General features: G+C 37.4%; 8 protein-coding genes and 1 long non-coding RNA gene across 20 annotated transcripts in view; 2 read left to right on the top strand and 7 right to left on the bottom strand.

Annotated features, from left to right (window-relative positions):
• Window positions 1–748, bottom strand: part of LOC126618086 (uncharacterized) — an 828-nt gene extending 80 nt beyond the window's left edge. Inside the window, exons 1-2 of the mRNA XM_050286185.1 lie at window positions 517–748; window positions 1–438 (exon numbers count right to left, since the gene is read on the bottom strand). The exon at window positions 1–438 is cut by the window's left edge and continues 80 nt beyond it. Of these exons, the coding sequence (XP_050142142.1) occupies window positions 1–438; window positions 517–748 (670 nt within the window). The remainder of the gene's footprint in view (window positions 439–516) is intronic.
• Window positions 749–2,563: 1,815 nt separating this feature from the next.
• Window positions 2,564–5,338, bottom strand: LOC126618793 (uncharacterized). 2 transcript variants are annotated; one of them, XR_007621853.1, is made up of 3 exons: window positions 4,897–5,332; window positions 2,997–3,202; window positions 2,564–2,770 (listed from the first exon to the last, which is right to left on the bottom strand). It is a non-coding gene; the product is annotated as an uncharacterized LOC126618793 (long non-coding RNA). The 2 variants fall into 2 exon arrangements; XR_007621852.1 differs by lacking the exon at window positions 2,564–2,770 and having other exon boundaries at window positions 2,817–3,202; window positions 4,897–5,338.
• A 9,236-nt stretch (window positions 5,339–14,574) lies between these two features.
• On the top strand, window positions 14,575–16,435 carry LOC126618792 (bifunctional adenosine 5'-phosphosulfate phosphorylase/adenylylsulfatase HINT4-like). The gene is made up of 6 exons (XM_050286957.1): window positions 14,575–14,767; window positions 14,954–15,000; window positions 15,092–15,168; window positions 15,319–15,385; window positions 15,886–15,963; window positions 16,071–16,435. Exons 1-6 carry the CDS (start codon window positions 14,684–14,686, stop codon window positions 16,174–16,176), a joined length of 459 nt encoding a protein of 152 aa, XP_050142914.1. The 5' UTR covers window positions 14,575–14,683; the 3' UTR covers window positions 16,177–16,435.
• Window positions 16,436–21,697: 5,262 nt separating this feature from the next.
• LOC126618791 (zinc finger protein ZAT4-like) lies at window positions 21,698–23,286 on the bottom strand. The gene has a single exon (XM_050286955.1). It carries the CDS (start codon window positions 23,034–23,036, stop codon window positions 22,038–22,040), a length of 999 nt encoding a protein of 332 aa, XP_050142912.1. The 5' UTR covers window positions 23,037–23,286; the 3' UTR covers window positions 21,698–22,037.
• Window positions 23,287–34,608: 11,322 nt separating this feature from the next.
• Window positions 34,609–36,611, top strand: LOC126618789 (serine/threonine-protein kinase BLUS1-like). Its single transcript, XM_050286953.1, has one exon. It carries the CDS (start codon window positions 34,827–34,829, stop codon window positions 36,396–36,398), a length of 1,572 nt encoding a protein of 523 aa, XP_050142910.1. The 5' UTR covers window positions 34,609–34,826; the 3' UTR covers window positions 36,399–36,611.
• Window positions 36,612–38,653: 2,042 nt separating this feature from the next.
• LOC126618790 (WAT1-related protein At5g47470-like) lies at window positions 38,654–42,672 on the bottom strand. The gene is made up of 7 exons (XM_050286954.1): window positions 42,251–42,672; window positions 42,040–42,105; window positions 40,222–40,338; window positions 39,762–40,002; window positions 39,419–39,580; window positions 39,117–39,268; window positions 38,654–39,024 (listed from the first exon to the last, which is right to left on the bottom strand). The coding sequence occupies exons 1-7, from the start codon at window positions 42,457–42,459 to the stop codon at window positions 38,898–38,900; spliced, it is 1,074 nt and encodes a 357-aa protein (XP_050142911.1). The 5' UTR covers window positions 42,460–42,672; the 3' UTR covers window positions 38,654–38,897.
• A 3,287-nt stretch (window positions 42,673–45,959) lies between these two features.
• On the bottom strand, window positions 45,960–51,396 carry LOC126618085 (NADPH-dependent codeinone reductase 1-4-like). Its single transcript, XM_050286184.1, has 2 exons — window positions 51,101–51,396; window positions 45,960–46,149 (listed from the first exon to the last, which is right to left on the bottom strand). Exons 1-2 carry the CDS (start codon window positions 51,394–51,396, stop codon window positions 45,960–45,962), a joined length of 486 nt encoding a protein of 161 aa, XP_050142141.1.
• A 14,307-nt stretch (window positions 51,397–65,703) lies between these two features.
• On the bottom strand, window positions 65,704–67,908 carry LOC126620169 (protein NONRESPONDING TO OXYLIPINS 2, mitochondrial). Of its 11 annotated transcripts, none has more exons than XR_007622260.1 (5): window positions 67,665–67,908; window positions 67,383–67,560; window positions 66,831–66,888; window positions 66,292–66,333; window positions 65,704–65,951 (listed from the first exon to the last, which is right to left on the bottom strand). XR_007622260.1 is itself a non-coding variant. In XM_050288665.1 (4 exons), the coding sequence occupies exons 1-3, from the start codon at window positions 67,820–67,822 to the stop codon at window positions 66,314–66,316; spliced, it is 297 nt and encodes a 98-aa protein (XP_050144622.1). In that variant the 5' UTR covers window positions 67,823–67,908; the 3' UTR covers window positions 65,704–65,951; window positions 66,292–66,313. The 11 variants fall into 11 exon arrangements, 4 of the variants coding, with proteins under 4 accessions (XP_050144622.1, XP_050144618.1, XP_050144621.1 ...); XR_007622264.1 differs by having other exon boundaries at window positions 67,442–67,560; window positions 67,665–67,907; XR_007622258.1 differs by lacking the exon at window positions 66,292–66,333.
• A 2,305-nt stretch (window positions 67,909–70,213) lies between these two features.
• The window catches only part of LOC126618005 (metalloendoproteinase 1-MMP-like), a 1,558-nt gene continuing 1,098 nt past the window's right edge, over window positions 70,214–70,673 (bottom strand). Inside the window, exon 1 of the mRNA XM_050286079.1 lies at window positions 70,214–70,673. This exon is cut by the window's right edge and continues 1,098 nt beyond it. Within this exon, the coding sequence (XP_050142036.1) occupies window positions 70,426–70,673 (248 nt within the window). The 3' untranslated portion in view covers window positions 70,214–70,425.

Genomic DNA, 70,673 nt, shown 5'->3' with positions numbered 1-70,673 from the left:
GAGCATCGAAGAATGCATGCCAGATCCATGTGTCATAAGACGCCACAACCTTGAGCACAATGGTTGGCTTGTTGTGACGGCCCTTGAATTGGCCGGCCCAAACAGTAGGACAATTCTTCCCCTCCCAATGCATACAATTGAGACTTCCTATCATGCCAGTAAAGCCTCTTTTGTCTGCCTTGCGTAGAAACCGATTCAAGTCTTCACGATTTGGCTTGCTGAGGTATGTGGCTCCATATATGGCTTCAATTGTCTTACAGAAACGCTTCAGGTTCTTAATAGCAGTACTTTTCACAAGTTGGCAATACTCTTCGATTGAGTTTGCAGAGCACCCATTAGCTAGCATCCGAAATGCATATGTGAGCTTCTGATAAAGTGATAGGCGTTGTCGGCCTACGACATCTATCTTCCTTGCAAAGTAGTAGTTATAATGGACAACTGCATTCAAGATGCTTTCAAAAAGCTATATTCTCATCCGAAACCACCTCCGAAAATCATAAGAATAATATCTCAGACGTTCGATGAAATAATCTTTCATCATCCGATCATGACATTCTTCTCTATCACGCTGCATAAATGAACACCCCATGACAAAACCATGATGGCTAGATTCGGCATGGTGCTGATATTGAATAAGCGAGTTTGCAAATTCAGCTTCTTCTGCGTTCATTTTTGCATCGGCAGTTGCATGGCTTGCTTGGTATTGTGTCATCTGCATTGCCAAGCTACGCCTTCTTATATCACCCATTGATGAGATATTGATGATTTTTAGGAAAGAAAAACACTTTGAAAGTTGGAAGATTGGTGAATATAGAGGATTATTAAAGGTTTGAATGTTGTGTGATGGTGTGATATTCAACTTGTGTTTATATATAGAGGATGATTGAAGGTTTTAGTTTCATATGTGTAGGTTTGTGTTTCATGCGTTTCATGTGTTTTGTATGTATGTTGGTATGTTTTTCGTGTGTGTCATGTGTTTCACATGTGTTCTATGTGTGCTTCATCTCTATCATATGTTTTGTATGTCCTTCACATGTGTTTAGTATGTCCTTCACATGTGTTTAGTATGTCCTTCACATGTGTTTTGTATGTGCTTTACATGTGTTCTGTGTGTCTTGTGTGTTTCATGTATTTTGTGTTTATACATCTCTATCATGATTTTCATATTTTTTCCATAGTGTTTCGTGAGTTTCATGTATCGATTTAGTGATTTTTCAATATTTATCGGAATTTAAATATTTTTAGATTAAAATGTTCATAAAATTAATTTACGATAGTTTACATAATTTTTTTTAAAACAAAAAAGTTAATTTAAGAAAACAATTAGGCCAAATTCATTCTTTAATAATCTGGGGTTAAAATTTTAGGTCAGAAGGGTTGGGGCAGAAAAGTTGTTTCTAGGCTAAAACCTAAATTTTATGGGCTAAAAATTTTAGGTTTTAGGCCAAGGGTCGGAGATGGTCTAAGGGGTTGTTCAAAAAAAAAATTATTATTTTCTTGACAAATAATTAATAGATATATTTAAATTTAGGGAATTATTATCAACACTCCAAAATTCTCATTATGTACTTCAAATTTTTATTTTTTTTAGTACAACTACATATTCTACACTAAGACACCCCTAACAAATGTGCTAGCCCAAAGTCTATTTTTCAGGCCACCACCCCCCTCCCCCTAAAAACTCACTCCACCCCACCCAATAGGCTAACCCAAAGTGGAGGCTAGCCTTGAGCCCATCACATAATGGATTGAGTCCTACATGACGCCAGGCTGATGTCAACTATGTGAATTTCTTTTTCTTTTCTTTTTTTTGCCGCTGGCGCGTGGGCGGGCGTTGCAGCATTAAAAAAATTGTCAAAATCTTACCGTGGGCCACGTGCCCACTTTTGGGTTGTTGGATTTAATCCTTTTTGAAATCCAATGGTCCAAATTAATTAACTTAAAATAAAAAATTAGAAAAATTGTTTAAAAGTACATAAAAAAATTAAAGGGTAAATTACATTTTACCTCTTCAGGTTTGGGGTCGATTTCAATTCCTTACAACATCTTTAAAACATTTCAATTTCATACATTTACTTATCATTTTATTTCAATTTCATACATCCGTTAGAAAATCTGTTAAGTAAACCGTTAAATGATGATGTGGCAAATATGAGATCCACATTTGTGCTGACATGGCTGCCAAATTTGTGCCACGTGGCAAAAAAATAATTTTTTATGCATTAAAAATATTAAAATATTAATCATATTTATTAAAAAAAATTTAAAAAAAAAAACCCCCAATCAAACCCAAAAACCATTCCCCCCACCCCCACCTCCCTTGTAACATCCAACATCGACCAACGGAGAGGGAGGGGATCCGTTATGCCTTATGGTACCGTTTGGTACGCAGACGGGACGGAACGGAATGGAATGGGACGGGACGGGACGGGACGGGACGGGACGGGACGGGACGGGACGGGACGGGACAGGACGGGACAGAACGGAGGTTCCGTGTTATGTTTGGTACGCGTAGGACGGAACGGGACGGTTGTTCCGTTCTGCATTTGGTACGCGCTGGATGGAATGGATCAAAAAGATTAAATGACTAACTTACCCCTGTTCCGTTTGTTGTTTGGTACAATGCTTATACGTGGGACAGAACGGGACAATTTTTTTTTTTTTGAACTTGTTCATATTTGAACACATATGCTTATCTATGATATATTTTTTACAGTAGCACATGGCTAAAGATATGTTACGCGATAATATATGTTATGCCATTTCTTGACTAAAGACATGGCAGAAGAAGCAAAACGAAAAACAATGGCAGAGAATTTAAAGAGAGAAAGTGAATGACTAAAGATTGTATTCCTTGAACAATGAAGGAATTCCAAAGAGAGGTGTTCGTTATTTATACAAGTATTCTTTGCTTCACTCATAAGCTACTAACCAACTTTCTTATCCCTACAAATCCCAACAGACTAACAGCCTTCCTACAATCTCAACAAACTAACTGCCTCGCTGATGTGTGCCTTGGTGATGTGTAACCTTCATGTTGATATGTCTGTAGAGCCATACTGATGTGTACATATCAGTCAACAGACCCATGGCCTGAAGCAATAACTTTATGTTTCTTGAGTATTCATCTAATAAAAGGCTATTTGGGACAAGACTGGATCTTGAAGATAATCTAATATGCTGCAACAACATACATGGAGACCTAGAAAACAAAAAGCAAAGAGCATTGGTAAGTAATACTAAAACAGAAAAAGTACACAAATTTATCAGCAAACCATGAATGACCAATCTTGTGATAATTCCAAATCATGTTTTTTTTTTTTTTTCAAATGGTAATTCATTCAACATGATAGAACTCCCGTATACAAGGAGGAGAGATAAGCATATGAGAACACCAAATAAACTTCAACAGACCATCTTTTACAATCACACACACTAGTAAAAATGCTTGCAAGTCACAATCTTTCACATAGCTTTTCCTAAACCCCATGCATGCTTCCCTCCTAGCAAAGCAGTTACAAACTTACATGATGTCTGACATGGTTAAAGACAAGGGCAACTTTTACAAAAGAAAAGCACCGAGTAATCAGCCACAGAGCATTATCGTGTCTATCACGTCTCACATGTTTTGTACATCCTAAATAATGAAAAAGCATTATCATTCAATTCCATCTTTAGTAGCTTTGGCCTTATGAAGAATCGCAGCTGCTAAAGATGCTAAACATGGAAAATCAAAAGCGTCCAACAATGAATATAAAGTGGGATAAAGTATGCAACAAGAAAATAAATCACTAGGCTGGGGGAGGAAAAGAAGTTGGACAAAGGACATGACTTTACAACAAAAACGATATCCAATAATTTGGCAACTGATTGCCAACAAACAGGTTCTAACAACGAAAAATAATGACACCACTGATGCACAAGGACAACTTGCTTCGCATACTATGACCATACCTTCCAATATACAACAGCAACTAACAAGAAAAAGAAGCACGATGCAAAACAAGAATCAAATAGAAAACTAAGAAAAACGTTAGCCAAAACCTATATATTTCATCTCTCCCTTCCCCCTAAAAGAAAATACTAATAAGGAATAAGAAGATCCCTGGCAGGCAACGTTACATTGTCCCTTCAACCCCTTTTCCTACCAAAATATTTCCACCCATAGAGACACCTCTTCGACTATCTATGTTAATTGTTACAGTCTCAGGGAAATGCTCTAAAACCCAAGAAATGCTCTAAAACCCACAGTGATGCAGCTCTCCAATATGGATGAGTGACCGAGGGACATTTCAAACCCGTTTTCCAATCTAGCCTACGCATTTTCTTACGATTTTACCACGCAAGAAAGGCTTCTCAGTGTGTGTTTAACTCCCAGTACAAAGGGTTATTTATGCCGAACCCAATTTTTGTGAAAGAAATTATGGAATTTGCCAAAACCCCTAAAAATGCCAAAAGAATTTAGCTTAAACACTTCACAAACGATGATTCTGCACTAATTTTACGACCCCAAAGCATCTCTTCTTTCATAAAACACAATTTGGGTCAAAACCCAAATGTATCAAAACTCAATTATACATACTGACCAATAATCAGTAAAATAACCATTAAAATGCATCAAACTAATTAACATTTCAGCTGACCAAATGCAGAAAGAACCAGCTTTTTCCATCATACAAAGCCAAGCTCACAACCGAACCCACTAAATCGCACAGCTCGGAACCAGATCCAATTCTTTACAAACCAGAATCGTAATAAACCTTAAAAATCAGACTTTGTTCCTTTTCCCAAGCACAAGTTAAACCAGAGAAACCAAGAAAACTAACTTCTTTTCTCCAAATCATCATATTTTCCCAAAAAATTGAAATTTTCCATGGAAAAACCAAGAAAACGAACCTAGAGATGCAGCGGCTACGGGAGAAGATCAAGATCAAACCTGGAGCTACGGGAGAAGATTGAGATTGAACATGGAGATGCAGCGGCTACGGGAGAAGATCAAGATCGAACCTGGAGATGCAGCTGCTACGGGAGAGGATGAGGAGGAGGGCTACGGGAAAAGGCAACGGCATGCAGAGAAGATGGAACGAAGAAGATAGAATTTTAGGGTTTGTTTTTTGGATGATGTAAATATTGAAAAAGAGAAGGGGTATTTTTGTCTTAAAATGTTATGAATTTGTGTTCACGGGATGGAAAAACCCGTTCCAGGGGTGGGAGGTGGAACCAAAATCTAACACATTTTCGTTCCGTGGAACAGGCGTTCCACATAATTTTAGCACACCAAACATGGGACGAAACGCGTCCGTCCCACTCTGTTCCGTCCCATCCCACGTACCAAACGCAACCTATATGTACATGCCCACCTCCATCAGCACGAGGCTTTTTGGGAGCTCACTGGCTTCGGATTCCTTAGGAACTCCGAAGTTAAGCGAGTTCCTAGAAACAAAACCGTGAAAGCGTGGTCGGGGCCCAAAACGAATAATATCGTGCTACGGCGGAGTCGAGATCGGGATGTGGTGGACCTCGGGTCAAGATGTGACGATTTGGTATCAGAGCCAATCCATGGCCGGAAGTGTGCGGACGAGGACATCGGACCCCTAAGGGGGGTGGATTGTAACATCTCACATCGACCAACGGAGAGGGAGTGGATCATTTATGCCTTATATATACATGCCCACCTCCATTATCACGAGGCCTTTTGGGAGCTCACTGACTTCAGATTCCTTAGGAACTCCGAAGTTAAGCGAGATCGCAGCAAGAGCAATCCCAGGATAAGTGACCCATTTGGAAGTTCTCGTGTGAGTTCCTAGAAACAAAACTGTGAGGGCGTAGTCAGGGCCCAAGGTAGACAATATCGTGTTACAGTGGATCGAGCTCGAGATATGGTGGACCTCGGGTCGAGATGTGACATCCCCCGCAATCCCCCCCCACCACCTCCTCTCTTTCACCTCAACCCAGCAACAAGAGGCTTTGTTCCCCCACTCTATCTCTCTCATCCCGTAATCGGATCTGATTCACAACCCAAAACCCGCACACCTCCGCACCCGTAAACGATGAGCAGAGCCAGAGAGAAGGAAGACTAAGACATCAAGTGCTTCTACGAGTCCCTAGATCGCATTGTCTTGTTCAACATCAAACTTCGACAAACGAGGATGGTTTCTGGGTTGGTGGGGGAAGGAAGGTGACGGACAAACAATGATGGATGGGTTGGTGGGTCTCTAGGGAGAGAGAAGGGAGGGGAGGTGAACAGAGTGGATGAGAGGGATAAGGTGGGATAGGGTGGGGCAGAGGAGAGAGAGTGGGTCAGGGTGGGGTATGGTTTCTAGGTTTGATTGGGGTTTAATTTAAAAAAAATTATAAATAGTTAGCATATTTTAATATTTTAAATGCATAAAAAATTATTTTTTTTTGTCACGTGGCACAAATTTAGTAGTCACGTCAGCACAAATGTGGATCTCATATTTACCACGTCATCACTTAACGGTTTACTTAACAGATTTTCTAACGGATGTATGAAATTGAAATAAAATGATAAGTAAATGTATGAAATTGAAATGTTTTTAAGATATTGTAAGGAATTGAAATCGACTCCAAACCTAAGGGGGTAAAATGTAATTTACCCAAAATTAAATGCTTATATATATATATATATATATATATATATATATAATTTTTAACCAATCTTGTCACGCCACTTGTCATTTTCCGAAAGTACAATTTTTGTGAAAGATGGTTAGGTGTGTATGACAAGTGGTGTGACAAGATTGGTTAAAAATTCTATTCAAAATTAAAAATAATATTAGTTTTTATTATTTTATTAAAAAAAAAAACAAATAATATTTTAATACAAATTAACTAGATTCTTGCCCAGCTCATTTTTTAGAGGGGGAAAAAGGACCAATAAGGGAAGAAACAAAAAAAGGGGGGATTTTTCCCCTTCCATTTTCGTCATCCCATGCACCCACAAACCCGACTTCAACCCGGCTGAATTTCGACCAATCTCCACCATTTTTTCAGGTCATTCTCAACCCTCCACCACCTGCAACTTATTCCACAACCTCTCATCTACCTTATTTGCTCAAATTGAAAGGTTTTTAAGGCCAAATTCGGGTAGAACTCCACCGGAGAATCCGGGGGTTCTCGACGGCGATTTGTTGTTCCGGTGAGTATCACCATTCACCATCACCCTTGATCAACTTCTCTTGGACCCAAGAACAAGACCCAATCAGTTGTAGGGACGTTGGAACACCAAGGAAGCCGAATTGAAGAACACCCACCTTAGGGTTTTCGACGGGTGCGAGCCAATCTAAGGGCCTTTCTGGCCAAATTGGACTTAGCCACATGTATAAAGTTTACACTACTTGTTGAGATCTTTATTCCTATAAAATTTGAGAATTTTTGGAAAAAGTCGAATTTCCCGGTGTGTGACATCCGATTTATGAAATGCTGATGGTTAACATTATGTATGTATAGTCTTATTTGAAAATTATCCATTTATCATGTTGCATTTGTTGCCTTAAAGTTAGCGAATGCATTAATGTAATGTCGATGATGGGGAATCGACAATTATATTGTCCCATAATGTGAAATTGTTTCTCTTCATATTTGGTACAATTTTGCTAGAGTTGTTAGTATACATTTAGTCAGACGTGGTCCAGATTTTATCCTTGTGATGACAGTGAATAGCCATTGTTGATGAGCATATTGATTCCATCTCATTGGTTTAGCAGTATCAGACCTTTCTGCTTATGTCTGAAGTTGAACGAATCCTTATATGTATGTATAAAATAATGAAGGGATGAAAATGTTTCCTTATTTACCCTATACATATATCTATGTATGCATATTCAAAGGAACTTACGTATATCCCTGGATATATATATGCACCAACTGCCAAGGCTTTTATATACAGGTACATCTATATTTGTAAGTAGCATCTTCACTTACTTTCTCTAAGTGTTTTCATTCAAATGTTACATTTATTTTGATCATGGTAATTCAAGTTAACCAAAATAGTACTTGGATCTCATAGTGTGAATTAGTAGTTCCAAGTAATCTAATTAAGACTAGAGTCGGAAGTGATGCATTTAGTAATTGCATATACTTGAGAATAGGAGTTGATCGAGGTGATGGATGCTTGTAGTAATAATTCGAAACAATGCTTTGGAACCTAGATGGGAAATACATAAATGGATGGTGTATGTGCCCATGTTGTAAAACATAAGTGTGGAGGTAGGAGGTAAGTTATGTGTTGGTTTGATAGCACCATGTAGCATTGGTACGTCGATGACCATGCTTGGTTAATCCGCGTTGGGGGGTCACTGCCTACTTGGTTATCTTGACCCTACTTGGCTAATCCGCGTTGGGGGTCACTAATGGTCCTACTTGGTTAATCCGTTTTGGGGGACCATACTATATATGGATCGCGCTTGGTTAATCTGCGTTGGGCGATCCTTATGGCCATGTATGCTTAGGAGTGATCATGCTTGGTTAATCCGCATTGGGTGATCACTTCCTAACAGTTGTAGGAGCGACTCTGCTTGGTTAATCCGCATTGGGGGTCACTACCTACTTGGTTACTTTCTCAGGGGTGGCTCTGCTTGGTTGATCAGCTTTGGGGGGGCCACTTCCTATTTGGTTACTTGCGTAGGCTTCGGCCGAACGACGTCTCTCTAGCTCTATTTTGAGTGTATCCGTGAATTTTGGCTTCGAGAACTTTGAGTTGATTTAGAAAAGTCGTTGGATGTCTATGTGACTCCTTCGGAGTTTGCAAAGGTTTGGTATTAATTTCTTATGAATGATTTATATTCAAAGTTTATAAACTGTGATTGATGGTTGGTTTCATCATTATTATTACATACTTTGTATTATTGTCGCTTACACGAGCTTCGCAGCTTATCCGGGTTGTTGGTTGCTCGATGCACCATTTCCATGATGTCGGCACTTATTTCACATGCAACAGGTCTGGGTAAATTATGAGAAACCGTTTGATATTTTGATTCCGTTAAGTAGTCCAGAATCCTTGCTCTTGCTCATTTCCATAAGGTTATCTTAGAATCCTAGATTCGAGTGAATGGGAATTACCCACGATGGATCTTGTGAATACAAATTAGAATTACCATGTTATTATCCATAACCCAAGTAGGGAATTATGTAGAGTTCTTTAATTAAATTCGTGAAATGATATGTTATCTCATTGATTGATTAACGTGATTAAATATTAATATTGTGCTTCGTGATTCCTTGATATGTTACAAGTTATGGATTGAGATATAATGTTGGAAGCATAGTGATTGGTATGATGTAGTGAAATGTGATTTGACTTGTGTATTGGAAATGGTTGTGGCATGTGATTGAAATGCATATTGAATTGCTTGGGAGATGTGAGGTATAGTAATGGACCGATAAACCATTGTGATGGGGATTTGTTGCTCGATATTGTTTCGTTTCGTTGAGTCTTTGTGAATTGAGTAACTTGAATCATGTCTTGTTCTTTCGAGTCGTTGTTATGCTTCCTGGACTTCCGTTCAGTTCTGTTGAGTGGTCCGAAATTGAGTTCTGATTGGATTCCGTTGAGTGATGGTCTGGAATCCCTTCTACTCCACGATTCCGTTGAGTGACGTTCCGGAATCATATCCTGATTGGATTCTGTTGAGTGATGGTTCAGAATCCCATTTGGTGCCTTGGTTTCATTGGGTGGTCCAAAATTCCATTTTTCAGAGATGTAGCCTTCGGCCAAACTGTGGCGCTCTAGCCCGTATTTCGACGTGTTGTATGTATTATTGATGATGTGATGGTTGGCATTATTGATGGATGTGTGATTATGGAATGATGTTGGTTATGGTTATGGTAATTATGATTAGACTCGTTGAACTTTATGACTAGTGAATATGATTGTGCTCCGTCGTTTGTCCCTTGTAATATTGCATGTTATGCATTGTGATATATTGTTGAGACATAGTGATTTAATTGATGAATATTCGAGTGTAATGAAATGATGAACTACGAATGGCTTGATCCTTAATGAGGGTACGTAGGCAGTCTAACGAAGAGGTTAGATGCAGCCATAAAGTATACGAAAAACTACTATGCGATTCGATTCTCGAGTTGTGCTTTGTACATATCCTGGAGGTGAGGTATGTTAGATATATAGGTATTGGTGTCATCACGTGTCGATCCTGGACGTATGTTGGGATGGGGCGTGACAACTTGGCCAATTACTATTCATTTGGGTGGATTAAATGGACTTTGGGCCAGCTCATTTTTTAGGTGTGGAGTTGTTCTAAGGGGAGGGGGAGTTCGATTAAGCAACACAATGGGCAACTTAATTTTGTATCGAATTTATCACCCACGAGATTCGAACCTAAGACCTCTCACTTACAAGTGAAGAAAAATACAAGTGTGAGAAGTGCAAATTAAGATTTTTGGAGTGCTGATAACAGTTCCTAAATTTATTATAGAAATTAAAAAAATAAGATACAGCAATGCGCCTACACACTGACATTGGATAGATGTTAAAGACACCATACGTTAGCTTCAAGGAAAATTAATATGGGCTTACTCTATCCCTACTCATCGTTGAGCAAATACAATCCCTAATCCTCGGAATGATGTTTGCCTTGTTGGTTATGCTGACGAGGGTTATTAATCTTTCCCGCACAAGGCATGTTTTCAAGAGGGTTATGTCATTACGGTTGGAGATACTGTAATATCTTGGAGATCAACCAAATAGGACTTGGTTACAACGTCTTCCAATCACGCAGAGATTCTAGCCAAACACGAAGCATCGCGTGAATGCTTTTGGTTGAGGGGTGTGATTGATCATATAAGAACCTCATGTGCTTTATCTTCTAGCATTGACATTCCAATAATGATTCAAGAAGCCAAAGTTGCATGTATCAACCAGTTAAAGACAGTGTTGGAACCAAAGTCGCGCACATCTACAAACAAAGTTGAATTCCAATCGAGATAGCCCATGATCTCTGGCGTGGAGAGAATGGGTTTGATTGGGGTGTGATTGAATCTGAAAAGGGTTGTCTACATATCTCCGAAAAGGAGAATCAAACAACGGGTATAGGTTTAAGAAATAATGGTATGAACCATCCTTGACGAATAGCCTATGGTGGAACATTAAGGAGATGAGTTCTCCATGGACGTGTCTTCGAGCAGACAATGACGTATGGGCCTATGTTAGGCATAAAGAAAATATTTGTAGTAGTCTTGAGAGAGTCAAAGAGAAAGAGATGTGGATGTCCCCCTTGATAAATACCCAAGTTAGAGTATTTATAGGGATCTTGAAAGTCTTTATAGGGAACGTAATCGTCACCAAATTGAGAGACTATCTAGGAGAAAATCTAGGATAATTCATCAAATTGAGAGGGAATCTAGGATAAGATACCCAATCCTCTTAGAATCTTGCTTATGTTGTCTAATCCCCAAGATATCCTAATTTGACTTGAATTAGGGTTTCTTTACTTAGGAGACAAGTAATATCTTTTATAGTTAAACAGAGCCGATCCCATGACAATCTTGCCGACCTATTCATGAAGTCGATGTTGAAGCCTACCTTCAGAAGCTTTGTCATAAAATTGGTTTGTGTAAACGTTCATATTTGTATCACTCGTAGTTCTCTTGGATAGTTTTGTCGAACTCAAGCGAGTATTTTGTAGTATACTCACATGACCTTGCTGTACTATGTTTTCTACGATCAGTAGCATTTTTTCTTCTGGGTTTTTGCTAACCTAACGAGGTTCCGATGAGGCACATACTCTGGGCTGGTCATACCCTTGTGTATGTTAATGATCATCCTGAAGATGTGAAACATTGAAATGCGCCCTTACTATGAGACTCGTGTTAGAAATTATTTATATATGATGAGAACTTACGACAACAACCATCTTACAATTATGAAGACTGGATGCGACTACTTCTAAGTTGTGAATAGAATTATTAATTGGGAATATGATTGCATAAACTTAAAGTAGAATCCCAATAGGATTGGAGATCAAATTCTCATAGGATTTGTACTACTTGTAAGGCCAGGAGGTAAACATACAATTCGCATAACCTGAGCCCTTCTTTCTCCCTCTACTGTCCCCTCTCTCTCACCCATTAATTAAATTCACAACAGGTTACAAATTTTAATTAAAATGTTTAAAAACGTTACTGTAGAATTAAATTATAATTCCTTCCAAATTTATGCTCTTTTTTTTTTTACTTTATTTATCATCATCAATGCGTTTAATTTCCCATATTAAATTGTACAATGGTCTTGAACTATACAACTAGTTTAATTTTGGTTCGTGAATTTTAATAATAGTTGCTCGAGACCTCAAATTATGTCATGTGTTGCACCTATGACCTTTTTCGTTGACGCCGCCAAATTTTTCACTAAGTTGAGAGATAGATAAGGAATTTCAATAAAAAAAATTGAGATAAAATTGAATAAATTAGAATTCCCCACACAACTGTCAAATTGTAGGAAAATATTTGATCAAATTTAAAGCACAACAATGAATAAAAGAAAATTTGAGAAGTCTATCTCTCATCTGACATCTTGGTGTAGTCCTACATCTCATACCCTATCTTACCACAACAAGAAAAAGATTGTAGGTAGACCTTCATATTTGAAGCACTTTCAGAATGCATTGCTTCCTTCACCAGCGCGGATCTACAGCTCTTTTTTAATTTGGATTGGGAACCCAAGAGATGAGACATAAGAGAATTTGAGTTATCATTCCTATGTTATGGGGGGCTAGATACAGGAGATGTAAAGGCTTCCCAACTAAAGCTTCATTCGCTTCTCCAGCAAAAGAGTACTATCCCTCATCCCGAAGAATAAAAATAGAGGTCTACCTTGGCATTTGACTTCCCAAAGTAAGTAGGCGAACAACTTTATGCTTTCTATTTAGAAGAAATTCCAATGGCTCCCCGAGAGCTTTAAACAGTAATTCAAATTGTGATAGTGATCGTTGTGGTGCTGGTGTTGGTGATGGTGATGGTGATGATGATGTTGGTGAGGGGTTGGTGATGGTGGGGAAGATGGTGGTTGCAATGGTGGTCGTAGTGGTGAAGAAGTTGGTGGTGCAATAGATGGCAGTGGCAATTATGATGGGGGACACTATTGGTGGTGGCATTGACTTCGTAGGTGGTGGTGGAGGAGTCAGAAAAGGTAGATGATGTCATTTAGAAAAAATCAATGAGTTTATCATATGAAATAAAAATATTTATTAAAGTTTATATTATGCTTCTACTCAAACAGCTTTAAAAAGCAATTTAAATGCTGTTTTTAAACATGTTAAACATGTGGTCAAATATCTTAATGGATAGGGTAATGTGTTTTCACTCATGTATCCTGATTCAAAACTCTCCCTCCTCTAAATTATTGTAATAATTTCAAATCCTCTCATCTCCTTTTAATAATAAAAGTTACTATCTTATTAAGCATCATACGTGAGATATTAGGGATGACAAAGCAAACCGTTAAACCCAATAACTGTGGATAACTGTTCGAATGAGACGGATTTGGAGATGAAAATTATGGTATATTTTGGATAGGGGAAAACCCAAAAATATTATTCGGTTATGGTATTAACTATGGTTATATGAGTCTCCGATTTATATCTGTTCCCGAATCCGATATATAACAACTCATATATAATATAATATAATATAATATAGTATTGTGTTAGAATATATATATATATATATATATATATATATATATATATATATATATATATATATATATATATATTCTCTGAACTCATTACCTAGAGAATTACAAAAGTTGCATTTTGTGGAAAGTTCACAAGTTTTGAATCAAAACCAATGTGAATTCAACGGTGCTTATAGGAGAGATCAAAAAGATCATCCAACATCATCAGTGTCTTAAATTCAATACTCTAATTTTGTTGTCACAAGTTTTAGAATTATTTCACAATTTGCCTTGTCTCTTTTTTTTTAGTGATTGTTGTTTTTGCTTTTATCATTCTTTTCTTTTTTTCATTGGACCACATTTGGCTTATCATCAACAATTACCACATTTGGACCAATTTACCACATTTGGCTTATCATCAACAATTACAAAAGAACATTGTTATGTTTTTTTATGATTGGACATAGATATTTAATGACCAAATTAGTATCTATTATATTATAATGCGTCAATTAAACGAATATATTATAGGTATTGATGAAAATGGATATAACGGTTAATCAATGAATAATCCATTACCCGGTAAATGAAATAAAGGAAAACTAATGAAAAGAGTTTGAAAACTTTAAGTTTTAATGATAAAGACAAAATAAAGGATAAAGTGAATAGTACCAGATTGACTTTTTAGTGTAAAAATATGGTTTTTCGTTAAAGTGAACAGTACTGAAGCTTTTCGTTAAAGTTTCCTATAAACAACCCTCGATGGTTAATTTCGCAGAAGATATAATTAATTTTCGTAATTTTAAAGATGAATATATCATTTTCGTTTTTAAACTGAACCGTCGCTATGGGATACCATCTCAAATACCACAGATACCTTCGAAAAAAAGGTTTATCGGGCAGAACAGAGAAAGCGTCATCCTTATACAAAAATAATAGTTAAGAAAATGCTGGCAACAAAACAAATCACGGATAGAGCTCCAAACGCGTCTGACTCCCATCAACTCTGCTCGCGGCTTAGGGTCGCCGATGGCGGCAGTAGCAGCCGCAGCTTCACCGTGCATCTTCTGCCAGATCGCCGGAAAATCCACCTCGACCACTCTCCTCCACACTGTCTGCTCTCTGTCTCTCTCTCTCTCCACCCATTTATTTTTCCTTTCCACTTTAGTTTGGTTGCTCAGAATGTTGACCTTTCAATTGGGTTTTATCCCCTTCCCATTTTCTCAGCAACCAAACGCTGCTTGTCGTAATTATCTTGATGCTGTAGTTCAGTAATTGGTCAACTGGTTTTTCCTGCAGGATGAAAAGGTCGTTGCTTTTCAAGACATCAACCCTGCCGCTGTAAGGTACTGATAGAATGTAATTTCCCAATTTTTATGCATGAATTTTACCATGTTAATTGAATTTTAAGTCGAATTCCAATCTAATCCTGTGTAGGCATTACTTGGTTATTCCTGTGGATCACATTCCAACTGTTAAGGATCTTCAGAGGAGACCTGAAGACTACTCTTTGGGTAATCTAATCTGAATTTGTTGGTATCTTTAGATCAAAATCATATCTGATTGAACCAATGTGTGACTTTTCTTGCTATTTCTTAATTTTTCGCCTTTTGTTGTTGATATGTTTCGTGCTTATGTTCTCCATTTTTTTCATTGTTATACAGTAAGTCACATGTTAGAAGTGGGGAAAACGCTAATACAACGAGATGCACCGCAATGCCATCAGTACAGGTATTGCCTTGCGATTTAAGTTTTTTCTTAGTATTATTTTCGGGTTTGTATTTGCGTGCACAAACAGATTGATCTTGAGAAGCTACTTCATGTAAATCTGTGCTAAGATTTGTTTCACGTCATTATGCTATCCCCAAAGAATTCAGAACAATCGGTTGGTTTAATAAAATCTTTATATGCTGTCTAAACAGATTGCTTAATGCATAAATGAGCTGGTGAAGAATGTGACTTTTAATTAATTCTGTAATTTGGTGTATCCCTGACCAACTAGGCCGCTTTACGCCTTCTTTGGAAGAGGGTCTTTCTGTAAATGAGTTTGTGAGATTGCTTATGAATCCTTAAATGAATACACAACAATTAGACATTTAAACTTGAATTAGACCGGGCATGCACGCATCATTAATTGGAAATGATTGGATCAAAATAATAGGATTTCATGATTCAAACGATTTCAAATATGAAAGAGTTTTGATTATGATTTTAGACTTTCCTTTTGACAGATTTGGATTTCATCAGCCTCCATTCAACTCCGTTAACCATCTTCACCTACATTGTTTTGCACTACCCTACACACCCAGGCAAGCTATTTGGGGTTTTCATACTTGTTTTGTACCTCGGGGATTTCTCTTACATGATTACATCCTGCTAGTTCGTTGAACTGACATACCTAATAATACTTGAACAGATGGAAGTGTATAAAGTATTTGTCTGTGGGATCAATTGGATTTGTTGAAGCTGAAAAGCTGTTGGGCAAGATCAAGCCTTTGCCACCAGTTATTTCAAAAGTTTGATGCGTGTTGTGATTAGTGGTTGAAACTTGAACACGACTGCATTGGCTTTCCGTAATAAGCAAGTCAACTTTTAACACAACTGAACAAAGGTATAGATTATCTTTCAGCGTTCTGATGAATTATGTATTGTCGGTTGTTGTTATTCTTATAGTCTGCATTTCCTCAGTGATGCTTTTGTTTCAATTTTTGGGTGCTTTGTACAAATTACTCTACATGCTCATAAGAAATACTAAGATTTAGAAAGATCCAGCAGCAGCAATTTCTGGTGTATAAGCTTAGTTGGTAGTCTCCTTAGCAAACATCATACTGCATTTGCTTATCGGTTTTTAAGAGATAGGTCTTTGAGCGATAAGATCTCTACTTGGTGGGATAAACGAGCTCGTGAAGTTGAACATGGGCAGGGTTTGCCTGCATTTTTAGCTTAAAAACGCCGTTTTCGAAGCATTTCGTCAGACGCATTTCTTCAAACAGAACGTGTGAAGGCATAAGAGGAAAATTAAGACGTACAAGTTACAACCCTTCTCATATATTAACTAATAATTAAGAGAATCATTTGCAACTAATGCTCTCAAAGAAGAAGGCTAATTGAATGGATGAAAAACCTCTGTGTTGCTTTGTAAATCTCAATTTTCTTTTTAGAGTTACAATGTGTGTTCTTCACAATTTGAAAATTTAAGACATATACTACTTTTAATTTCAATGGAAATTATTAGGAAATTAAATTCAGTAAGTATGGAACTACCCACCCTTTTGGTGTAATTTTAAATTGCTCCTAATAACCCTTTAAAACTTTTGAAATAACTAGCTAACGTTTTGAAAAATGGAAATTTGCTAATTCACCAATGTTAAGTGATGGCGTTAGCGTTAAGTAACGATTTCACTAACATTAAATTATAATGTGGAAAAATAATGAAACTGGTTATCACTAACATGTCATTTATGGAGTTCTGTATCCTCAAATAGACCCTTTTATCCAAGTTAAACTCTAAGTTTGCTTTAGTTGAAAGCGGTTGGTTTAGGGATTAGAGCTTGATATATGATCTGAGAGTGAAAACCCATCGATCCTACTTCATGTCATAACTGACACTTGGTGACTAATCTAATTTATAAAAAGTAGGTAATTGTTTGGAATTTGAAAGGTTGAAGCGATCGTTTAGAATCATCCCTTTCCAAAGAAGGCAATTCCTTTAGCTTTCGACTCACTCATAAGTCTTGCTTATGATACCATGCTTTAAATTGCAGCACACCTAGAATCATTATCGGATCATCACCATGGCGTTGGCAGTCTCTTAAAACTCCCTTTTGCTTCTCGTTGCCCTCTTTATTTTATGGTACTCCTCTTAGGCATCATGACTACTGATTGTGGAGACGTTACTCGACCACGGGCCGTTAGATTATGACACAAATTCATCTTTTAGCTAGTCATATACTCATCTTAAGTTTTAGTTTTCAAATTAAATAAATCAAGCGTAATCGACAAACAAGATTTAACGGTGTGTGTCAAAGTTAAAAATGGTGTGTATTTGTCATTTACCATTTTCCACCTTGAACTTGAACATAATTTAAAAGTCAACCTCCGTTTCCTTTTTTTACAGTTTAAACTTTAAATTTAGTGAGTTATCTAATCTAATTCAATACCAGGCATCAAACATGGAGTTCACATCTTCTACATGTGGTTTTTCTGCATCTTTATCTCATTTGTTGACACTTAATCGTTCATTTAAACCTCATTTAATAGTGTTAACTCTTCAACTTATCTTCTCAATAAAAAAAAATTAAAAAAAACCAAAAATAAATTAGGGAACTTTAACGAAAAGCACCCGGTACTGTTCACTTTAACGAAAAATCACATTTTTACACTAAAAAGTCAATCCTGGTACTATTCATTTTACCCTTTATTTTGTCCTTATCATTAAAACTCAAAGTTTTCAAGCCTTTTTCATTAGTTTTCCTAATAAATTAAGCTAGAAAGACACGTGTCACTCAAATAAATAAAACACATAGAGATCACACAGGGTTTTTAGTGCAAAAAATTTAATCTCTCAAACGTGACCCAAATGTAGTCTTCATATAAGATAGGAACTCACAAGTCACAATTCAGTTTGGTAATGGTAATGTTAACGTTTTTATTCTAAGCATGAGTTTCTGTGCATTGACCATGACTTAGCATTGAATAACTAGTAAAAGCTTAATTAGCTGCCCTACTGGTTTGAAATCAAAAGAGTTTAATTAATTAATAAATTAATAAAGATGTTAAAGCAAAATAAGGAGGATGGATGGATGGAAAGTAAAGCCGGCAGCCCATGAGCCAGCTTCTTCTCCTGAGAATTATATGCCTTTTGGGTCAAAGCCAATGCACGAAAATAAGGGCAGCCTAGAGCCACATGACAAATGCTGCCGACATTGTTCAATCTGTATCTCACCACAATTACCCACTATTTGCAAGTAGTCATTTACTACAGTAGTAAAAAGGTATTGAGTCATTGCATGATGACATAAGTTCAAATCCCATGATTAATTTAACATCTAATCTAATAAAATTTATCGTTTAACCAAAAAAAAAAAAAAAACAAACCCAATAGTTCTTTCTTTTGGTCACATTTTCCTTTCCATTGTATGGGAGAGTTTTCACTTTCTCTTCCAAAATATATTTTTGTTTGACAAAGAAAATTGGTTTCAATACATTTATTTTTTCAATCAAAAAGCAAACAATAAATAAGTGTGTAGAAAGACATGATCCATAACTTCCTATGTATATATTATTATTCAAAATTTCACCAAACTTCAATGTTCAAAAATTAATACACTTACCCCAACATCAATGAGTGCATTTTTGCTCACCACCATTTAGTGTGATGTATGCTCACCATCATATTTATCATCGTTAGATGAGTTTGAATTTTGAGATTTGTTCTTATCCATTACACGAATCTCGAAATTTAAATTCATCTAACGATGATAAATAGGGTGATGAGCATACACCATACTAAATGATGGTGAGCGTACACCATACTAAATGATGGTGAGTAAAAATGCTCACAAATCAATAGCTTCAAATTCCATAAAATTAAATCCAACATTCTTATCTTAGTTATTAGCCAATAAGAATATTAAACATTTAACATAAAACAATACAAAAATGAATATATGAGTGGTCAAAGTGGTGAATCTAGAAATCATACCTCATGGCTCATGTGGTTCTAGTATAGAAGTTAAAAACTTTTTTAAAACATAGACACGTGAGAAGGGAGCAAAAAGTTTCGAGTTCTACCAAAAAAAAAGTTTTTAGAGTTAAATTGTTTCTATTGAGTTTTGTCAATGAGAGCATTTTGTCGAGCACTTGATAGACTTGTCGACATCTGTCGAGTGATGCTGCCAAAGCCTGTTGAACTTATTGAGACATGTTAAGTATAACCTAGCGACATTTGTAGAACAGTCATTACATTGAACGCTTAAACTTGGTGGTCACTATGAGGTCTTGTCCCATATTGCCATAGGGTACCCATAGGACCTCCCAAGCTATTTTCTCGTCTTCCGTAGAATTCAGGGACACAATTGGTCCCTTAAGGGTGCGTTTGGTACGTGGGACGGGACGGGACGGAACGGAACGAGGCGTTCCGTCCCGCGTTTGGTGCGCCAAAAATGGGTGGAACGGGCTGTTCCACGGGACAGATTTTAGGTGTTTTTGCGTCCCACCTCCACCCCCTGGAACGAGTTTGTTCCACGTCTGTGGAACACAATGTTTTACCATTTAAAGACAAATATACCCCATGCATTTTTCAAAAATTACACCTTCGTTCCGTCCCGTCCCGTCCCGTTCCGTCCCGTCCCGTCCCGTCCCGTCCCGTCCCGTTCCGTCCCGTCCCGTCCCGTCCCGTTCCGTCCCGTCTGCGTACCAAACGCACCCTAATGGATCCACCCCTAAGTGATCGGTACAATTAAGTCGTTTTACAAAAGCTCAAAACAAAATTGAACAAAATTATACAGTTGGGTCCATTTTGAACCGTTGGGCATTTTTGTTAATAAAAAATCAAATCATACTTTACCACTACGATTCGGATCAACAGATTTGGTCAGTTTGATTCACAGCCCTAGTCGTGACCTACCAGTGCGTCCACAATTACTTTACTTTTTAAAATCACAGGCATAATTTGAGTAGATCGTTTTTAGTCAACCTTTAACAAGTTGATCATATGAAGCATGAAAAAATCACACATGCATAAAAGGACCCTACGCGGGGGAAGCCGGGACCTTATAATATAACAACCTAATACAGACGACATTCTACTGTTACAAGAGCGGAGCTAGAAATTTTTTGTCAATCTTTATGAACAAAAACACTTTATAACGTATTTTTCACAATATCAATTAGCTTATGAAAATTTTCACAAGGCGAACCAAGAATTTTTCCCTACTAAACAAGTACATGTTAAAATTCAAACAAATAAAAAAAACTTGAAATATGTATGTACAAGAAGCGACGAGAAAAGTGATGTAAGGAAAAGAGATTGTGTAAATTGTATTATATAATTTTGTACAACTTTTTTTTAGCACCTTGATAGTTTTAGACTAAGTTGAGAGAGATGTCGGTCAAGCCACACAGTGAGCAACCTAATTTAGTATCAATTTTTCTATTTACGAGATTCGAACCTAAGACATCTCACTTACAAGTAAAGAAGAATATCACTAGTCCGTAGTATTTAGTGGCATAATTTTATATAATTAAACTAAAAGAATTATAATTAATTATATGGTGGATTACATTCAAAAATTATAAAAGTTAATGTAAAATTTTATGTTTCAACGAATTTAACACAAGTTGAAACTGAGAATTTTCACATAAATATCAAGTAAATAAAAACACTTCTAGATTGTAATATAAATTCTTATTTTTGTGCATTTTAAAAAGCGTATAAAAGCATCCATGGTACGAAGATTTAAACAAGTTCTAGTGTTCTGACTGATTCTTCGATAAGAATAGTAAGCATGGCAGCAGATGGCTGGCACCTCCCGCGCCCGGATACTTCGTTCGTTTCAAGGCAGATATTATTTTATTTTTAATTAAATTCACAAATTGAAAAAAGGGATTTTGGGATCTTCTCCAGTCACAATCAAACACATCCCCATCAGAAATGAGAAAAAAAAAATGTCATTAGGTTCTTCTTTCAAGGCTATTTTGGTCATTTGGAAAAAAAGTCTGCAGGTTGTTGGTTCAGAGAGCTCAGAAATCATTTGATCCTATGCTTCAAGCTAAAACAACCAGTTGAGAGAGAGTGAGAGCAAATGGGACAAACAAAACAATCATACAAAGAATATCAACTTTTTAAATTTTATTTTTATTTTATATTTTATTAGATGGGACAATTTGCAAGAATTACTGGAAAACTGGACCTCCAGCAGAAGCAGCATAGCACATTGACAACCCAAGAACAACTAGAACAAAAGATTCGATCGTTCACGAGATTCTGCAATTTTACAGCAAGTATCGCATTTCGTTACGTCCTTCTCAAGTGCACTGGGGTAATACCTAAATACTTGAATTTTAGTATATAATAAAAGAAAAAAAGAACAATTCTAGTTTCTGTATTCTAGTCAACAACAATACATAGAACAAGTTGTTACTGCAGTTGGAACTTGACCGAACAGTTGTTGAACTTGAAAGTGCATAAACAAAAATGAATACGGTCAGAAATGAACAATACCAGTACCTAAAAAAAGAGCGAATCGATTGATCTACGAGTGAAAGTATTGAAAAAGTGTTTCAATCTTCACCATTTGATCTCAATGTTGCTCAAAATAATCGAATTTCTTTTACCTTTAGATCCGAGTTTTGATGGAAAAGTCTCTTACTTTTTACAGTTTTAGGCATCCGATAGCACGCTGAAATCATCATCTTCTTCCGGAGCAGGCAGGTTGAGATCTATGAAACCCTCTCTAACCTCAGTTTTTGCAGCCACTGATACAACCATTGATCTGGAAGAACCCGAAAGGTGAGATCTTTTGTGGCCGCCAAGAGCTTGACCGGAACCAAATATTTTGTAACAAAACGGGCACTCAAACAGCTTCTCACCACCTGCATTGTTGATTGCTTCCTCCTCGTTGCGAAAACAAATCTTTTTGTGTCCGCACATTGCTTGAAAAGATCGAAACAGTTTGTTGCATTTCTCACACCGGTTCTTCCCTCGAAGTTTCTTCAATTTGATCCCGTCCAACTTCTCAGCTACTTCTTGTTTACCCTGTTGTTCTTGAGCTTGAACCGATTGATCTGCTCGCTGATGATCATTTAATCTTACCATCCACACATCTCTTGACAGCATCATAAGGCACATAGCAACATCTTCTTCCGGAGAAGTATCGGAGACCGAGCTCACCGGTTCTGGCTCAGCCGCCGGAGGAGGAGACTCGGCCAAACGCGGCGGTGTTGAGATTGTCAACGTGGTTTTTTTCTTCATCTCCAAATTCTGGCTCTGCAGATTCTCTGTAACAACAACGAATGATCTCCGGTTCCGCTTGGATCGTCTTCGAGTTGGGTTTCTTGACTCGGTCTCACTCTCCCTGTCTTGAATCACCGACCCAGCATCAACAAAAGAAAACTCAGGATCTGCAAGCCGGAAACTCCTCTTTGGGTTCTCTCTCAGCCCATAAATCAAACCCTTTTCCTCTCCTTCTTCTTCTTGTAAATGCTGCTCTTCTTCTTCTGGTTCTTCGCCGGAGGAGGAAGACGAAGACGAGTCGGACTCAGTGAGTTGGTGGGTTTTGGGTGGAAGAGGAAATGTTGCGAGGTGAGCCTTCATGTGACCACCCAATGCTCTGCCATTAGCAAACGCCCTAGAGCAAAGCTTGCATCTGTGCCTCTCCATTGGCACAGTACACAGCAGAGAGCAAAGATCAGAGCTTTAAGGCCCTCCTCTCTCTCTCTTTCTCTCTCTATTTTCTCTCTCTAAAGCTATAGCCTTTGGAGAATGCTACTAGTATTCGAGAGAGATTGGGAACTTAAAAGGAGTAGGTGACAAGCATTCCTTCACCAAAAGACACACACAACCCAAAATTTTATACCATTTTTTTTAAACACATAACAAGGTATGAAAAAACAGTTGTGAAAATGTTAAAATAATTGTGAAAATGTTAAAATAATCACAACAAATAATGATAATAATCTCATTAGTTTTTTAAGTGTGCCAAAAAACTTATAAAGTGTTATCATGAATGGAGAAAGGGGGACAAGTAACATGCAATCCTTACCCATTTCACTAGTAAACTTTTCTTTTTACCACTTTTTGGATTAGGCAATTAAACTCCTCCCATGCTTTTTTTCAAGGGTTTTATTTTTTTCAAATTTTTTCTGTATCTATACATACATACATGCATATCTATAGCCTTTATCCAAAGAGATTTCCATTTGTTTTAAATGGGGACTAGTTGTGGACTCACTCCATATCGAACTTTAACGATCTGAACTGTCTATTTTTAAGTCTTCATTCATATATTATCCTTGCAAAAAAAATCAATTCAATCAGAACTATTTGTCCATGTGATAATCATGATGAAATTTAATGTCTTTTAAAACATAGTGTTCATCAAATTTTTAAACTCAATCAGATACCTCAAACATTTCCGATTTTGGCTAATATTTTGCAAAGATGATTTATGAAATAAAACTTGAAAAATAAACGATTTTGGATCGTTAAAATATGATGTGAAGTGATTCCCACAACTAGTCCTCATTTTTATAAAAAAAAAATAGAGATCCTTTGTATAAAAGGATATATATATATATATATATATATATATATATATATATATATATATGTATGTGTATGTATGTACACATCTTGGAAGTGTGAGTGTTGTACTCATTGCAAGGCCATTATGGATTTGTTAGTTTCAAGACCAAATTGATTGTGTAACATGGTTTTAATTTAAAACTTATGGGCGGCCATTTTTGGTCATTTGCAATCTTTCTGGAAGGCACATTGCATTACTTAATCTGAACAATTCAATTTCATGGTATACCAAGTTTTCTTTTACTTGAAGACTTGAAATTTCCTTTTTGTCCATTCCTTTGTTCCTCTCCTGCTTCCTTTCTTTTCCATTTCTTAATGATTCCCACTTTTCTTTTTTCCTTTATTCTTCGAAGAGAAAAAAGATTTTATCTTTAGATTGTTTTATCACCGATAATCTATTTACACTAATCCAAGACGGAGTGAGGAAAGTTCAAACTCAGATGCATAACAAGAACACTGATTTAACCAATGTGTTTGCAATTTAATTTGCTTGTTGATCATTGGTACATTTGCTTAACCCATATAATTCAAGCTTACCTTTCTTAGCATGTTATTGAGTTTATGCTGGATTGAACTTTTCTCACATTTTACACAATTACGACCGACAAGGGTGAGATTTAAGAGGCATAATAAGGGATCCTAAAGTGATGGCTTACCTTAATAAAGTTAAACAACAACAAAATAAAAAATAAAAAATAAAAAAACAGTTGGGTTTGTTGGAACAATAGGCTCCAAGTGATAGGGATCATGTGCTACCAAGTTAAGAACAAGAATTTCTTCCTCTTTTGTATCTTATTTAGTAATTTGTCTTCATCGAATATGATCAACAACAACAAAATTGTCATGGTGGGAAATCGTTCATTTTTCGGATAAATTCTAGTGTGGCCCGAAAAAAAAAATGGTAATTTACTTAAGTGATGAAAGGGAAAAATTGAACGTGATGTATATCTTATGAAGGAGTACGTTGAGAATTAAAATAAAATTGGAGCAGTGCATCGAGAATTAGAAGAAAAGACATAAATATGGTAGCAAAGTCCAAGCACTATAAATTTGTGTTTTAGTGTTCGATTTGTGCTCAATGACCCGGCGTTTGAAATAGAACGCTATCAAGAATAGGAAGTAGTATTTGCCTTGATATATAGCGAGATTCTAATGTTCGCTAAGCCCAAAACGAAACAAGTTTTGAGAATATTTTTGGTATTTTGTTACATATTTTGTATAATATTAAAATTTCTCGTGAGCTTATATAGTTGTGGAGAGTATAGATACATCATTTATGATGTTAGACTTATTAACTTTTATTTATTCAATAAAGAACTTAGAGTTTCTCATCTTCTCCGGCGGTATCAATTTTCTTATGTTTCAAAGTTATTGCTTTATTTTATTTTATTTCTTTTTGTCACGCTGCTACAAAACATCTGACATCAAATAAAGAGATAAATACGTCTAAAACCCTGAAAGCCATGGTCATTAATTTTAGATAGCACCATTGGGGCTATATGTACTTTTACTGGTATTTACTACGTTGTGATACTTATAGAAAAAATGGTAGTAAATTAATATCCATATTTAAGTGAGCACCAACCAGCTCGAGCTTCTGTTACTTTTACCGGGGTAATCAGCGTCAACTGTTACATTACAAAACGCTTTAGCATGCCGCCCGGTGCTTTCTATGGTGGGTTACATCCACGCACCTGCGGGTTTGGTGCTTTTTTATTTTATTTTTTGGACCATAACTATGGTGTATGTTAATTAAAAGAACACATGATAGATAATTAAGTGTATAATGAGCATACAGCAAAATTTAAGTTAGTGAGCAAAAACATTCTCTATTTTTTTAATCATTTCTAATTTTTTATTCCTCGACACGTTTTTTTTCTTTTCTTTATAGTATTTAGATTGAATAAATTACAGAAAATTAAGAAACAAAATTTAAAAAGTGTGCAAAAGGGTAACACGTCAATAATTTGGAAACTTTAATTTTACGAACTTCAAGTGTTAATCAGAGTGCTAAAAATCGATGTTTCCATTTTCTTTAGGTATTTTATTAAAAAAAGTAAAATTTTTAAGCTAAGTGAATAAAAATACCACTAAACTATAATATTTGTTAATGTTCGAATTTAAATTTTATACATGTGCGTTGTGCATGCAAACAGTTCATCGTAGAGGCAAAAAAAGTTTCATATGCTTTTTTTTTGTTAATTAAAACTCTATTCAAATTTTAATAAATTCGAAGAAGATCATATATTATTTCTAAGCACAAACTTCATTCACACGCCAATATGACTAAATACTCCAAGCCTTGACCTTTTCTTTGCCTTACTAATTAAATGGGAACGACTTTGGTCATGACTAGCCTCCAAATAATGGGCTATACTTTTCCACGGCAAGACCCATTGGGAGAATCGCACGTCATGAAAGTAACACGATGTTATTGCAAATCTTATTTAATTGTCAATTATTTTTACGTTGGATGTTCTAATTCTATTAGGTTACGGCGATGTTAAAAATTGTCACCAAGGAAAATAAGAATATTAGGATGCTAAGAAACCCGGCTCTGATCACTTTGGTATGTTTTTATTTTACTATTGGGATATATTAGACTAAGAGATATATGAATTTCAATACTTTTTAATTAGGAAAAACTAATTGTGATTATTAACTGGATGATACTTTGATTGTGATCTTTCACATGTTTCTTTCTTCCTCTTCTTCTTGGCTGTTTAGCCTCCATAATATTATTTTATTCCTCTTCTGACTTCTATTGTATGTCACACAATCTCGTAGTTCAATGGCAAGAAATTTTATACCAAGCTATCCGAACTTTTTAATCCTTAAGTTCTGTGCTTTTGTTTTTTTACTAAAATTTAACGGTTAAAAAATTCCAAGTATCTAAAACCTGGAATACCATAAAAAATCCCAATCTATGCAAGCAGCAGTTAAATATAAATAATACTATTAATAGAAAGTGAAAAACTGAGTACAAACAATAATAGTTTGCATTTTGTTGTTGCAAGGTAGATCAGTTTATGGCACCAAACATGATGTGACTCGGGTTGGTTGATGAAGCAGTTTTTTATTGAGAGTTTTAACGAAAAGTCTGCGGTACTATTCACTTTAACTAAAAACCACATTTTTATACTAAAAAGTCAATTCTGGTACTATTCACTTTACCTTTTATTTTGTCCTTATCGTTAAAACTCATAGTTTTCAAACTCTTTTCATTAGTTTTTCTTTTTTTATTTGTATTTTGTTAGAAAATGGAAAAAATTATGACACGTCACAATTTGTCTTGACATTTAATCCATCTTTATTCTAATGAGCAATCAAATTATAGCATGCAATTGTCAAGTGTAGCTTGTCAAAGCCTATATGCGGGTAGGTTAGCGAGATTAAATTAGTAAACAAAATTTTGAAAACTAAATGATATAGAAGTTGATAATTGAATTATTACTTAAACGTTGATAAACGTGCTCATTTCCTATTAGTGACACATCGTTTAGTTTGCAAATTTTGTTTACAAATTTAGTATCCCTAGCATTACCCAAAACATAAACTAAATGACATGGAAGTTGATGATTGAACTATTACTCAACCGTTGATAAACATACTCATTTCCTATTAGGGACACATAATTTAATTTGTAAATTTTGTTTACAAATTTAGTCTTCCTAACATTGTCTAAAGCTTAAAAGGAATTGGACCGAGTCATTGTGATTGTCTATATGTTGTGGCAATTTCCACCAATTGCAGAATGAGCCAAAGCTACGCACATAAAACACTATAATATTTCTATGGTGCTCTAAGTATATTCTCTTAACTTTTTAGTCGTTAGATCTTGAGTTTTATGTTTTGGATACGAAAGAATAGTGTTGTATTGATAATCAAGCATTATAATCCTTCAAACGAATACCGCGAATTAGATCCAGAAGTTCTTCAAAGCAAATGAATTCAAGTTCAAAGTACAAATTCAACTTGACAAATCTATATGCCGCGACATTGACAAAGCTTTGGGCATGTGTAATGCGAAAAGTTGAAAGAGAACTCAAGTAAAATTTGGTGTCGTCCATTAATGGGCTTAGGATAGAACCATCTTGGTGGCTGCTCCTAACGGCTTGGACTTCTTGCAGAGAGTCACATTCAAGGAGAACTTGTTGGCTTGAAGCTCCACGGCTCCACAAGCACCTTCTCTAGCAGCCAGAAACCCGATCAAAGCTGGAGAGGGGATGTGATGTTGACGACAGATTAAATTACCAACAAGGTCCCCGTTAGTATTTGGAATGACACCACCAACACATTTAGAATATCTGGTGAATAAAAATTCTAACTGTGTTAGTGGTGTCATTTGAGGATAGTGGTTTTGATATGCATAACATAGCGTTTTGGGGGACTTCGGATCCCTTTCCATCAAATCCACCTAGTCCTTCGGGCCGTTAGAATTTGATTCAACGGCTACAGTTATTATAACTTTTAAAGGGACCCCTTATTTGTAGCCATTGGATCAAATTTCAACGGCTCAAATCCTGAATTAGGTAGATTTGGTAGAAAGATATCCAGAGAGGATCCCTTTCCCGTTTTGGGTATTTTCTTTGGTAACTTCATGACAAGACTAGTGATTTTGACATTTGTTTTTCAGACTAGAATTCTCTCCTCCCCTCTTTCTATCTCCTCCTCTCACATTCTCTATTTTGTCTTTCTCTTTCTATAAAAAAAATTAATATAAGATGTTGACATGGCTTAACCATGACCGTTCAAATAGAAGGGGAAAGAAGAGGAGGAAAAAAGAGAAGAGATAATCCTACTCCTTGTTTTTCGCTCATGCAATTTAAAAAAAGTATTAAAAAATAAAAATTCAATCTAGAACAAAAATGACCAGAAAATGAGTGCCAAAATCGTCAACCCAATCGCAAGAGGCTCAATCATAAAAATCAATCTTGTATTTTATTTTTCTTGTTATTGTGAAGGAGATTTTCAATAAATTAGAAGCTTAAACTGTGGTTAATCGGTTTTGAAATTTTAAAATATTCTGGACCTTGTGTCAACAAGTGATTCTTTCAATTTACTCCAAGAAGAACTGCTTCAAATGTGATTTAGAATATAGTTATAAGGAGCTTGAGTTGCATTACGACTGACTTGTCACTCTGTAAGTGGATATTCTCCCTCTTAGCTGCTTTGCGAGATTAGTGCCTAAAAGCATTCTTGGAATCCTGAGAGTTTTTGTATGAATTAAGCCGCGCAATTCGTCCCATCCCCACCTTAGTCAGGCCGAATAGATTGACGGCCAAGAATACCTGCAAGTGTCAGCGAAGATATCGCAAGTCTTCCAAGGAGAAGGGAAACTCTTTATCGTCTATGTCAACAGATGGTTCGACCTTGAACCTTATACTTTGGCTTCTCGAATGTGTTGGATTATGGCTAGGATTACTAGATCTGAATTAATTCCCTTGGATCATTGCATCCAGTGGCGGATCCAGGAAATAATATTATGAGGGTCAGAAAGAATAGCGCGCAAATTTTTTTTACCAGAAATAGCACGCATATCGCCATTTCTTCGAGTCTTAGTAGGTCTAAAGTAATTTGGAAATACATATTGCACACATGTTAATGTATGCAAGGGGCAACATATCTATGGACATTCACCAAGTCTTGGTAGGTCTGAAGTCAGTTGGAGGACATGTATGAAGCCAACTCTAATCTTCAAAAGGGCAGAATCCAAGGTATCCATGGACATTCACTGAAGTTTGGAAAGTCAGAACCCAAGGTATCCATGGACGTTCACTGAAGTTCAGCGGGTCAGCTGACCCCCCCCCCCCCAAAAACCGGGGCGCCTCACCCCCCTGCCCTCAATGTATCCACCACTGATTGCATCCTCGGCCGCATGACTGGTCAGAGCCAAATTGATACAGTCCTGACATTTTTAGGTAAACCATGAAGATTGTTGGCCAAAAATTTCCTGTAAAACTACTTCATGTATTCCAGTGCTTCACCAATAAATGAAGGGTGCTTGTTACACTGAACTTTGATCAAGGGCTCCTCTAGGGTAGGGAAAGTGGAGGAAGAGCCTTTCAAGCGTCCTTGGTGAAACGTTCGATCTGTGTTTTCATTTGGCCTGATTGAAGCAGTAACATTATCTGTTTCTCAGATTCCTCTACCTCGGTCTCTCTAGTCAAAGTTGAAGTCTTCTTCCCTTCGGCTATCTCGGGAAGAATTGTAGGGACTTGTTCCACCAAATCTAATTCCATATTGTCTTTCGGCTGCCAAACTTGAGATACATTTCTTTAAGCATTGGCTACCTTATTGCAAAGGTGATCCATGAGTCCATTACGTTGTTACCGGCGTTTTTGTGACTTGGACCTTGCAATGTATGCACCGACAAGAACATTGTATTCATACCTTCATGTATCTTCGGTGGCTTGAATGTCCTCTGTGGAGTTGATGCGCTCGTGTCCTAGGGGTGGAAAAAAAAAAGGAAAACTAATGAAAAGGGCTTGAAAACTTTGAGTTTTAATGATAAGGACAAAATAAAGGGTAAAGTGAATAGTACCAGGATTGACTTTTTAGTGTAAAAATGTGGTTTTTCGTTAAAGTGAACAGTACCGGGTGCTTTTCGTTAAAGTTCCCAAAAAAAAAACCCCCCGAAAATCCCGAACCGTCCCGAAACTGAATTGAAAAACGTCCGAATCGAACATCTCGACACGTTCGGTACCCGAAATCGAAACAATCCCAAAATGTTAGGTGTGAGATTCTCTCTCCTCTTTGTAATAATTCATGAATCCCAATCCAAATTGATATTTTATATATATTTCTTTATGGTTTTTTATATTAGCACCCCATAAAATGTTGAATGTACCCCATATTAAAATTTAATATTAATGATTAATTTACTCTACTATGTAATGACAATTTTGACCTTATTAGGTTTAAAAAATAATAAATTTTTTATAAATACACCCCAAAATAATAAAAAATTTATAAATACACCACAAATCACTTTTAACATATTATTTATCTATTTCAACTATCAAAACCCCTCCCATTCTCCATTGTGAATAAAACCCTAAGCAATGAAACTACAAACATGTTGATTGAGAAAAATAATTTTTGACGAATGGAACACGAAATCGGTGTTTCGAAAGCTTTGAAATCAGTATTATTGTTATTGAAAAATGTTCAAATGAACCTAAACATTTTTTGAAATCATTCAATTTGAAATCATTCAGCAAACTAACGTTCAGATAGTTTGAAATCATTCGGCAAAATAAAAAATGAGTGTTATAAGATTTGAGAAATGTGGAGGTGTGTAGAAAATATAAGGTGTATATTAAGAATGTGGGGTGTGAGGGTATTATGGGGAAGGAAGTGAGGTGTATTAAGATAATTTTTAATTGAAAAAGTAAATGTGGGGTATATTAAGTATGTGGGGTTTATTCAACAATTTGTGGGGTGCTAATATAATAAGCCTTCTTTATTTCTTTTTAATTTTTAATTTACCAATTACTTGGACCGTTGGATGCTTGGATTGGTTGAGATATAATCTTAACCATCCATTGCAAATTAGGTTGGAGCCCAGACATCCTCCTCTCTCATTCACTCTCTATCGCTCTAGGCTTTAACACTCCGCGACACTCTCCTCAAATCCGCTCATCTCTCTTGAATCCTCCTTCATCCACTTTGATTCGACTCCAGCCAACCATTGAGCCACAAGAAAACCACACACATTCAAACACACACTAAAGGTAAATATTTTGTAGGGTATTCTTTCTTTTTTGGGAGTTTTAATGGAAAGCCCGCGGTACTGTTCACTTTAACAAAAAACACATTTTTACACTAAAAATCAAACCTGATACTATTCACTTTACCTTTTATTTTGTCCTTATCATTAAAACTCAAAATTTTCAGCCATTTTCATTAGTTTTCCTTTGTTTTTTTGGCAAACGTGATTTAGGGTTTTCCTAAAACGAATGGGCTGGGGGTTTTCTGGGTTTCTGGGTTTGGGAATGTTTGCTTACATTCAAAAAACCCAGTGAGGATTTGAAGAGTGGAGAGAGAAGACTCTGTTTTTCTTGCAGTTTGGAGATTCAAGTTGCAAAGAATTGCAGTTATAGAAGGGATGTTTTTTGTGGCGCCACCAGTAGCACCGTCACAATTGGTTATGATTCTTGGGGCTAAAAAATAGGGTCTTGGGTTACAGAAGCTTGGAGATTAAATGACTAATGAGGCTAATTAATTTGGACTTCATGAAACTTAAAAATTGTAATGTGTAGTTGTAATCTAAGCTATCACAAACAGGTGGGCATCTTTTATTCTTTCCAAAATCCGAAAAAATAAAAAAGCCCAACAATTTGAGCTTCAACTGCAAAAAAGAATAAAATAAAATAAAATTGGGCCTCAATCCCGAACCGGCCCAAAATCCCTAAAAACTTTCGGGCATCCCGAAATTGAGGAATCCCAAAAAATTGGATCGGTTTTTGGGTTGTTGAATTCCATCCCAAAAATTATTAGTTTGGAATTTGGGCTTTGGGTTTCAGTTCGGGATACCGACCTGAACCAGCCGTACGTGTCACCCACTTGGAATTCAACGAAATATTCATCATAAAATCCCTTGTCAAAGTCAAGCCGTCTGATCTTCAAGCGGCGACCCTAATTTGCAAAACAGTAAACACTCCTGATGGGCTTTGCGCTAAACCTTGATTAGACGGCTTAGATGTTTTGAGATTCTAAGATGACCTGGAAGAATGAGACAGACTAGATGAGCGATTAGCTTTCAGCTTTGTGAGGTTAACTTCTGACTTACATCGACTGCAAAATACTACCAGTTCAAGTAGGAGGTAACTGAAATCCTTACAACCAAACCAACCAACCATTAGTGTGAAATATTCAATCAAAATTAACAAGAAAACGCAATTTTAGAACAAGTTCACAAAACCCCATTTGCATGGATCACAACGAGATGAGAGAGAAATGTTGTCTCTCTCTCACCATTCAACGACGCTGGAAACGTTAAGGCCCATGTGGAGGAATATGACTATCATAGTATCCTAGTATTAAGTGGCAAAAGAAAATAATCGAAGAAAAAAAAACACAAAGGCAAAGGGCTACAGGGTGTGTTTTAGCCGTTAAGGTTTGATTATTCTAACTGTTTAGATTTTCTTTTAGTTTCAACCGTTTATTCCATATACCACTCATGAAGTCATGATAAGTATTATTGAAGAAAGATTGCTAAAGTGTACGTAAATTGTATTTTTTTATAATATATATAATGACATATTTACACTAAGGAATAAGAGAATAAAGTTGTTACGAGTTTGTTATTTCTGAATAGGAACCTAAGATCTCTTAATTATAAGTAAAAATAAGTACACTAAATCGTAGTATTAAGTGGCATTTATATCTATATTAAAGTGCGTAGCTATTTGGGCTCATTCCCCATTTTTTCTATTGTCAATTTCTTGTTTTATATTTGGTTATGGCAATCACATTTCTTTATCTGAACCGAGTAAGATGGAGTTTTATTTTTCAAGAGGAGTTTTGAATAAAATGATATATATATATATATATATATATATATATATATATATATATGTAATTTGGTTCAAATTCATCATTTAAGATAATCAAATTTAAGATCTCTCACTTAATATTACTAGTCTATATTGCTAAGTGGTAGCAATGAAACTAAGTTATGGATTAAGACAAATAAAGATGAAGTACTCGTTATGTGCTAAGCGATTAGTTATTAATCATATCTTTAATTCTTTTGAAGTCTTTTGAAGTTTTTCCTTGCCACGAGTAAAAGAGCATGAAAAAGTTGTAGTTAGCAGCTCAGGTCTTCTCGAGGGTTGAATTGCACATGGAATGAAAGTGGGCCTCGCCAATATCATGAGGGCACTTTATCTCTCTTTTGTGAATTATTTCTCAATTTCTTAATAATCCTTATGGAAATACTAGTAATGTTCCTACCATTGATGATAGAGTTGTGCCTCACAGTGACAAATTTTCAAATATAATTAAAAAATTATAATTATGTTTATTTTTCAGTTTAAAATTCAAATTCACATTTTACAAAAAGTAATACTAGGTAGACCAATTTTTTAGACCAAATTTGCAAATCATATCCATATGATGTGTTACCAACAGAAAATAAGCACGTTAATCTACACTTAAGTAATAATTCAATAACCGCATTATATGGTTTTCCAAACTTGGTATCCCTAGTATTACCAACAACTTTTTTTTATGATTTTATAGGACTTACTTGATTTTTAATTACATCTTGGAGAATGATTGATTTCAATGGGTTAGTAGGTTGGTTTTGTTATTGGAATTGCAGGTCTCAATACGTATTTTGTTCGTATATCGTATCCTCATAGTCATTTCGAAATATTTATACGAGGCACTCACAACAGGACTAACCATTCGAGATTGGATCAAATGAGCAGAGGATATGACACATGTCACTTATATGGTAGTGAGATGGGCTTGCGCCATATGTGGGCATCATGCCTTGCCTCCCAAGGCATTGCTGAGATGGCAAATAACAGAAAACGAACTAACTGTATTACTATCTTAACCAACCTCACCCAATCCTAATCACCAAAATCGCCTCACGACAGAATGTTGATGATTCTGCTAATTAACGAAGTCTAGGGGCAAAAGTTGAAACTTCTCTTACTATATAAGTAAATAAAAGCAGAGCAGTACACACCCACACATTCTCATGCATCGTCGTCTTCCTCCCAAAGCCTCAACCTTTCACAAGAATTAGTATTGCAGAAACCCTACATTCATCAACTCCATCAAACCCCATTTCCCCGAAATCCAAGTAACCCACTTTCGTTCTTCAAGATTTCATCTTTGTTGTCTCCAATGGCGACTTCTTCGACTTCTTCCTCCCACCAAGATAACCCACAAAAGGTCCAATTCCCGTTGGACTCCGCCGCGTACAAAGACCTCCAAGAAATCGGCTCTGGCGACAAGGCCGTCGTCGTCTACAAGGCCGTCTGCGTCCCCATGAACTCTGCAATCGTCGCAATCAAGTCCGTTGACCTCAATCAATCCACGGCCGATTTCGAAAGCAAGCTACGCGATACCAAGACTCTGTCTCTTTCCCACCACAACATTCTCAGCGACCATTGCTCCTTCACCACTGCCGACGGCCTTCTCTGGGTGGTTATGCCGTTCATGGCCTTCGGCTCTCTAATATCCTCCTCTGCTTTCCCGGAAGGATTACCAGAGCCCTGCGTTGCTGCTGTCCTGGAAGAGACGCTAAACGCCATGTCCTATCTCCATAGTCAGGAACAAGTCCACGGCGACATCAAACCCGGAAACATCTTGGTTGACTCTGATGGGTCTGTTAAGCTCGCCAATTTCGGGGTCTCTGCTTCTTTCTACGGCGCCGGTCATTCAACTGGGACAAACGACACTTCTGCAACGCCGTATTGGGTGGCGCCCAACGGAGGTGGATGCAAGGCGGATATCTGGGCATTTGGGATCACGGCTCTGGAATTGGCTCTCGGCGGCCCTCCCGTGTCTGACCTGCCGCCGTTTTTAGAGTCTCAGATTCTGAAGGTCAAGAACAGGTTCCCGTTTTCCGATTACAAAAACATCATCAAAGATTTCAAGAACAAGAAGTACTCAGCGGATTTCAAGGACTTGGTGCGTTCTTGCCTTGATCGGGACCCGGAAAAGAGGCCGGCGGCGGAGACGCTGCTGAAGCACTCGTTTTTCCACAACTACAGTGGCAAGGATTTTCTGGTGGGGACTGTGCTTCCGCATTTGGAGAGCGTTGAGGAGAGGTTCAAGAAAAGAAACAGGGGTTTGGGTGACTTGTTGGGCAAGGAAAAATATGAACTAAGGGCTGAGAATATGGGGTTTAGCGGATGGAATTTCAATGAGAACGACTTTGTTTTCAACCCGGTTTTTTCCACTGAGTCGTCTTCTACTTCCAGCTCCGAGTCTTCTGGCAGAGGCAAATCCCCGCTGTCAATATTTGCAACGAGGTTGGCAAAGCATTTAGAGATTGTGGTGATGATTATTGATCTGTTGAAGGGAGCAGTTGAGGTGAGCACACAGGATCAAGTAGAGATTCAGAGGCTGAAGGGTGAGTTGGAGATCAAGAAGGAAGATATTTTGCAGTTTCAGGATAACTTGGAGAGGTTTGTTTTGGACCTGGTTATTCCAGCTTCCTCGTCTTCTACTTCCAGCTTTCCGGCTGAGTCTTCCAACCGCGGCAATGCACGGCTGGTGGAATTGCAGGAAATTGCAAGAAATTTGGCCGAGCAGATGGAGAATGTGCAGAGCATTATTGGTCAGTTGGGACAAGCAGAAGAGATTCAGCTGCTGAAGAGTGAGTTGGAGTCTGAGTACGACAGATGTGTGAACTTTCAGGTAGAGTTGGAGGTGATCATGCAAAAGTTGTACACTGATGAAAGTGATTAGTAAGATTTTTCCAGGAAACTGCATTTGCAGAGAGTTTGCTGTTTGAAAAAATGGTGAACCTTTGGGATACTTTTTCATGGTTAGGAGAAAGAACTGAGTTTTACAGCATTAATATTCAAGTGTTCAGATTCTGATTACATAATTTGGGATTTGTCATTTGTAAAGAAGCGAACAATTAATGATCATTTGATTTTGGATTGATGGTTGCTGTAATTTTCTTCCCATACGCTTTTACTAACATTGAGAGAGAGAGAGAGAGAGAGAGGGAGATTGATTTTATTCAGAATGTGGAAACTCATAATGATTACACTAGGAATAATATACAAAATGAGTTGATACAAATTTTAGCGCTTCAGAAGGGGTGGGCGGGTGTAATCAACTAGTTAAGAGCATTTACCTCTAGAACAAAAGTCCTAAGTTCAATTTATTCCCTCCCCTACGATCGTTTGTATAAAATGAAAAACTCTGATAGTACAAAATCATTGAAACTTGTCATATATGTTTCTCCATAAGATTTGATAAAAAAAGCTACCCATATGCAAGCCATCAAGAATCATAGAGCCAACTTCCGAAATTTGAGACGTGCTTTGTCATAGTCCTTTCTTTTTGGTCCAAACCATGACGAGGGAGAAGCCCATCAAAGACATGATCAGAGTCTGCAGATCACAGTTAAAATAGTGAAGATTAAGTGACATGATTTAATTGGTATAAAAAGAAAACACAATTGGTATATAAGCCCAGATATTGACTCACAGATATTGCCGGTGGCACTCCAACAAGCGGATCTTGGAAAAATCTATTTGCGGCAAGGGCCAGAAGACTGCTTTGCATTCCTGCAATGAGCAACAAAACGGTTAGTTCAAAATTGGACATAATACTCCCACCATCCATACAGGTTAGTTTTGTTGCTTTGGAAACAAGTAATAATTTTGAGCCTCTACCAATTTAAGTGCTTCTGATCAGTAACAATATGGGCAGTAATATATACATTTATGAATTTTTGCAAAAGTTTTACCTAAATTAGTAGAGGTGTGTGCCATTGTCACAGTTTTTTTTCCGCAATGTCATATCTAACTGCGCATATAAGCCAGTTCGGAAGAAGGAATTACAATAACAATAGGTAAAAGCTCAAGGAGCTACAACGTTAAAGCACTTATCCTCCCACACCTAAAGTAAACCACATTCTTAAATGGTTACTGGATTTAGTTCCTTTAAATAGACACTTTGTTGGCCAACAGAAGATAGAAAAAGTAGACACCTTCCTTGACAATTCACTTCGTGACAATCAGTCTCATTTTCGAACAGAGGTCATAATGATGATCAACATCTAACAATGTTTAAAATCACGATGACTGCTAGCATTAATTGCTCACCCATACAAGCTAACATAATTGTAGAACCGATGAGTTCTAATTGGATTCTGCTTCTTGTTCATGTATCTTCTTTTGGTGAGCTGTTTTTCCAAGTACCTAGTTTTAAGAATCACAAAAACCTGACAAGTAGGCCTTGGAACCAAAACTTGGTATGTAAGCCAACTTGATCAAGCCAAATAATTCAGCACTCATTTCCTCAACTGGTTAGGTTAGGAGAACACCAAGCAAAGTTCTCACTGGAATTATATTTCAGCTAGAGTGTAATTTTACTTACAATGCTCAATTTAACATTCATTGTCGATCATATTTATCGTGTCGCATATCCATCTAATTAATAATAATTAACAAGCCATGTAATCGTATTTTGAACATTGCATATTGTGACTAACGGTAATTCTGCACAATGATTGTTTGTCACGAGCGCGGTCGTATTCTAGAAAGTTCTTTGGCAAAGAAAGCACATCAAAAATATTTTAAAGAAGAATTGTAGTAGTTAATATGAATTATAATATATATGGTTTTACAACATCATATACAATATTGATCCCTCCATCTAAACACCCCAAACCCAAAGTAGTTTTTTGGTTAAGTATATTAGACCCAATAACTCAAAAATGACTTAACAGTGTGGTCGAAGTGTTAATTAGAAACTCCTCCAAGAAGAATGTCTGCCAAATGAGTCCTTTTTGGGTTCAACTTGGTAGTTAGAAATTTTATGAGCCTTCCCAAATATATAAGAAAAAGAAAGCCCTAGGAATTAAAACTCTCAGTTGCCCAAATCCTTACTCTTCCCAAGCGCCATCTCTATAAAGTAAAATATCACAAGTGGTATTTGTAGCCCCTTCATCATTCTGCAAAAACAGTTAAAAATGCAGGGAACACTTACTGTTCAATGTTGAGCATTAACTATTAAGCAAATTTATAACAATTTTACTGAATTTTTCGGTCACGCATAGCTTGTTCCATCACGTTGTGTTGTCACATTAACACTAGTACTATGCATCAAAATCATTCACATTACTTACAGGCGATTAGTCTGTAGCCCGTAGAACGATGCCTTCAAATTCTGTTTATCCCTATCTGTCTAAACTGAAACCAAAACCTATCTATACACAAACAAATGATATCAACTTAACAGAGGCTTCTCTGCATCAAACTCACTTTCTAAGTCACCCACATCTAAGTAGCCTTCCTTCCCCTTTGCCCATAGGAAGAAGTAGAGCCCAGTAAACATGAGGCACATACCGGCAAAGCTGCATTATTGAGACCAAAGCAACAAATTAATACAAAAAGAGAAAAAAGAGAAAAAGAGAAAAACTATTTCAGTACTAGATAACTAAAGTACCTTCCAACGCTAATGGCATCTCCCAATGTGATAACTGAGAGAACAACCGAGCAAACCGTTCCGATGGGGCTAAACATGGAAACCAAAACCGGCCCTCTTTTCTTCATTGCCCATCCGTTGAAGCTCACAGATGCTCCGCTTACTACACCTCCCTGTGTATATTTGATTAAAAGAGCGGTGTCATATATACTAAGCCCTTGGGACTAGCCCGAGTGATGGTGGGTGGAGAAAGTGACTAGGGTTATGATTGATTATACGTTCAACGCATACCAAAGTATCGAGAGAGAGAGAGGCGTACTTACCAGTAGAGAGAAGCCAATCAATTGTTTTGCACTCACAAGTGGCCAACCAGTTTCTATTTTATGATCTTGAATAATTTGTACAGCCGCAGTTAGAAACGCCCCTATCAAAGATGTTATGGCGCACAAGGACATAGGTGCAGGAAAATCACCCAATGTTGTAGCCTGTCAAACATCATAAAAAATGCTAATCCATAAAAAACAAAAGAAAAATATATTAAACAATGATAATCTTCTGTTCTTGGCAAATGTTTATGTTGTCCGATCTCACGTATCATCGAATTCAGATTCACAGTCAGATAACAATTAAAGTTAACAATTATATTCATACTAGTTGTATGTTCACCTGCAAGACAATATTGCTGGACAAAACAAACACAGCAGCAAGGAGATACAAGCAACCAATAATCTTTTGCTTATCAAAGAGTGATTCAGGAGAAAGAGCTCGAAACTGGGGCTGTGCTTCTGCTTCGGTAGGACTGGCAGTGCTTTGCATTACGCTCATTGTGATAGCTCCTACCACGCACAGAATTGTGCCTAGAATCTTCATTTTGCTGTATAGGCAACTAATTTTCACTCTCTCCAATCTGCATAACCATTATAAATATTATTATATTAGTATTTGTTTAATTCAACAATTTCCGTACATGAGATTTGTTATGATCTCTTCCAACAAAGTCGAGACTAAAATGTCCAAATGATTATACCCATACGTTATGTTAACTATTCTAATAGTTTGCCACTTCCTTCTCTTCATCATCTTCTTTACTTGAGAAAAAAAAAAAGAAAAAAATGAGATCAAATACCTAACAGTACACGCGATGGCGAAAATAAACCCAGGAGCAAGGTTTGGCATGGCTGCTGCCATTGCTGGTGAAGTCAACTGGATCCCCTTTAGAAATAATGTCTGGAACAAAGTTACCCTGCAAAACAAGAAAAAAGGAAAATAACTTTACTACCACTTTTTCTTTCATAATTTTCTCTGTTTATTTTTTAAATTAGAGGAGGAAAAGGACAAGTAAGTGTAAAAACAATTTAAATTTAAAGAATCTGTATTTCAGTTGAAAAGTTAATTTATATTGACTCAGAACCAAAACAATCATCATTAAGGATCCGTTTTAAAAACTAAAAATTAAAAACTTGTTTGGTTGTTGCTTTAAGTACCAAAATTAAGCCAAATTCAGAAAACCCAAGTAAGTAGTTCTTTTTATTTTATTTTTTATCATAACATCTGAATTTCATTCCCAAATCAAGGATAGATTACAACTTTGTGATATAAACAAAGAAAAACTAAAAATAAAAATAAAATAGTTATTCAACGTGCCCAATTTTAAGGGGAATTTTCACCTTCTAATTTCCTGCGGAAAAAATTATTGTGTACAATCAATAGAATTCATAGTATGGATTTAGGTACACGCACAAAATTAGGAAAATCTATCTAGAATTCGTGTTTGCACACCTCTTTAAAATTTAAAATGTTCATCCCACGTTTTAGGAAAACACTTCTCCCACTCTCACACGAACACCTTAAATCCTCACGCACATAGTGTGAGCTTCATTTAGTTTAATTTAACAAAACTACTCTCCTATACTTTCTGTTTTTCTAAACCCTTAAATTTCAGCGTTTGCAAAGGGAAATTTGCATATAAACATCATCTCACCTATTAGGGGTGTGTGCAAATACACCCAAACTAAAAATCTTGTCAATTTACCACACAAACTCATTTTTAGTGTGAATTTTACCACCTCCATTAGTTTTTGCTAAAAATTTAGTTAAAATGTGTCATCTGCAGCACATGTAATATATTTTTATAATGGTACCTTTGCCACTTAAAACCTATAGACGAACAAGTGTATAAATTCCATTGAACAAAGCTCGTGGGACATATATTCCTTCTCCTCGAGAACAAATTGTAGTTAACGAAATACTTACCCCAAGTTGTCTAAGAGTCTTAGAGTAATAAGCATGAAAAATGATCACTTGCATAACAAATAATTAGTTTTGACAAAATTTCAAATGAAAAATAAAAGAGGCGGTAAATTAACACTATAAATATAATTTTGGTGGTAAATTAGCAGGATTTTTAATTTGGATGACAATGCATGTGCTCTTTCACCAATAACTATGTCAAGATAAGTATTGTATAGGATTAAAAGCATGTACAGCAATTTCCAGCCCAAGTTTTAAGAATGAATCAAATGAAATATAATAGAAGTAAAACCTTAAAAAAAGGCATTGAGTTCGGTGAAATTGAAGAACACTAGTTAGATTGCATCTTCCAAATTTAGGAAGAGTGATCTTTCACTTCCCACATTATCAGGGTAAAAAAAGCCAACCCAGAATAAAAAAAAAAAAAAAAAAAAAGTGAATATATTAAAAATGTTTCCGCGAATTTGAATCGCATTACCCATTTTCCCACCCTTAGACCATCTCCAACCCTTGGAGATGGTTTGTGGGGATTTTAAAGCTTATATTTTAAGTTTTATCCCATGGGTTGGAGATGGTCTTAGAATAGATAATATCGTTTGTTCCAACAAAAAAAAAAAAAAATTCCAGAAACCTTCAAGGGAATTATGCAAATTATAATAACTAGTTAGAAACAAAAGATTTTAGAAATTCATACCCTCCAAAGGCGATCAAAAGCAACTGTATCAAGAACTTCAAGCTGATTTTCTTCGGCCATGTGTGCCTGCAAACACAAATTCATCTATCATCAAACACCAAAATCTACTGAAACCCAAATTAGATTCTGTCGGCTATAATTGTTTAAATTTCGAAATTAAATAAAAACAATTACTTCTGAATTGACGAGAGAGAAATGCATACGTACGTACCTTTCAAAATAAGCGGCAATGGGGGAGAGGACGATGAAAGTGGACAAGGTAGAGAAGATAACAATGGTGAGAGGGTCAAGCCCCAAAGACATGACATAGCTTAGCAACACAGCATTCCCAGCATACACAAATTGCACCCCTACCAACCCCCCTATTATCGCAACATCTTCAATCACCTCCCTATTCATCCTGAATAATATTTCCTCCATATTTTCCGTGCAACTTTTCCTTCTCACCAGAAAAAAAAAATTCAAATTAAAACCCTAAAACAAATATTGTATTTCTCGCTGCTGCTTCTTCTTGTGTCATGATCTTCTCTCCTGGTTCTCCATGTTTTGGGTTTTTGTTTTGGTTTCGTTTGCTGTTTGGTTTTTCTGTCCTTGCAGTTTTGTTTGGTTACGTTTTCTCATCAATCGTGTTCAGCTAACGTTCATGGGGGTTGAGGCAGTTTTCTAAATTTTATTCTCCACCAACCAGTCTTCTCTCCTGGCCTTTCGGGTGAAAGCGGATCTCTCTCTTGTCCTCTTTTAGTACATAAAAAGTTAAGCGCTTCCCCTTTTCGAACTCTCTTTGTTTTTATCTCATTAGTTTTGATAAGTTTGGATTTGAGTTGCTAAATTCTCTCTGAAAATCGACAATTGCTTTCCACATTGCACCCACCACGTTAATAGATCATAATAATCAAACGGGAAAAAAGTAGTTGGGCCACTAAATTTGATGGTTGTCAACCTCTATGTCCCATCTGTCTTTTTTCTTTGTTTGCAGGTAAGTGGTTTTAATAAAGAAACTAGCTTATGTCCACACACTTTTTACGTGTGGGTAATTTTTTATTTTTGTTTTTTTAAAAAAAAAATATATAATTAGAATCGATGGTTTTTTGTTCAAAAAAATAAGAAGAAGAGAGAGGGAGAGAAAAAGAGAACGTGGAAACGAGGGATGAGTTTTTTTTTTTTTTTTTAATACATCGATAATTTTATATGGGGAGTTCAACTAAGTCACACAATGAGCAACTTAATTTGGTATCAATATTTTTATTTTATTACGATCATATGTAGGTGATTTTTTTTTTTTTTTTTTGGAGAGAAGTACGATATTTATTAGAGTAAGGAAAATACGTACATCAATATGACGATGGGGTGCACCATGGGTCTCGATGTCCCGGATAATGAATGTTAATGCACAAAACCGGAGGTCTTGGAATAACCTAAATCCGACCATGAATCTGCTTGAAATGTAAATAACACAAGATGTATCGTGGTTCATCTCAAGGTTTGGGCTACGTCCACACTGATTATTGTATTTCTCTGTTTGTGAGGGAGAGAGATGGAGGGAGCTTCTAAGGGTGAGAGAGCCCTTCCATGGCCTAAAGAAATTGGCCTCTTCTAATTGTGAGGGTGATGAGTCCTTTTATAGAATAAGGGCTCCTGACTTATTACATATTTGCCCCTTCCTTTATTACATAATGACATTTAAGTCCCATGAGTATTTGTACAAGATCTAAATACGGAGGCCCTAAATATGGTATAAACAGTAGTCCCCCAAGTCTTCAGTTAAGAGAGTTTTTTGGTTGGAGACTTTGAAATTCAGTCCATGTGTGGGCCGAAGTAACTAGATGTTGTCTTGAATTGATGCTCGATATGAGGTGGTGTTTAATCTGAAATGATGCTCAACTAGAAGTAGCACATGTTGTGAGGTTGCTCTGCTTGTGGCTTATGTTGCCTTGGTTGGCTCGGCTTGTGGCGTTTGAAGGTGAGGGAGTCCCTTTTATAGAATAGGGGCTCGCTCCTCTTTACAAAAATGATGGGTTAGAGTTGGTGCTTGAGGCGAGGCGGTTGCTCAACTGACGATAATGCTCTCTAATGAAGGTAAGGGAGTCCCTTTTATAAAATAAAGGCTCGCTCTTCAGTACATAAATAATGGGCTAAGTCTCCCAAGTATTTTTTCATGAGGCCCAATATATGGTACATAATGTAGTCTCCCAAGTCTTCGGTCAATAAAGTCTGTTGGCTGGAAACTTCAAATTGAATCTGTGTATGGGTCGAAGTAGCGGTTGTTCGGAGGCGGTATTTGTATACCCTGCACTTGAGCTTTGCAGGTGAAGCTTTGCAAGTGAAGCTTTGCAAGTGAAGCTTTGAAGCTGGAGCTCTGTAAATGAAGCTTTTGAAGCTAGAGCTTTTGTAAATGAAGCTTTTGAAGCTAGAGCTCTGTAGATGAAGCTTTTGAAGTAAGAGCTCTTGTAAATGAAGCTTTTGAAACTAGAGCTCTGTAAATGAAGCTTTTGAAGCTAGAGCTTTTGTAAATGAAGCTTTTGAAGCTGATTGACATAAGTGATGCTCATGAATGTTTATGTTGATTGATATGAGTGATGCTCATGGATGTTGACATGAGTAATGCTCATGGATGTTGACATGAGTGATGCTCATGAATGTTTATGTATGATTGATATAAGTAATGCTCATAAATGTTTATGTATGATTGACATAAGTAATGCTCATTTATAATTTGGGAGTACTGGACGTACTTTTGATCACCTGGTTGGTGGTAATAGCGGCAGGTTGTCGAATAATTTTGGAGTACTGGGCGTACTTTTGATTACTTGGTTGGTGGTAATAGTGGTAGGTTGCCGAATAATTGTGGAGTACTGGGCGTACTTTTGATCACCTGGTTGGTGGTAATAGCGGCAGATTGTCGAATAATTGTGGAGTACTGGGCGTACTTTTGATTGCTTGCTTGGAGCTATTTTGGGCTTATGGGCATTCGCCCTCTACACAACATTCCAACCCATTTATTTTGGGCTTTGCCGTTTTTTTTAATTACCCTATGATGGGGTTTATACAGATGTTTCCAAAAGATAAGAAAAATAAATTACATCATACATCTGTAAAAAAAAAAAAAAGTAAATGACATCATTCTGGTGGGGTGTTTATTCCTTGCTTTTGCAGATTTGCGTGCCTGTTATCCATTGCTTTTCTGTGGGTCGTCGACAAACTGAAGAAAACACCAACTTGCTTCAGCTTTCAACCAAAGAAAGCATAATTCTTTCTTTTCTCTTTTCCTTTTTGCTTTCCACTGCGTTTGCTTTCCCATGTGCTCTCGCAGACAATGGGTTGAGAGAACACTATTGTAAGGCTATCTTTTGCTTTTCTTGATCTCTCTCATGCCTCCACAGTGTGGTAGCTGAAAGCTTGTCCCTCCTCTGTCCACTGACTATGTCGACATTCATAAAATAAAGCCAATTCCATTTGAGCAAAAAATAACCCCACCGACACCTGTCTCTGGTAGCCAGAGGTTGGTACAGGGTGTATTGTAGCAGAACCCACCTGTTTGATTTCCTCAAAACGGTGGAACATTACCGACTGCCAAAACTGTTGACTCCAGTCGGTGGTTACTGCCATTCACAGCTGCTTCATCCACGCGTCCTTGCTAATTTCCTGCCTGTGATTCACCATCTAACAACTCCTCAATTTCAATGTCATGCTTTAGTCGGTGGTCATTGCCACTTAAAACTCCTTCCTCCACATGCCTTGTATGATGACGAATTTGCTGCTCACCATGCAACATCACATCATTTTTTGCCATGCTGAAAATTGCTATCATCATACCCCTTATCTTCTTCCACTTGACTTGGAAGTTCAACCACTATTGCTACAGTTGATGTTGGCTTAGTCTTGAAAACAGAGCAACACTCAGGTCTGGGCGGACCAGAGCTTCAACGAGGGAAGTGAGGCAATAAACCTGGCAGCAAAGACGCATCAGGGTGAGCATCATTGCACCATAGCTTTGAAGTGATGAAGAGCTGGTCTCTGGAATCAACAAGGCCAAGTTCGAGAGCTTCCTTAATGGCTTTGCCCAGAGTCTGCTCAGAGCCATATATCGAAGCCGTATCAAAATGCCTGTAGCTGAGCTTGATGGCCTCAACCATTACCATTTTCAACGTGTCAGGCTGTAAGTTGTCGTTTGCCGTGCCGAAGGCGAGCACGGGCATGCTCTTGGGGCCGGCGGAGGAGTCGAACACCACTTCCAGGATTTTGGTTACTGCTGCCATCTTTGAAAACTCGAGTATTGAATTGAAGTTTGCTTGTTTTATACGGGATATGGGAAAAACACAGTGGAAATGATCTCTCTCTCCTGGTCCTAACAGAAATCAGAAAATGAAAGCTAGCGCAAATTCACGGCAGAGGTGAAAAAAATGAAAGAGAACCGATACAGATTTTCGTGTCGTTTCCCACAGACGGCGCCAAATGTTGATGCACAAAATCGAAAGTCTTGGAACAACGTAAATCTGACCGTGAATCTGCATGAAATGTAAATAACACAAGATGTATCGTGGTTCACCTCAAGGTTTGGGCTACGTCCACACTGATTATTGTATTTTTCTGTTTGTGAGGGAGAGAGATGGAGAGAGCTTCTAAGGGTGAGAGAGCCCTTCCATGGCCTAAGAAATTGGCTTCTCCTAATTGTGAGGGTGAGAAGTCCTTTTATAGAATAAGGGCTCTTCACTTATTACATATTTGCCCATTCCTTTATTACATAATTACATTTAAGTCCCATGAGTATTTGTACGAGATCTAAATACGGAGGCCCTAAATATGGTATAAATAGTAGTCCCACAAGTCTTTAGTCAAGAGAGTCTTTTGGCTGGAGACTTTAAAATTCAGTCCATGTGTGGGCCGAAGTAACTAGATGTTGTCTTGAACTGATGCTCGATATGAGGCGATGCTCAATCTGAAATGATGCTCAACTGGAAGTAGCACATGTTGCGAGGTTGCTCTGCTTGTGGCTTATGTTGCCTTGGTTGGCTCGGCTTGTGGCGTTTGAAGGTGTGAGAGTCCCTTTTATAGAATAAGGGCTTGCTCCTCTTTACAAAAATGATGGGTTAGAGTTGGTGCTCGCGGCGAGGTGGTTGCTCAGCTGGCGGTGATGCTCTCTAATGAAGGTAAGGGAGTCCCTTTTATAAAATAAGGGCTCGCTCTTCAGTACATAAATAATGGGCTAAGTTCCCCAAGTATTTTTTCATGAGGCCCAGTTGAGGCCCAATATATGGTACATAATGTAGTCCCCCAAGTCTTCGGTTAATAAAGTCTGTTGGCTAGAGACTTCAAATTGAATCCGTGTATGGGCCGAAGTAGCGGTTGTTCGGAGTGATATGAGCATATTTATGCGACTTAGTTAGCTTGTTCTTGTGCATTTACGTTGTGTTTTCTTGGTTAAGTTAGTCTTTTAAGCCATTTTCGTGTGTTTTCAGGTTTTAAGGACAAAGTATGCAAAGAAGTGCATTTTGGAGCCTTTTGGAGCAAAAGTGAGCTTGGATTGAATAGCACATGCTTGGAACAAAAGGAATGGATGAAATTGAAGATTTGAAGATTTAAGGAGTCCTAATTGACGACGAATTCCTAATCAACGAAAGATTCCTAGTTGAAGATGGATTCCTAGAAGAATGAAGATTCCTACTCAAACATGGTTTCCTACTTGAAGTAGGAAAGTTAAGCTTAAAGTTTCCTATTTTGGGTTGATCTTTCCTAAACCTAGATGGCCTTAAGTTCCAGCAACATCGAAGGTTTCCTAAGCATTTTTTGACACAAAGAAAGGTTCTAGAACACTTCCCTATCCTTGCCGTTCATCTCCTTGGGTTTGTGGGTTTCTAGAAGCCCTATCCCTTCATTTCCTATCCTTGTTGCACAAGAAAACCAATCCCTTTCAGATTTAGGACCTTTGCCAAACCTAAGCCCTTCTAGAAACCTTTTTCCTTGCCTTGCAAGGCATTCTAGAAGCCCAATCTCTTTCCTACATATCTGCCGCACCTTTTAAGCCTTTTCCCCTTTGAATTCTAATTGTTTGGGCCCTAATCCTTATTTTCTGCCAAGTCCAAGGCCTAATCTGATTTCCCTAAGGTTTTATGTCCCTATATATATTCATATTAACTCTATGCCGCAACACACACCTCCCATATTCACAATTCATGCCAGAAACCCTTTTTCCCTCTTTGTTGCAGCCATCCCTCACCATTCTCCATAGTTTCTGACCTAAAACAACCCCTGCCGCACCATACACTTATCCTAGCCTTAACCCCATCCTTCTACACCATTCATAACCCCCAAAGCCTGTCCCTAGACCTTGTGCAGCAACAAGGAGGAATGAGGAAAGTTCGTGGACGTGCTTGCTGTTTAGTTTGGAGCGTTGGAGCGTCTAGGTGTTTTCTTTCTTTTGTTTTCAATGAATAAATATGTTTATCTTTGCTTTGCGATTATGAGGAACTAAACCCTTTTTGGCTAGGGGGAGATTCAAAGCCATGAACATGCTTGCAATATGAATTTATTACCTTTGGTTGTATTTCATAAATTGTGAATTCAATTTGTTTAACTGTTTGATTGATAACTTATTCATGTTTTTTTATTAAGGATGCATACTTAGTTTGCATGCATGAATATGATGCTAGAATATAAGGGAGTTTCACCTAATAGTTACAAACATATATTCACAAATAGTGAAGGTCGCTTATAAATGATTGCTTTAAATGAATTCTTGGCAAGAGTTTCATGCTCATCATAGTTACAATTGCCTCGTCAATACTTATAGTTTTCTTGATGCTTAATGATCTTTGATTGTGTCTCTATTGTGCAATTCACGTAGGGAACTTTTAGAGAATGTTTTTAATTGTTGTATGCAATCATCCAATTCAATAACTTAAGGAGAACTTGAAGGTTAATTTAAGTGGACCTAATTAACCTGAGGTGTTGAGTTTCATAGTTTGTTGAAAGAACAACTGAAAATTGGTTTATGTGCAAGTGTGTCATGTGTGGAGAAGAACCCTCTAGCTAGCCCATCATCCACCTTATTCCCCAGATTCGTCCAAAATCTATTTTAGTTTACAATTTGTTTGTTTTGTTTTCAAATTCGTCAAAATCAAATCCCCATTTACTTTGAAGTGTTAGATTAGTTAAAATCTGTTTTGAGTTGTGTTGTTAAGTGTCTTGAGTCAAGCTAAAACCTAATTTCGTCCAAATAACTCCCTAGAGTCAGTTTAGTGTCTATTTCATTGTTTTGTGCTGTTTTGAGTCTTTCTAGTTAGTTTTGAGTCTTGTGAGTTTATATTGAGTCTTTTTTAATCTAGTTTAGGGTTTTAAACTTAGTTTTATGTTTTTTAGTCAGTTTCAAGTGTTTTAGCAATCTCTACTAATCCCCGGTTTAGAACCATCCCTACTTGCATCTCTACTACAATTGTCAACAAGAGGGTTTAATTTGTGTGTTAACTTTTATCACATCACGGAGGCGGTATTTGTATACCCTGCACTTGAGCTTTGTAGGTGAAACTTTGCAAGTGAAGCTTTGAAGCTGGAGCTCTGTAAATGAAGCTTTTGAAGCTAGAGCTTTTGTAAATGAAGCTTTTGAAGCTAGAGCTCTGTAGATGAAGCTTTTGAAGCTAGAGCTTTTGTAAATGAAGTTTTTGAAGCTAGAGCTTTTGTAAATGAAGCTTTTGAAGCTAATTGACATGAGTGATGCTCATGAATGTTTATGTTGATTGATATGAGTGATGCTTATGGATGTTGACATGAGTGATACTTATGAAGTGATGCTCATGAATGTTTATGTATGATTGATATGAGTAATGCTCATGAATGTTTATGTATGATTGACATGAGTAATGCTCATGTATAATTTGGGAGTACTGGATGTACTTTTGATCACCTGGTTGGTGGTAATAGTGGCAGGTTGCCGAATAATTGTGGAGTACTGGGCGTACTTTTGATCACCTGGTTGGTGGTAATAGCGGCAGGTTGTCGAATAATTGTGGAGTACTGGACGTATTTTTGATAGCCTACTTGGAGCTATTTTGGGCGCATGGGCCTTCGCCCCCTACACAACATTCCAGCCCATTTACTTTGGTCTTTGCACTTTTTTTTTATTACCCTCTGATGGAGTTTATACAGATGTTTTCGAAAGATAAGAAAAATAAATTACATCATACATTTATCAAAAAAAAAAAAAGTGAATCACATCATTCTGGTGGGGGGTTTATTCCTTGCTTTTGTAGATTTGCGTGCCTGCTATCCATAGCTTTTCTGTGGGTGGTCGACAAACTGAAGAAAACACCAACTTGCTTCAGCTTTCAACCAAAGAAAGCATAATTCTTTCTTTTCTCTTTTCCTTTTTGCTTTCCATTACGTTTGCTTTGCTTTTGCTTTCCTATGTGCTCTCGCAGATAATGGGTTGAGAAAACATTGTTGTAAGGCTATCTTTTGCTTTTCTTGATCTCTCCCATGCCTCCACAGTGTGGTACCTGAAAGCTTGTCCCTCGTCTGTCTACTGACCATGTCGACTTTCATAAAATAGAGCCAATTCCATTTGAGCAGAAAATAACCCCACCGACACCTGTCTCTGGTGGCCAAAGGTTGGTACACGGTGTATTGTAGCAGAACCCATCTGTTTGATTTCCTCAAAACGGTGGAACATTACCGACTGCCAAAACTGTTGACTCCAGTCGGTGGTTACTGCCATTCACAGCTGCTTCATCCATGCGTCCTTGCTAATTTCCTGCCTGCGATTCACCGTCTAACAACACCTTAATTTCAGTGTCATGCTTCAGTCGGTGGTCATTGCCACTTAAAACTCTTTCCTCCACGTGCCTTGTATGATGACGAATTTGCTGCTCACCATGCAACAGCACATCATTTTTTGCCATGTTGAAAATTGCTAGCATCATAGCCCTCATCTTCTTCCACTTGACTTGGAAGTTCAACCATTATTGCTACAGTTGGTGTTGGCTCATTCTTGAAAACAGAGCAACACTCAGGTCTTGGCGGACCAAAGCTTCAACGAGGGAAGTGAGGCAATAAACCCAGCATCAAAGACGCATCAGGGTGAGCATCATTGCACCATAGCTTTGAAATGATGAAGAGCTGGTCTTTGGAATCAACAAGGCCAAGTTCGAGAGCTTCCTTAATGGCTTCGCCTAGAGTCTGCTCGGAGCCATATATCGAAGCCGTATCAAAATGCCTGTAGCCGAGCTTGATGGCCTCAACCACTGCCATTTTCAACGTGTTAGGCTGTTTGTTGTCGTATGCCGTGCCGAAGGTGAGCACGGGCATGCTCTTGGGGCCGGCGGAGGAGTCAAGCACCACTTCCTGGATTTGGGTTGCTGTTGCCATCTTTGAAAACTCAAGTATTGAATTAAAGTTTGCTTGTTTTATACGGGATATGGGAAAAACACAGTGGAAAAGATCTCTCTCTCCTGGTCCAGACAGAAATAAAAAAATGAAAGCTGGCGCAGATTCGCGGCGGAGGTGAAAAAAATGAAAGAGAACCGACACAGCTTTTCGTGTCGTTTCCCACAGACGGCGCCAAATGTTGATGCACAAAACTGGAAGTCTTGAAACAACGTAAATCCAACTGTGAATCTGCATGAAATGTAAATAACACAAGATGTATCGTGGTTCACCTCAAGGTTTGGGCTACGTCCACACTGATTATTGTATTTCTCTGTTTGTGAGGGAGAGAGATGGAGGAAGCTTCTGAGGGTGAGAGAGCCCTTCCATGGCCTAAGAAATTGACCTCTCCTAATTGTTAGGGTGAAGAGTCCTTTTATAGAATAAGGGCTCCTCACTTATTACATATTTTCCCCTTCCTTTATTACATAATTACATTTAAGTCCCCTGAGTATTTGTACGAGATCTAAATACGGAGGCCCTAAATATGGTATAAACAATGAACAATATAACCATCCTCCAAACATTACAAAAAACAATAACTAATTAAGAAACATCCTCGATTAGAGTATCTTGAAGTAAAATTGGTGGGTGTACACACCAGACCATCTCAGCCACACATCCAAGTCCAAAAATTAATTAAGATTGTATGTAGGTGTTTGGACCCGATTTTACAGAATCAGTTCGGTGTTCATGCATAGTTGTCTTGGAGTTTAAGTACATCAACAAATAGATTTTTATCCAACAAGATTGTAGTTAGGTTCCATCTTGTCATATGGCCTTCATGCATAGTTGCGGCTGAATATATCAGCATGGGGTTTGATTATAGTAGTTGGATGCATGGTCTTTATGCATGCATAGGTAACCTGCAGGTGGGATAAGTTCGAGTAGCAAATTGGTAGGTGTTTGTAATGTGTGAGGCATATGGGCATTGAGAAAAACAAGGTGATTGTTTTGGATGTGAAAAGAACCGTGTGTGACTATCCAACAAATTCAATGATGGGATAAAGTAAAGTCAAAGTTGGAATAGAAGAGGATTAAGTGCAATTGAACCCTATGTGGTCATTGTTTTATTTTTCAGAATATTCCATTACACGTCTTTAGGTGCAATTGAAATCCTCTGCTTATCGTTCAGGCCGTGCCAAGCAAGTACATCAGCCCTATAAACACATAGGCAGTGACAACGAAAAGAGCCCCTCCAATTCAACACACAAATTGCCCTGCACAACCTCTCTCAACAACCTTGAGATTTTTTTTATTTTCTTTTTCTACCAACACATCTTCAGTTTGGACAAACAACATTGTGAAGGCAACCGGTGATACCTTTAGTTTGGATAAACAACACTATCGCCGTAGAACCAGCCGACCACGGAACACCTTTAGTTTGGATAAACAGCATTGCGTCAAGGTCGACTAGTTATCTATCCTAACTCGGTTGAGAAATACTTTCGGGTCTTTATTGGCAGAGGTCATCTCATTAGCCTTTTCGACGAGGTCCTTACAGACTATTAGGGCTCGGCACATTGAACGCCGAGTTGTTTTATGATTGGATTCTCACAAGTAAGCTTTAGAGTTCGGCATTCTGACGGCCAAACTACATTTACCATCAAGACATATATTTGTTTTGAGTATCTGTGCCCTTATACCCTGGTGTCGATTCGACGTGCTTATACACTTATGAATATAATCACCGTGACCAAATCTGACGCCGACTATTTGTGAACTTCGTAGAACTAGCAGCCTTGTCTTTAGGCTCTAGAACTTGAAGGCCAAGATTGTTCCTTCCTCGACAGCAATCGTAAGATCAAGAAGTCAGCAGTGCACCAACGCAACATCAACATATTTTACTCTTCGACTGAGCTAGGCCGACGAGTTGGCAAACCCCACATCAACCGAATGACGTAGTTAGCTCACTAGTTACTCAGCATGCGCGCCACGTAGGCTTGGTAGTTTTTAGGGTCAACATTTTAGCACGCCCGTGGGACACAGTGCTAAAACTACAAAGTTCACATGATATATCAAGATCACAATCAGGATGAGATTCGGCGCCTATTCAAGGAAATTGTCGAGCAACAAAAATGACTTGGCCGGATCATTGAAGCACATGAAGAAAGGCATAAATATTTCTCTCAAATGATAAAGGTGAAGGTTCATCACAGCTTACAAGATCAATAGTTAAATGAGGATAGAGCTCGATTTGATGAGTGGCTCAATAAGAAAACGCCTTTTGGGTTCAAATCAATTCCATTTGAAGAATAGTTGGATCAAAAGACCAGGGGACAATTTTTCACTCTGGCCACAATCAACATTTGGCCTAAGAAGATTGTCGAGACGGCCGAAGAAGAACCTAGGCCACCTGTATTTTTGGTCGAGACTGAAATTATGGTAGGCCTAGAAGCAAAAGTTCAAGTTTCTGAGCCACAAATCGACTTAGAAAATGATTTGTCAGAGGAGTGCTTCAATGATGAACAAGGCCGAGATATAGGCCTAGCCGAAAAAACCACGCCAATCGATATGATTATTGGTGATAAAGCCGATATGGAGAAATCTCATTTAGCTAAGTTGTTCGAGTTAAAAGCCGAAATTGGCAAAATTATTATGCCTGGGGGCCATAATAATTGTTCAACACATTCGGCAACTGAAAGTGGAAAATATTTCGCTAAGTCAAAAATATTTGGAGAAAATTCTTTATTCAGCCTAGAGCGAAATCAATTTGAAAAATTTTGATATAAAAAGATCTCGGCTTGGAATAAAGCATCGTTGGCCTCCTCCTGATTATAGTTCAGCCACTTTTATTTCCATTTGCTACTAAAAAAAATCATAATAAGAATAAATTATTTTCTTAAACATTCAGCTGCCCAACCGATGCTTAAGAAAATAAATGGGGCACATGTGGTACATTTCGATGGTTCAAATTATTTCGCCGAGAATGAGTGAATTATATAGAGCTACTTGGTGAAGCCTGATACTCAGTGCAGAAAAGAAGGAAAAGGAGGAATCATGATTTTGCTTCTCAGTTTATCAGAACATCATTGGTAAAGGAAAGGCATGGGGTATTGGGTGATAGGCCATCATATGCTTAATCTTGGCAATCAGTAAAGGTTGCCATTTGGTGGACTTTAAATGCCTGGCGTTCAAAAAGACCTTTTTACTAGTCTTGCTGAGACTATTTTTGTAGCGTGAGAAAAGGCAATCCAAATTGAAGATCAGTTCTCAGTCGTGTAGCTTGGCAGTGATCCGTGGTCCTGGTTCACGTATGGTTTTTTTTTTTCTAACAATGACCGAGAATCGAGTGGTCTTGAAAGAGATTTGCAGTTGGTGGAGAACTTATATATTATATATGCCACTTAGCATGGCCGAGGAGATTTGGCCGAACAAAATAAAATAAAAAAACGTTTGAGGCCAGTTTTTGGAGTTCGTCCCCCTGAAGGCTTGTTTGAAGATGGAAGAGACATATTGATGAAGACTTTCATTTTGGGTGTTCCCCAAACATATTGATGGAGACTTTTATTTTGGGTGTCCCCCAAATTTCTTCAAAGTAGGTAGTACTTCAACCTATGGACATGTGGCATGAGGAATCATGACTTGCTTTAAGGTACAAGGCAAGTGAGGAATCATGGTTTGCTTTACTGTCATGTCAGAATGCAATTGGGAAGACAAAAATTTTTTTGTTTAGGCCGAGCTTGGCCGACTCATCGAAATATATTTTCCAAGTTATGTAACCAAGTCTATGGATTTAAACTTTTGAAGGCAAAGGAACTGGAGAAAAATGTGGGCCTCATTTGCCAGGCCACAACGGAAACAACAAATTTGGGTCAATGTCAACTGAATCTAGGTTTTATTGTCCTCCACCATATGGCTCAGCATTAATTATTAAGTATTACAATCACTCGGCTCGGACCCCACAATGCGAATATGTATAAGTTGTTGGAAATGTGCCTTAAAACCAATCATATGATGATACTTTACGGACATTTCACATGTTAAACTAATATAGTTTAATATAAAGGCAAAGATTATTGTTTGAAGTCGTCTCATACAAATGTTATACGCTTAAACGATAAGTCCAAGGAATATGTAATTGGGAGAATGCGATCTAAAGAAGTTAGATTCATGAGACCATTCTCTTTCGTATACATATCCTAAACGTTCCTGATCATAGGATTGCCAATTGGGCATTGATAGTCCGTTAAGATCAGTACGTGTTATGTCTTCTCTTAGGGAGAGTGATTGGTCTCGAGTCATTGGTGTGCCTGACACCAAGACAAGCATGTAGGTGCTCAATAGAGAATGAGTCCACTGAACACGATCAACAAGGAGTTCTTATACTCATGTCACATGAGAACTCATGGTTGGGATGCAAAGTAGTCCTTTGACCTGAGGCATCATAGTTGTCTTGTGGTTAGGTCCTTGATCTTTGACTATGTCAAAGTCACTTCGTCAAAGGGTGTCCATGACATAGTTGGGGTTAAGCCACTTAGCCATGGAGGCAAGTGAATGCGCAACAAGGGATCTCTAACCTTCAAACTGTTTGAGGGAGAATACTCTATGATATGATTAAGAATCTTTGGCCAGAGTATGAATGAGATTTAGGAAGTCGTTCCAAATCACATTCAAGGTAATCATATAAGTAAATGAATCACATTGGATAATAGACATGAATAAACTATCAAACCAAACAATGTGGTCAAGAGTATTGTATTAGAGAAATATTGTATTGCATTGTAATCCTAAACTGAATAGGTTCTCTACCTGTTCTGATTAGCTTGGGTAACCATGACATACTGCTAGGTGTCACTCATGGTTTGTGGAAGCCCTAAACATGTATAATCACTAAAGGGAGAATTGAAAGTAAGTTTCAATTCACAATCGATTTGAAAAAGTTTTAATCGCCCACTGCCTCGCTAAAAGGAACCTAATGGATCATACACCGTGTAAGGTAGAGATTGAAGAAACAACAGAGATGAGTAAGGATAATTAAATGGTTTAATTATTTATGGCTAGGATTAATTAATATGTTAATTAATCAAACGAATAAGTTCATTATAGACCTTGGGTTAGTTTTGGGCCGCAATGCCTAATGGGATTTGAATGTCAAGCCCATTAACTCAAGTTGTATGACAACTTGAAACCAAAAAGGGGTTAAAAGCCCAATGAACCCTTAATGGCTGGCCATATAGAGAGGGGTAGTGAACTTGCCTTAATTGCAAGTTTGCCACTCCATTGTGAGGTGGTATAAAGGCAACTTTATAGCCATTTCATCCTTACGGTTTCTTTTGGAGAAAAGATGAGAACATAAGCTCCCTTTTCTCTCTAAGAGGCCGGTCACCCTAGAGGATTTTAGCTAGCAATCTTACTTCCTCTATGTCACTCATCTCTTCTTCAAGTCCTACCTTGGTGTGGAGACTTAGAGGTTCTCAACTTTGGGAACTTGGAGAATCCTTTCATCCATCCTCATCCAAGAAATCCATGGAGCTAAGAAGCAAGGAATGAAGGCCCTCTCCTTGGGTGATTAGCCTTTGCTTATGCAAAGAGGAATCAACAAAGGTATAAAATTTCTCAACTCACTTTGTTCTTGAGTTGAGTCTTGGTTCACATAACTACTAGGCTTTGAATTTCATGGGTAATGTTTTGTTTTTTGAGTGCATACAAGCATGATTCCGCCTTTAAATGTTAATTTCATGCCATAAATGTTGCTCAAATGAACATGTTTTTCACAAAATTTCCTTCATAAGCCAACTTTTACCGAGCTCGACGAGCATGAGCTGGTGCTCAGCAGTAAAATCATGGGTCTTTTCCATAGCATGGTATCTACAATAAAAGGCTATCTAAATGGGGATTTGTATCTTGTTGGACCTCACCTCAAATTATTATCAAAGGAATGGAATTTTAGAAATTAGTTTGCCGAAAACATTTTTCGGCGGTGGCTTCTCAGTAGTTATCAGCTGTATGTTTTTCTTGGTCATTCGGCGGGGTTACAAGTTTTAAGGCCATCTAGTCAAAGTTGAGGAAAACTTTGATATGCGTTGACGAATAATTTCCTTGACCATTCGGCTTAAGAGCCAAAGCTCAAGAAAACTGGGGGGCAATGTTTGGACCCGATTTTATAGAATCAGTTCGGCGTTAGATGGACGAAATAGTTGGATCACTCCTAGGATAAAGATGTTTGGACCCGATTTTACAGAATCAGTTCGGTGGTGGATGGACAAAATATTTGGATCACTCCTAGGATAAAGATGTTTTTATTTCACGATAATTATTCTGATTAAAGATATCCATATATTATCCATCAGAATAGTTATCTTGGAGTTTAAGTGCATCAACAAATAGATTTTATCCAACAAGATTATAGTTGGATTCTGTTGATACACAAAATCAGTGAGGACTTTGGTACAACAGAAAGTGTTAAGTTTGTGACCTTCGCTAGATTGCTCCGGTCACTAGTGTGGATAAGTATGTAAATGGATAGAGACAGGGAAGCAAACGCAAGATGTATGTGGTTCACCCAGATTGGCTACGTCCACGGAGTAAAGGAGTTCTCATTAATTGTGAAGGGTTTACACAAGTACATAGGTTCAAGCTCTTCTTTAGTGAGTACTAGTGAATGATTTAGTACAAATGACGTTTAGAAATATTGTGAAAGAATGATCTCTATTTATAGAAGAGAGTTTCTAGCTTTGTTCTGACATTGACACGTCTTGTGTTGTGATTGGCTTCTGATGTCGACACGTGTCGCACTGTCATTGGCCTCCTGGTTTGAGGGAAACTCTTCTGGATCCTTGATGGTATAACGTTGACCGGTGCTCAGTAGTTTTGAGATTGGTCAAGTATGGTACAAACAGATTCCATCTTGTCATATGGCCTTCATGCATAGTTGAGGCTGAATATATCAACATGGGGTTTGATTAGAGTAGTTGGATGCATGGTCTTCATGCATGCATAGGTAACTTGCAGGTGGGATAAGTTCTAGTAGCAAATTGGATAGATGTCTGCAACGTGTGGGGCGTATGGGCATTGAGAAAAACAAGGTGATTGTTTTGGATGTGAAAAGAACCGTGTGTGACTATCCAACAAATTCAGTGATGGGATAAAGTAAAGTCAAAGTTGGAATAAAATAGGATTAGCGTGCAGAGTCCCTGTATGGTCATCGTTTTATATCTCAGAATATTCCATTACAAGTCTTTAGGTGCAATTGAAATCCTCTGCTTATCGTTCAGGCCATGCTAAGTAAGTACATCAGCCCTATAAATACATAGGTAGTGGCAACGAGAAAAGCCCCTCAAATTCAACACACAAATTGTCATGCGCAAACTCTCTCAACAACCTTGATATCTTTTTTTCTTTTTCCGCCAACACATCTTCAGTTTGGATAAACAGCACTGTGAAGGTAACCGGTGATACCTTCAGTTTGGATAAACAGCACTATCACCATAAAACCAGCCAACCACGGAACACCTTCATTTTGGATAACCAGCACTGCGTCGAGGCTGACTGGTTATCTATCCAAGTCTCAGTCGAGAAAGACTTTCGGGTCTTTATTGGCAGAGGTCATCTCATTAGCCTTTTCGGAAAGGTGAGGTGTTCAGTCTACTAAGGCTCGGCACATTGAACACCGAGTTGTTTTATGATTGGATACTCACAAGTAAGCTTTAGAGTTCGGCATTCTGACGGTCGAACCACATTTACTATCAAGACATATATTTGTATTGAGTATATATGCCCCTATACTCTGGTGTCGATTCGGTGTGCTTATACACTTACGAATATAATCCCCGTGATCGAATCTGACGTCGACGATTTATGAACTTCATAGAACTAACAGCCTTGTCTTTAAGCTCTAAAACTCGAAGGCCGAGAGTGTTCCTTCCTCAGCCGCAATCGCAAGATCGAGAAGTTAACAGCGCACCCAACGAAACATCAACATATTTTACTCCTCAGCCAAGCTCGGTCGACGAGTTGGCACGCCCCTCATTAATCGAAGGACGTAGTTAGCTCACTAGTTACTCGGCCTGCGCGCCACGTAGGCTTGGTAGTTTTTAGGGTCAACAGTAGGTGATGTGTTTAAAAACCTGTAAAATTTGGAGGGTGTATTTGTAACGACCCGAAATTTCTAATTTGGAAGCTAATTACTAAGGTAGGCCCAAAGTTTATTTGGTTAATCAATATACCATTAACCACCAAAAATTTAAATTTGATCATATTATGGCTACATCTAACCTCCTCGTTAGACTGCCTATGTACCCTACAAAAGGATCAAGTCATTCGTAGTTCACATTACTCTTCTAGAACAACCTACAAAAATTTCATTACGATCCAACGGTCGAATCTCCACCATTCACGAATTCGAGTGGTAGTCGACGTTTTATTTTACGAACTTCCAAATCCAATTCGTGAAGATCCATACGTTGGATTCCCGATCCATAAGTTCCAAAGGTCCTCAAATAATATGTACTATAATGTCTCAAAGTTTGGTGACGATATAACGATCAAATCGTCGATTCCTAAATTAATCAAGCGCTGCATCAGAATGAAATTTAGGTTCATCCGATCAACCTACGTATGATTAACAAATTTAGACCCAATACATCTCATTTGGCTTATAACAACGTCTACGGCCCTCTGGCCATGCGCCGTCGTAGATGGCGATCGGCCGTCCCGACTCGCCGGGAAAATTCAACTATTTCTAAAAATTCTCATATTTTACAAAAATGAAGATCTCAAAGAGTAAAGCAAACTTTATACCTGTGGCCAAGTCCAATTTGGCCAGGAAATGCTCCAAATTGACTCGAACCCGCCAGAAACCCTAAGATGGGTGTTCTTCAATTAGACTTCCTCAGTGTTCCAACGCCCCTACAACCTATTGGGTCTTGTTTCTGAGTCCAAGGAGAGTTGATTAAAGGTGGTGGTGGGTGGTGGGTGGTCAAACTCGCCGGATCGGAGGAATCATCATCGAGCACCTCCGGTGCTTCGGTGGGTTTCTACACGAATTGGACCTAAAAACCCTCAAATTTGGGTGGAGGTGGTAGAGGGGAGGTTGTGGAAGAGGTTATAAGTGTTGGATGGTGGAGGTTTGACGGGAAAAATGGCGAAAACCGCCAGAAATAGGGTCGAGTTAGTGCACCAGTGCACCGGTGACGGGAAGGCTGGGAGCCTTTTTCACCCTTTCGCCCCTTTTTTTTCTTCTCCCCCGTGCCCTCCATTTCTCTCCCGCACTCCCTCCTTTCTCCCCTCTCTCTTAATGCCACTTGGCAGCTGCTAGACATTGATTTATTTATTTATTTTTTTTTTTTTTTCCAACAACAAAAACATCTCTAATTTCTTCATTATAACTCCATTTCACGAACGGTTTTCGCTTACACGTTTGTAGGATTGAACTCAACCTAAATATGTCAAGAAACATGACAAAATATATGAGGATAAAATACATCCTCATAAAATTACGTTTAGCCCCCTTAGGGCATTTTCGTCATTTTCACTTATCAATAAAATTTTCCACATAATCATATATATTTTAAATTTTCCAGGGTATTATAGTATTCAATTGGGACTTTGAATACACCCCTAGTTTGAATAAAATTACTTTATTGTTATAATTTTATTTTGTGATAAAAGACAAAAATATCGTTTTACCCTTTTTTAGCTGACAAAGAGAATTTCATTAATATGTAGTTTAGATAATTACATGAATAATCAATTGTTTTGGTATATAAGACCTTTTTTTTTTAACTCACCTAAGGTTCTAAAAAATATTAGGCGCTAGTCGAGCAGTGAGCTGGGGTCTAGCGCCTAGCGGAGGTCTAGACGGATTTAAGTATATTTATTATAAATTAATTAAATTTACCATATGATATAAAAACAAACATGAAGAATATGTTATTTCTTATAAAAAAAGAATAGCATATGTGATGTTAGAATTTTAAGCATAGTACGGTGTGGTCTTAAAGAGAGGAAAGTCTCAAAAAATCCCCCTCTCTACTTAGAATATCCAAACAAAACAATTTAATTTTTAAGAATAAAATACGATATTTTGAATAAAATTAGTATTTAATGTTTTTTTAAATCCCTCCACCCAACCTCCTTCGCATCATTCAAGGTTCCCATCCGTGAAGCCACACCAAAAGATTCATCCCACGGTTCCCACCCTCTCTCATAACCCAATGCCCCAATTTATGTCAGACATAATGTAAAGAAATTAAAAACAATTGAATGATAAGAGTCGGGACACACACACCAACACATTTGATGAAAACGCCTTTATTTTGGTTTTCTTTTTTGTTTTTTTACGTTTCCTCGTCTCTCACTTCTTCATCTTCTATCTTGCTTTTGCTCTATAAATTTCCTCCTCCGATGTGGTGCAAGTTTGCAATCTTAACTATTCTCTTTCTCTTCTCTCCCATCCTCCCTCTTCTCTTTAGATCTTTCATTTTCTGCTAAAGATACAACAACGATTGGAAATGAAAGATGTGACGCTGACAACCACCGAAGACCAAAGAGTCAATTCGCCAGAAAAAAAAATAAAAAAATATATAAAAAAACTACAACCTTGGCCACCGCCTAGGTCGCCTAGACCACCTAGAGAGCGTCTAGGCGGGCGCCTAACTCCTAGGCGATTCAGCTAGACGATTTGGTCCAAATTGCAGCAGCACTTCATCGTCTAGCGCCTAGGTGGCCGTCTAGGTTTGAACTCACCGCATTTTAAGTTTAATTCCTCCCCTCTTCTTTGAATTTAGTTTAGAGTAGTAATACATCATTTGTAATTGAAAAAAAATAAACAATTATTGACATAATGCAAAATAGTAAAAAATGTGTAAAGATATTTCATTTGAAGTGTTAAAAACATCTTTGAAAATTAAAATAAAATTAAAAAAAATTTAACATCTTTAAAAATTAAAATAAATATAAAATTTGTTTTGTGATTTCCCATTAAAAACTAAAACTATAGGGTAATAATTACCTTCTTGGTTAACTACTACAAAAAATAAAAATAAATAAATAAATAATTGGTTTGATGATGTGCAGATTCATTCCTTTAAAAATATAGGACCTGGCTTCTCTACCCTCCCACTTCCCATACACTCATATCCCCTCATATTTGTGCGGTCACGGTTAAGTCACGTCAACATTTTATATTACTATTGTTTTTTGTCTTATTATCTCTATAAAAAAATCAATAAAAAATGTTGACGTGGCTTAACCGTGATTGCACAAAATAAGAGGGATGGGAGTGTATAGGAAGTGGGAGGACAGAGAAGCCGGGTCCAAAAATATAATAGTTCTTGATTTGATACCGTAATCTACACTCTACGAGAATATTGGGAGAACGCATTTTGATAGCTAGATTGTACCACTTCTCTAATAAAGGTCAATTAATATAAGTAGATCATACTTCTATTAGTATAATGTGGTGTAACAAGTGTCATGCTCAGTGGTGAGGATGTGGAAGTATAAGTTTCACTGTTTTGAAAGGTGAATTTGAACCATATTATTGCTAACTTATTGTGATGTTTAACCCATTCATTCATCCCTAAGGTCGATAATATCGTTTGTTAAAAAAAAATTAAAAGTTTCACTACTTTGGTATCTAGTGGGATAAGTTAAACCACACAATATGATAGTCTCCATAGTAATATAGTATTAAACTCATTATTTATGAGAGTAAAATTTAAAATCTCTTACTTTACAAATAAATAAATGAATAAAAGTCATTAAAATGTAGTACTAGTAAATTTTATATTTTATTTCAAAAGAAGTGATGTACTAATGAATATCCACTAGAATTGTACCTGGCTTCTTTGCCCTCCCAATTCTCATACATTCTCATCCCCTCCTATTTGTACGGTCACGGTTAAGTCACATCAACATTTTATATCACTATTACTTTTTTGTCTTATTATCTCTATAAAAAAATCAATATAAAATGTTGACGTGACTTAACCGTGATCGTACAAAATAGGAGATGATAAGAATGTATAAAAACTAAGAGGGCAGAGAAGCCGGGTCCACTAGAATTACCTACTTCAAATGTTTTATCGTATTATTTATTCTTGAAGGCTGCAAGAACGAAGGGCTATTTAGTCCAAATAATGGTATATGTCCAAAGTGTTCCGGTTTCCCCATGTTTGGCACACCGTATAAGACGCCGGATAGTACTAATAATACGATGTACGGTGTTTGGTGGTCGTTTGGATTAAATAAGCACCGGATTAAATAATCCAGGCCCACCATTTTAATACACTCCGCACCCGCTTAGCTATCCTCTCCAATAGGTTGGTATAATTAGTCGGGTTCGCGCTCCCGTATGCTCTTCTCTCCGACCCTCTCTGATCCTGCCCAACGCGAACTCCACCAAGGTATTGCTGCTCTGTCTCTCCCTCCTTCCCAACTGCCAGCAGAGGCTCCGGCAACAGGGGAGCCCAAGAAGGAAGAAAAGGTAGCTAGACAGACGAAACCCAGGTTTTCAATTATGGTGTTTCTGGGTTTTCAATTATGGGTTTTCAATTTTTTGCTTATGGGTTTTCATCTTCTCCATCTTTTTGCTTTTGGGTTTTCATCTTCTCCATTTTTTGCTTCTGGGTTTTCATCTTCGCGATGGACTGACGAAACTTGAATGGGAGAAGCAAAGTGCTTCAAATGACAGAGAGGTGGAGATTTTAGAGGCTTCGGTGTTGATGGTCTTTGTAGAGTGCCTTTCATTTTGCTTCGGGAATGGGAGAAGCAAAGTGCTTCTTTTCTACAAAGTGAAGAAAAATAAACCTAAAAGTATCAATTTTTATCTTAAAATATTAATATTTTGAATTCCACTTATCCGGTATAATACCAAACATAGTATAAATAATACGGTTATTAATCCGATACAGCACCAAACGCCCGACTAATTTAGTCAGTACTATCCGGTGGCTATTTATCCTATCCGACAGAAATAGTCAGTACAGTCCGAGCTGCCAAACGAGGCCTATGTGTATTGAACAATTAGTACAAGAGAGGATGATTGAATTTAATCAAAAGGATGATTGTATTTTCTCTGTGTAGATGTTGATAGTGCACTTTCTTTAACACAAAGGTATTTGGAGTGTGAAGATTTGAGTAAAGTTAGACAATAAACCAATCATATAATTAGGCATCGAATTCATTTTTTTGTGTTCAACTTAAAGATTGTCAACTTTGAAGTAGAGCGGATACCATTAGACCTAATAAAAGTAGCAAATATTTAAGACTTCAAATTTTATTATTTAGTTTTTTTTTAAATAAAAAAATTAAACTAACTGCTTTGGCGATGAATCATTTCGTTCAAACAAACAAACCTCTGTCCGACAAAGTATGAGTCGTGCAAAAGTCTGTAGGAACAGGATTTCTACCTTTTTTAATATTTCTTCCGTTTTATCTTCTTTTATTTGAACAGTTACAATTAAGACACATTAATATTATGCAATGTTTTTCTTTTAGAAAACAAAAAAACTAAAACAAAAACAAAAACAAAAGTGCGGAGGGATGAAATAGGTAAGGAGGAAATAGAATCTTACTTCAAGTTTGTATACACTGATGGTGTGATTTTGTCAACTTGGGTTATGTGTTGCAAAGGTTCGTCGTCATGGGGCTTGTACGAAGACCTCACGATGTACGATCGAAAATCATTATAATTTTTTTATTTAAAATTGAATATAAACAATATCTAATGAAAATTATTTGTACGATGTACGACAAACGAACGTGATTGAAATATCTCCGGAATCCTCACAAAGAGAATCCGGAGAGGATCCCCGTTATTTCAAGGACATGTTGCTTTCTGTCCAAACAGTGAACTAATTTCTTTTCACTTATGAAAAGTGTTGAATATTAATCCCATATCAAGACATGCAGCTTCATGGCTATATTTTTCTATCTGGTTTTTGCTCCACTAGGAGAATTGACCCTTCCATTTTGTTTTTGCTTAAGAAAAAATTAAATTTGAACACAAAACTCCGACTACACTCCCAACTAAAATGATCCAATCTCAACTCCAAAAGATTAGTCAACATAAGGAGAAATTCTTAGGTCCGAAACTAAAGAAATATTTCGAGTGACCATGATCCCAAATTCAGGAAATATTGCGAGTGACCAAGAGAGGTCAAAGCCTCCCTGTGAAATTTGTCTCTCTAAAAACATGATTCAAGGAGATAACGTCGAACAATTCACCAAAAATCACAAAATGCAACCTTAGATTGCATATATCAAAGGGATGGGCATCAAGCATGGTAAACTAGACTTAAGAAGGAAGGCAAGGAACACGGATTAACGTTCGAAATCAAAGATTCATAAATACATAGTGAACAAGCAAATTGAATTATTATGCAACAAGTGCTGGCATGGCATCCTATCTTTAGGAAAAATCAATTTTAGCTTCAATAAGGGTTTTGAATAAATAAAACTACAAACTGTTTGCTTTTCCATTCCTGTGAAGGGTAACTTCTTGTAACTGTGACAGCCTGCTACGAATCACCTTGGACCTGACCGACCAAGCTCTGGATCATCAAACAATACAAAGGCTTAAATTAGGAAACAAACCGAAACCCTCTATAAGAGGAGAATAATGCAGAGACTGTTGCACTCCCAGTTTCTTTAACTAAGGAACCCAATCAGAACGACTCCACAACAACGTTAAAGAAATGTGATCATGGGGACGTTTCAGAGATGTTCTACAACAAAAATAAACTAAAAAAAAGTAAACTCAAATATGCAGCATCCACTAAAACTTGCTCTCATAATACATATGGGTAGGAACATTGTCCAATAATCACCGATCAACATGTACGTATATCTAGTTTTAAGTCAGACACAATGACCATAAATGGCAGGGCCCACCTCCATATACAGCATACATGTCTCACGTACCATCAATTCCATCTGGGACAAGGAGCAGCTATGTTATCAAAGCATTTTATTATTTTAGACATGGTATAAGAATATAAGTTCAACAAACTTAAGCCAAAGTATTTGTACTTTTAAGTTTTCTTTTGTTATCTCCATACAATCTTATCTTATTGCCATATTAGCATTACACTTACATTAGCTACGGTTTTCAAGACATTAACCCAATATGCTCACTTTCAAACTCAAAATATATTGTCGTAATATGGCCAAAATATGATGAATTAAGTGTACTACAGCCCAATGGAAAACATTTCATCATAATAGCAACCTATATTAATCGTTGGACATACCTAATCTACAGATTATCAAACTAAAACAGCAAAACGATTGTGGACACAGAAACCAAAATGTGGCAAGTGCCGGTACAATCATAAAAACTGTCCAAATCAAACGAAAGATGAAATACAAGCCTCCAAACTAACATGGTTAAGCATTTTTAAGGTTTTTGAGGAAAATTCATAGTTTCGTACTTGGTAATGACGCAGCAAGCCTTAACTAGCAGGTTCAAGCATAATGGACATTATGTGCCTGCAGGAACCAAATATTCCAGTCAGATAACATCCCTATCAAAAGCACATCCACCCTCGTTTTCATTTCCTTAAAATTTCTTATTATCAAGACTACAACCTCGTTGCATAGCCAGGAAGCTCTAGAGGAAACCTGATGAGCCAATCTTACACAGAGAGTGCTCATAGTTTCAAAGACGCAACAACGCACTTTGGGTTACCCAAAATTGTGTTACTACTATTCTACTCAAAATTGGGTTACCGTAATTATCTCTGAAAGTGTACAAGGGACGATCTATAAGTTAAATTTCCTATTCGGGTTCCACCGGACACAAAAATGCATTGCAAAAGGGGAATTACTAATCAATCAAGTCTGTTCAAATGCAACACTCAACAGAAACAACAAGGCAAAGCTCAAATTTTGAGGAGAACCCAAGTGAGCAAACATGAAAACGAAGACATGGGATGGAAATAAATACAATTATTACAATTGTGATAAAAGCAAAAGTGACTCACAGTTAGAAAAGAAAGCAAATTTTTTTATTAGAGGCCGGGAGAGGTGCGGCAGAGAGTACCCTGTGAGAGCGCTCGGCAGCTCCTCGATGTAGTGCTCAGCGACGACGTCAACCTCGCCGCCGCCACCGCGCTGTGGAGTGGAAGTAGTGACTGAACGCATCCCAACGCACCTGGAGGCCTGCCCCAAATAAAACGCACGGCAACAATCCAAACCCAATGGTTAAAAACCACAAAGTATGAAATTAAAGAGGAATAAAATGAAAACCAAAATAAAACGCAAACCTAGAGAGCGAGAAACGTCGAAGAGGGGCGGAGGAGGGAGAGGAGGCGGTGGGGAGAGGGAAGCGTGAAGCGGAAGATTTTGGGACGCTGGATCTGACGGCGGATCGGATGGACGATAGGGAAGCTCTGTTGGCGAATTGCCTGCAGGCTGAAGCCATTGCAGGGGCTTGCGGTGGACGAATGATGTGAATATGCAGATGAGATCTGATCTGAAAAATGATGTCAAAAGGGTTTAGGGTTTTAGCGGCACGAGCTCTGTCAGTGCGAATCGATGTGCTTGTTGCTATTGGTTTGGGCTTTTGGAAAATATTTATTGGGCTCAGTCTAGATGGGCTATTGTGGGTATGGGTTAAAAATTATGATGGGCTAGAGCCCACCCTTGTCGGGCCTGGACCCATGCCTCCCCATGTACAATTGGTACGATCATCAATAATCGTGAGAAAGCATCATGCCCAATTGATAGTAGAAACATGGTAATCCCACCGAATGAAGTTTTATGAAAGATTCCTGATACTGTTCATTTTTAACGAAAATGATATTTTTACTCTAAAAGTCATTCCTGATACTATTCACTTACAACACCTTTTTGTCATTTTGATTAAAACTCAAAGTTTTCAAACTATTTTCATTAGTTTTCCTCCTGCGAAATACATGAATTAATGGAGCATAAAGAAAATTGAAAACAAGTCTGTTTAGTTAACGGACAAATTTAACAATCATTAACGTCCCAAAAATTCATGTCATAACAGAATGAGATAAAGCACGAAGGCTTTTATTAGAAAGATGACCAAGGGGTTGATGCCAAGGGCGAGGTAAACTGACTTTAAAATGTTGCTCCACTTGTCCAAAAAAGATGATCAAATGGCAAGCTCTAAAATTGTTAACCGTCAAACTTCAAAAATGCTACTCTTATTATCTATTTGTACCATATTTCTAGTAGAGATGAGACTCACATGCGTTAGCGGGTCATACCTTTATTAGAGAGATAATACAATTACAAATGATGATATAAATAGGCGGTAAGTGTAGTATTACTTGTCAAACTTGCTAGCTATATATGGCTGATGCAGAACTTCTTGGTAAGAAATTGCCCATAAGGGAGTGCATTCACATTAGGGATGGACAACGGTTATAACGGGCGGGTAACTGCGGTTATTTACTCATAATCGTTTATGCTCATACCCGCATAACCGTTTACCCGTTGGGTAATTGCCTAAACGGTAATACTCATACCCATAACTGTTTATAAACGGTTAACCATACTCATAACCGTATACCCATTTAACCGTAACCGTTTAATCCCGTTTACCCATTTACCATTTTTAACCCGTTTATCTTTTTTTTTACTATTACCCCTTTTTCACCCGTCTACATGTTTTTTAACAACTTGAAAATAAATAAATAAATTGTCATAATTTTTTTTTTTACAATTATACACCGTTATAGGTACATTCATCATACATTTCCGTATTTTAATTTTTTAAGTCCTTATACCATTTCAATAATTGAAATAATAGTTTACGAACGATATTTTTAACTGTTACCAATGAAGGTAAATATAATATTTGCCAAGTATTATTAGGTTACAAAAATTGTTTAGAAGACATTTCTGTCAATTTCACAATTATGCGCAAGGAATTTAAATTAATTTGGCGAATTCCTTGATTATGAGAATCATCATTCCTGTAGCAGTGTTATTGAGAGAATGACCAATGAATTCCTTGCTAATTTATTGGGTGCTAAGTATTATTGGATCGAGAACATGGTTTGTGTTAGTTTTACATATATAAAATAAATGGGTAAATGGTTACCCATTGATAACCGTGGTTAATACACATAACCGTCTATTTAAATTTCACGGGTAAACGGTTATACCCATAACTGTTTATTTATCTAAACGGTTACCTATAACCGTAACCATTTAATTTAAATAGGCGGGTAATCGCGGTTACCCATAACCAATGGGTATTTGCCCATTCCTAATTCATACAATCGTGATACCCTTTTTTTCTAGACGATGACAAGCTTATAAATCCTCCCATGCATGTTAGATTGTTCCTTCTGACTTGTTCTGTGAGAAACTGGTACGATTATCTATCCTGGGACGCAAGTGATACCCTTTATTTCCTCGCCTTTTTTAGGTCAAGCATATTATTTGCAGTGCCCGGGAGTTGCATGTATATATCACAGAAATTGGGTTGGTGGCATAGGACTTCCATCGCACAAAACATTCCCACTAGCTAGGATTTATTAGTCCTTAGCTTAATTAGACACAAGCATTGACTTCTCATTGTCATTCTCCTTCTGGGGTTTTCCCTTCTGCCTTCTTTTAAAAATGATTCCCATATCCATTTTCTTCTTGTGCATATCCCGTTTAATCATGTTTCTTGATTTCCTTTTGATTCGTTCAATCCAAATAGCCACAAGTGGCTCTTTACCACAGTGGTGGAAGGAGTTGAGCTCTTGCATGACGGCATGGATTCGAACCTCGTTTGTGACTAATCTAACATTAATCTACTGTTTGACAAAAAAATATCTAAAAAATCATAAATAAATGAGAGTCTACAAAAAGAAAAAAAAAGTACGTGTTTTATGGTTTTCAGCCTAATACAAAAAGATTATATAGAAAGAATTCATTTAACTTTTATTTAGTATTTTGTCCCTACAATTTCACTATAAAGAATACAAGTATAAGAATTTTCGACCAATTTGATAAAAAAAAAAAAAAAAAAAGGTTAAGAAAAGAGCCTACCAATAATTCTCAGGTGGCCAAATTAAGGCCTAAGAGCAATACCAAAGTGGTGGTGAGTGTTAACAAAATGGACCACCTAAAGGAAGACCTTGACTTCAAAGAAACTGCATGGTTGTAAGAATTTTCACTCTGCAATGAGCCAAATTTGAAATTAGGGTTGGACCCATACAAAGCTTGGACACCTTCCACGTCATCAATCTTGAGGTCCACCTTCTTGGTCCGAGGACTCAGGCTCGGGTACATAACGGCCTCCTTGA

The sequence above is a fragment of the Malus sylvestris genome, chromosome 4 (assembly GCF_916048215.2).
Source record: "Malus sylvestris chromosome 4, drMalSylv7.2, whole genome shotgun sequence".
NCBI classification, from domain to species: Eukaryota; Viridiplantae; Streptophyta; class Magnoliopsida; order Rosales; family Rosaceae; genus Malus; species Malus sylvestris.
Note: the sequence above shows the minus strand (reverse complement) of the source record. Positions and strands in the feature narration are given on the sequence as shown.

Bases quoted from the DNA above. Each gene is read 5' to 3' on its own strand.
- LOC126618790 (XM_050286954.1), bottom strand. From the start codon at position 42,459: ATGGAGGAAATATTATTCAGGATGAATAGGGAGGTGATTGAAGATGTT. The intron at 40,339-42,039 runs GTATGAATTTCT...CTTGTTTTGCAG, and splicing joins CTTTTGATCGCCTTTGGAGG to GGTAACTTTGTTCCAGACAT. The intron at 39,269-39,418 runs GTAAGTACGCCT...AAATATACACAG, and splicing joins TGATTGGCTTCTCTCTACTG to GGAGGTGTAGTAAGCGGAGC.
- LOC126618792 (XM_050286957.1), top strand. From the start codon at position 14,684: ATGGCGGCAGTAGCAGCCGCAGCTTCACCGTGCATCTTCTGCCAGATC. The intron at 15,169-15,318 runs GTAATCTAATCT...ATTGTTATACAG, and splicing joins ACCTGAAGACTACTCTTTGG to TAAGTCACATGTTAGAAGTG. The intron at 15,964-16,070 runs GCAAGCTATTTG...ATACTTGAACAG, and splicing joins GCACTACCCTACACACCCAG to ATGGAAGTGTATAAAGTATT.
- LOC126618791 (XM_050286955.1), bottom strand. From the start codon at position 23,036: ATGGAGAGGCACAGATGCAAGCTTTGCTCTAGGGCGTTTGCTAATGGC.
- LOC126618085 (XM_050286184.1), bottom strand. From the start codon at position 51,396: ATGGCAACAGCAACCCAAATCCAGGAAGTGGTGCTTGACTCCTCCGCC. The intron at 46,150-51,100 runs GTCTTTGATGCT...CATCAAGCTCAG, and splicing joins AATGATGCTCACCCTGATGC to CTACAGGCATTTTGATACGG.
- LOC126618789 (XM_050286953.1), top strand. From the start codon at position 34,827: ATGGCGACTTCTTCGACTTCTTCCTCCCACCAAGATAACCCACAAAAG.
- LOC126620169 (XM_050288661.1), bottom strand. From the start codon at position 67,822: ATGGCTTCAGCCTGCAGGCAATTCGCCAACAGAGCTTCCCTATCGTCC. The intron at 67,561-67,664 runs GTTTGCGTTTTA...TATTTGGGGCAG, and splicing joins CGACGTTTCTCGCTCTCTAG to GCCTCCAGGTGCGTTGGGAT.